Source organism: Vipera ursinii, assembly GCF_947247035.1.
Source record: "Vipera ursinii genome assembly, chromosome: 13".
In the NCBI taxonomy this organism is placed as follows: domain Eukaryota; kingdom Metazoa; phylum Chordata; class Lepidosauria; order Squamata; family Viperidae; genus Vipera; species Vipera ursinii.
Window position 1 is genome coordinate 2362494 of NC_139526.1, and position 70836 is coordinate 2433329.

General features: G+C 43.9%; 3 protein-coding genes across 5 annotated transcripts in view; all 3 read left to right on the top strand.

Moving 5' to 3' along the window:
- Positions 1 to 3397: 3397 nt before the first annotated feature.
- LOC310646573 (E3 ubiquitin-protein ligase RBBP6-like) lies at positions 3398 to 20439 on the top strand. 2 transcript variants are annotated; one of them, XM_083373142.1, is made up of 4 exons: positions 3398 to 4020; positions 10809 to 10908; positions 14094 to 14130; positions 19028 to 20439. In XM_083373142.1, the coding sequence occupies exons 1-4, from the start codon at positions 3855 to 3857 to the stop codon at positions 19100 to 19102; spliced, it is 378 nt and encodes a 125-aa protein (XP_083229268.1). In that variant the 5' UTR covers positions 3398 to 3854; the 3' UTR covers positions 19103 to 20439. The 2 variants fall into 2 exon arrangements, with proteins under 2 accessions (XP_083229268.1, XP_083229267.1); XM_083373141.1 differs by lacking the exon at positions 19028 to 20439 and having other exon boundaries at positions 3400 to 4020; positions 14094 to 15437.
- LOC310646559 (E3 ubiquitin-protein ligase RBBP6-like) lies at positions 17946 to 36731 on the top strand. Its single transcript, XM_083373120.1, has 14 exons — positions 17946 to 19072; positions 21345 to 21433; positions 21559 to 21655; positions 22081 to 22220; positions 23331 to 23503; positions 24857 to 24960; positions 25476 to 25795; positions 28262 to 28361; positions 28456 to 28534; positions 28621 to 28678; positions 29347 to 29712; positions 30048 to 30149; positions 32242 to 33984; positions 34727 to 36731. Exons 2-14 carry the CDS (start codon positions 21396 to 21398, stop codon positions 36276 to 36278), a joined length of 4872 nt encoding a protein of 1623 aa, XP_083229246.1. The 5' UTR covers positions 17946 to 19072; positions 21345 to 21395; the 3' UTR covers positions 36279 to 36731.
- An 8309-nt stretch (positions 36732 to 45040) lies between these two features.
- TNRC6A (trinucleotide repeat containing adaptor 6A) overlaps positions 45041 to 70836 on the top strand; it is a 57666-nt gene continuing 31870 nt past the window's right edge. For both annotated transcript variants that reach the window (XM_083373069.1, XM_083373070.1), the window contains exons 1-4: positions 45041 to 45237; positions 45451 to 45498; positions 59440 to 59530; positions 64566 to 64587. In XM_083373069.1, the coding sequence (XP_083229195.1) occupies positions 45233 to 45237; positions 45451 to 45498; positions 59440 to 59530; positions 64566 to 64587 (166 nt within the window). In that variant the 5' untranslated portion in view covers positions 45041 to 45232. The remainder of the gene's footprint in view (positions 45238 to 45450; positions 45499 to 59439; positions 59531 to 64565; positions 64588 to 70836) is intronic.

Below are 70836 nucleotides of genomic sequence, written 5' to 3' on the forward strand. Positions count from 1 at the left end.
AATTGTGGCTCCTTTATGACCTGTGGACAGCAATTCCCAGAATTCTTGAACCAATAAAGGGGCCATAATTACTGTATCCACCCCTGCCCTTGCTGAAGGACCCAGATGTTATCACACAGAAGAACCAGAGGAGCAGCAAGCAAAGTGTCAGGTCCACCATTTGTACTCTGGTGTCCTGCCATCATGCTAAGGGGGGAGGGGGATGGCATGCTTGGGAATTAGGGAGGGGGGCTGTCTTTGCAGAGGGGAGGGAGTCCTTCCCAGCTGGTTTTGGCCAGGTTCCAAGGCCATCATACCCTGATAGTGACCTGTTACCTTCCTAGCAGCATTCTCAAAATATTTTGTCTGCATCACATTGGCTGCCAGTGGACTGGTCAGTGGGGGGGGCCTGGGGTTTGGAAACCAAAAGAATTGCTTTGTGCTTGGTGTGGGACTTTGATTCCACCTGACTTTACTGCATCCAGTTTCTCTCAGTAAAAGTTCTTTTGCTTCAACTGGATGGATTCAAGGATCTTACTTTCTCGAGGGGGCCGACTGGGGCAGGTCTGACACAAAGGTAAAGTTAAATGCCAGCCACCCAGAGACCTTCTACCTACTTCTAATGCAGTGGCCCTGATTCCAGCTCTGGATCTCACCCTGACCATTGAATCCAAGGTCAACGGTATCAGCAGTAGAATCCTTCAAGTTTTGGGGGTCTATATTCTCCCAGGACCTAAAATGGACACATCATTAAAAAGGCACAACAAAGAATGTTCTTCATCCTACATGAAATCAGGAATGTCAGAAGACCCAGGAGGTGCTGATATAGTTTTACAAAGGAATTATCCGTTATTTGTACTTCTGCAACTGTCTGGTTTGGTACAGCAATCACACAGGTCAGCTACAGACTCCATCTGAATAATCAAGACTGCAGAAAGAATAATTGCAACCAGCCTGCCTTCCATACAAGAACTGCATGGTCAGAAGGAGGGCTGAGAAGGTTATCTGCAGACCTCTCACATCCTGGGCATAAATTGTTTCAACATCTCCCCTCCGGATGGCACCATAGGGCATTGCCGTACAAAGACAACTAGACACAGGGATAGTTTTCCCATGCCATCACTCTACTGAACACCTAATTCTTACAGTTCTGTCTAAAGTGCGTGAATATTAACCCATAGAGTGTAGCTGTAATAATTTATCATCATCATCATTATTATTCTCTTTGTTGCTCTACATGTGACTGAGTGCTTTTGAACCAAAGACAAATTCTTTGTACGTCTAATCACACTTGGCCAAATAAAGTATTCAATTCAATTCAACAGTTACGAGGCTGGTACTCCTGGCTGGGTCTCAAGGCTCCTTCTCCCCTTGTGTGGGAGCTAGAAAGGCTGGTTCTGTTCTTTGTCTGGATTGAAACTGGGATTAGAAAGCTAACAGGCAGAGATTCGGGGAACCCACTCTTGCTAATATTCATTGATTTATTTATGAAAATTATACAGGTGTGTCATCCATTTCTCTATCAAGTGTCTCTTGGCAACTTACAGCATGATAAAGAGGGCAATATAAAACATTAAAACAATATTAAAATTAAAATTAACAAAATAATAGCTGATATAGGGACCACTGTACATTCTTTTAATCCACTAACCACTTCCAGTATGGAAAGTACCCATCAGGGGGCCAGGCCAAATGACAGAACCAGGTATTATGGCCCTGTCAATATACCTCCATTTAGAAAAAAAAAGCCTTCAATGCACGTGTTCTTGTGTGCATCAGATCCAGGGTTTAAGGGTTAAAATGCTGTTACTTTCCCCCACTTCATAATGGTCCCAGAACCCTCCTTTTGTGACGGAGGAGCAGCTGAGATCAGGGTCCGGTGAGGCTAATGGACCAGGGGTCCCAGACCCCCTGCCTCTGGCCTCACAGACTTTCTTCGTAAACTAGCTAAGGCAGAAGAGGCTGCAGCCAAGGGCCCCTGCCTCCCAAGGGCCCAATCAGCCGCCGCTCATGGGGCACCTTTGGACCAGCTCCTCTCTTGGACGGTTGTTATGGGGAAAAATGGGGAGGAGGACTCCTGCCTGCACTGCCTGGACCTCTGGTAGTAAAAGCAAGATATAAATCTAATAAACTCTAGTTCAGGGTTCTTCAAACTTGGCCCTTTTATGACTTGTGGACTTCAACTCCCAGAATTCCTCAGCCAGTCACACTGGCTGAGGAATTCTGGGAGTTGAAGTCCACAAGTCATAGAAGGGCCAAGTTTGAAGAACCCTGCTCTAGTTGTCACAGGCAGGATGTGCCGAGATGGCTTCTCACCCCCCCCCTTATTTATAAATAAACAATTCCTTTGGACGAACCCCCTGCCTAGGGGGATTCTCCGTCATCCGGGTGACGGTTGTCCCAAAGGTGCTTTTCCAAAAGGCAACTGGACTTCCCTTCTTCTTTTCCCTTGAACTTCAGAAGCTTCTTGGCCGAGAAGCGAAACGTCTCCGAGGCAAAAGGAAGGCAGGCCAGCCGCCTCTTGCAAAAGCACCTTCGGCCCAGCCGTCTTAAGCAGGAGCAGGCGCTGCGGGGCTCCCGGGCTGCAGAGGAAGGAAAGCGCCCTAATCCCTAGCCCTGGGAAGCCCGCGGGGGATCCCTCCGCGCCCCAGGCGAAGAGGCCGCTTCCACGGCTCATTGGACGGACGTCAAACCCGGCAGATCCTCCGATGGGGCCAGCACTCCGCTCCCAGAGCAGAGGGGGCTCCAGGCGCGACGCGCGGGGCTGTCTCGGGGGCGGGGGGGGGGCGCCTCCCAAGCCAGCGGGCCAGGAACCCCCCCTGCCCTGCCCTCCCCCAGCCTCGGAGGGGCCTGGACGGGAGAAAGCCCCCTCCCGAACCAGGGACCTGCCCCGCACGGGGATGGGCTAGCCCAGGGGTCTTCAAACTTGGCCATTTTATGACTTGTGGACTTCAACTCCCAGAATTCCTCAGCCAGCATGCCTGGCTGAGGAATTCTGGGAGTTGAAGTCCACAAGCAGGGGTCTTCCAACTTGGCCCTTTTATGACTTGTGGACTTCAACTCCCAGAATTCCTCAGCCAGCGAAGCTGGCTGAGGAATTCTGGGAGTTGAAGTCCACAAGTCATAAAAGGGCCAAGTTTGAAGACCCCCTGGGCTAGACGGCCTCCCGGGACCGGCTGCTCCTCCGGGAGAGCCGCTCGCCCGCGCGCAGCAAGAGCAGAAGCGCCTCGCCGGCCTCCGGGAGCCCAAAGCGCCGCAGCCGCCCCGAGACGGTCCGGCGAGCGGCGCAGCGCCCGCGGCCCCTTTAAGGCCCCGACCGAGGGCCGGTCACGTGCCTCCGTCGCGGGCCGGGCGAGGCGGCCAGAAAGCGGAAGAGCGGCTTTTCTTCCTTTGTCATAATGCGCTGGGTCACGTGGGACCGCAGGAGCGCGCTGTGACGCCTGCGCACTCCGGCGCCTGGCTCGCCCTTCAGCGCGCGTTGTGCAGCCAGGAAGGCGGCTGTTCCTCGCGCGCCCTGCTTCCTTTCCTCTCCCCCCGCCCTCCGCAGCCCTGCGGCTACCGGCTGGGAGACCCCGGAGCGAAGGCGGAGCTGCCGGAGCGTTCGCGAAGCCTCGGAGCCGTTGCCGCCGCCGCCGCCGTTGCGAGGGGGCCGTTGAGGCTGCGACCCGCCGAGGAGGACGGAGGAGGACGGGGAAGCGAGACGAGTAGCCGCCGCCGCCGCCGCCGAGGAGAGAGCGAGGCCGAGAGCGAAGGAGGAAGGAGCCGCCGCTCCCGCGGCCATGTTGGAGGCCTAACCGGCCCAGCGCCGCGCCTGACAGGAGCCGCGGCGGGCCAGGCGGCCTCTGAGGGAGCCGAGGAGGGGAGGCCCGCCCGCCATGTCCTGCGTGCACTACAAGTTCTCGTCGAAGCTCAACTATGACACGGTCACCTTCGACGGGCTGCACATCTCGCTCTGCGACCTCAAGCGCCAGATCATGGGCCGCGAGAAGCTCAAGGCGGCCGACTGCGACCTGCAGATCACCAACGCCCAGACCAAAGAAGGTAGGCCGGACGGCGGGCGGGAGGGCGGGCGGGCACGTGGCGGGCGCCTCTCCGGACGGCGGGCGCTTCCTCAGCGGCCGCCGCCGGGCCGGAGCCTTTGTCCGCCACGGTTGAGCCGCGGGCTCGGCGGGGACGGGAAGCGGCCGTGCGCCGGTGCCGCTCTGGGTCCCGGCCCGCTTCGGTGCGTGTCTGCCGAGGGCTTCGGCCCGGCGGGATGGGAGTTGACCGGCCGGCTGGCTGGCTGCTTATTTGTGTGGCCGCCCGTCTGGAACAGAGGACGTGACTGGGCAGCCAACAGTGTCGGGAAGGGTTTTTCTTTTTCCTTCCTTCTAAAGAAACATGAAATCTGTAGGAAGAACAATAAAAGTCAGGGACACCCCCCCCCTCCAGACTTCGGAGTTTGCCAGGAATAGTTCGCCTCAGTAACTTTCTGGAATAGAATGTTTTAGATTGTGGAAGAGGTGTCCTTATTAAAATAGGCTGAAAACAGACCCAAAATACATCACCAGATTATATCCTGTAGAGATTCTTATCAGATGTTTTTACAAATACAAATGTCGAGACGTATCTTGGTGACAAAAAGATTAACAATTACAGTGGTTGGGAAAATAGATTTGATCTTAAATAACAATTTTCATTGATAACGTTTTAATTTTCTCTGCCTTGAAATGCTAAGCTAGTTAATATTAAATCTGAATGTAAATATGTTAAGATTGCCAGAAATGTGAATTGAAGGAGATTTTGCTATAGGACCAATTAAATCACTTCTCATATTTCACTATTGATGCTCTTCCAATTCAATGTATGCTTTTCAGTTCCCATTATCTATACAAGCTATTTAGTTCATACAGAAAAATTGGGAATAAACATTTTTAAAGGATAGGAAAGTAAACTCTGTCCAGTTAAACCGTTTCTGTTATTCTTATACTGTATGTTTAATTCTGACTTCGGATTTTAACACTAGGATTCTAAAAAGAATTATCTGTATTGGTATATAAAAAAAGACTAAGGATATGCGAATATTGCCACAGGGATGTAAAATAGGTCTGATTGCAAGAAGAGATACTCTTCAGCCTCAATCATTAAGTGTAAATTAATGGATTTGTGGTCAGACCTATATCTTCCTCTTTCAGTTTCTTCATTTATTTTAAAGTGTCTTAATTTAAATAATGGTGCCAGGTCTTGTCTTGGAGTATAGAGATTGATATTAAGTACCTATCCTAAACATGTCATTGATGACAAAGATTAATTTGAATTGCTTCTGAACAATTATTTAAATCCCTTGTCAAGAAGATTTTTAATAGAACCATTGTTTAAAATAATTGTATATCAGAGCTTGGAAATAGATTTAAGTTTTAAAGCTAGGTACAGACTATATATTATCTCAATTATGTATTCAATTAAATCTTGATTAAATAGATTTCTGTTCATAAATCAGAAATACTAAAGGACTCTGTACCATACTGTAATACTTGATCATCAAATCGTTAGGAGGCCCAATTACAGCTAGGAAATACATGGGGGATGCAGAAACATTCTGCTTACATTTGTTTCTTTTCTTATCACTTCTGCTTTTAAATCCAGACTCCTCTTTGCTCAGATCCATTCCAGCCCCAAAATATTGTTAACTTATCTTTGCCCGTTTGAAGAGAGGTGAGCTTTGACCTTCTCAACAAACATGAAATATAATTAAAATATGAGGAAATCTTTGATTTATACTTCGTTTTTTTCCAAATTATAATTTTAAAAGTTAGCTTTAATTCATCTTTTATAATTAGATATGCTTTGTTAAAGGTTTCAATTGTTCTAGCTCATTAGCGTTGGTTGAAGTAGATCATAGCAGAAATACAACTGGTGTATATGTAAAGGTATACCGTATATACTTGAGTATAAGCCGACTCGAGTATAAGCCGAGACCCCCAATTTCACCCCCAAAAACTGGAAAAAGTTATTGACTCGAGTATAAGCCGATCCGCCGTTCTGCAAGCCTCTGCCGCCAGCAGAGGCTCGATCCGCCATTTTGCAAGCCTGAATACACAGGAATACCCTGTGTAGCCGCGGCTCGTAGGCAGGTCTCCGTTCCTCCTGCCGACCTTTGGGGAGGTTTGGGCGCCTCCCCAAACCTCCCCAAACCTCGGCAGGTCTCCGTTCCTCCGCGCAGACCTGCCGACCTTTGGGGAGGTTTGGGCGCCTCCCCAAACCTCCCCAAACCTCGGCAGGTCTCCGTTCCTGTTTGGGGAGGTTTGGGCGCCTCCCCAAACCTCCCCAAACCTCGGCAGGTCTCCGTTCCTCCGCGCAGACCTGCCGACCTTTGGGGAGGTTTGGGCGCCTCCCCAAACGTCCCCAAACCTCGGCAGGTCTCCGTTCCTGTTTGGGGAGGTTTGGGCGCCTCCCCAAACGTCCCCAAACCTCGGCAGGTCTCCGTTCCTGTTTGGGGAGGTTTGGGCGCCTCCCCAAACCTCCCCAAACCTCGGCAGGTCTCCGTTCCTCCGCGCAGACCTGCCGACCTTTGGGGAGGTTTGGGCGCCTCCCCAAACCTCCCCAAACCTCGGCAGGTCTCCGTTCCTGTTTGGGGAGGTTTGGGCGCCTCCCCAAACCTCCCCAAACCTCGGCAGGTCTCCGTTCCTCCGCGCAGACCTGCCGACCTTTGGGGAGGTTTGGGCGCCTCCCCAAACCTCCCCAAACCTCGGCAGGTCTCCGTTCCTGTTTGGGGAGGTTTGGGCGCCTCCCCAAACCTCCCCAAACCTCGGCAGGTCTCCGTTCCTCCGCGCAGACCTGCCGACCTTTGGGGAGGTTTGGGCGCCTCCCCAAACGTCCCCAAACCTCGGCAGGTCTCCGTTCCTGTTTGGGGAGGTTTGGGCGCCTCCCCAAACGTCCCCAAACCTCGGCAGGTCTCCGTTCCTCCGCGCAGACCTGCCGACCTTTGGGGAGGTTTGGGCGCCTCCCCAAACCTCCCCAAACCTCGGCAGGTCTCCGTTCCTGTTTGGGGAGGTTTGGGCGCCTCCCCAAACCTCCCCAAACCTCGGCAGGTCTCCGTTCCTCCGCGCAGACCTGCCGACCTTTGGGGAGGTTTGGGCGCCTCCCCAAACGTCCCCAAACCTCGGCAGGTCTCCGTTCCTGTTTGGGGAGGTTTGGGCGCCTCCCCAAACGTCCCCAAACCTCGGCAGGTCTCCGTTCCTGTTTGGGGAGGTTTGGGCGCCTCCCCAAACCTCCCCAAACCTCGGCAGGTCTCCGTTCCTCCGCGCAGACCTGCCGACCTTTGGGGAGGTTTGGGCGCCTCCCCAAACCTCCCCAAACCTCGGCAGGTCTCCGTTCCTGTTTGGGGAGGTTTGGGCGCCTCCCCAAACCTCCCCAAACCTCGGCAGGTCTCCGTTCCTCCGCGCAGACCTGCCGACCTTTGGGGAGGTTTGGGCGCCTCCCCAAACCTCCCCAAACCTCGGCAGGTCTCCGTTCCTGTTTGGGGAGGTTTGGGCGCCTCCCCAAACCTCCCCAAACCTCGGCAGGTCTCCTCCGCGCAGACCTGCCGACCTTTGGGGAGGTTTGGGCGCCTCCCCAAACGTCCCCAAACCTCGGCAGGTCTCCGTTCCTGTTTGGGGAGGTTTGGGCGCCTCCCCAAACGTCCCCAAACCTCGGCAGGTCTCCGTTCCTCCGCGCAGACCTGCCGACCTTTGGGGAGGTTTGGGCGCCTCCCCAAACGTCCCCAAACCTCGGCAGGTCTCCGTTCCTGTTTGGGGAGGTTTGGGCGCCTCCCCAAACGTCCCCAAACCTTGGCAGGTCTCCGTTCCTCCGCGCAGACCTGCCGACCTTTGGGGAGGTTTGGGCGCCTCCCCAAACCTCCCCAAACCTCGGCAGGTCTCCGTTCCTGTTTGGGGAGGTTTGGGCGCCTCCCCAAACCTCCCCAAACCTCGGCAGGTCTCCGTTCCTCCGCGCAGACCTGCCGACGTTTGGGGAGGTTTGGGCGCCTCCCCAAACGTCCCCAAACCTCGGCAGGTCTCCGTTCCTCCGCGCAGACCTGCCGACCTTTGGGGAGGTTTGGGCGCCTCCCCAAACGTCCCCAAACCTCGGCAGGTCTCCGTTCCTGTTTGGGGAGCTTTGGGCGCCTCCCCAAACCTCCCCAAACCTCGGCAGGTCTCCGTTCCTCCGCGCAGACCTGCCGACCTTTGGGGAGGTTTGGGCGCCTCCCCAAACCTCCCCAAACCTCGGCAGGTCTCCGTTCCTGTTTGGGGAGGTTTGGGCGCCTCCCCAAACCTCCCCAAACCTCGGCAGGTCTCCGTTCCTCCGCGCAGACCTGCCGACCTTTGGGGAGGTTTGGGCGCCTCCCCAAACGTCCCCAAACCTCGGCAGGTCTCCGTTCCTGTTTGGGGAGGTTTGGGCGCCTCCCCAAACCTCCCCAAACCTCGGCAGGTCTCCGTTCCTCCGCGCAGACCTGCCGACCTTTGGGGAGGTTTGGGCGCCTCCCCAAACCTCGGCAGGTCTCCGTTCCTGTTTGGGGAGGTTTGGGCGCCTCCCCAAACCTCCCCAAACCTCGGCAGGTCTCCGTTCCTCCGCGCAGACCTGCCGAGGTTTGGGGAGGTTTGGGGAGGCGCCCAAACCTCCCCAAAGGTCGGCAGGAAGAACGGAGACCTGCCGAGGTTTGGGGAGGTTTGGGGAGGCGCCCAAACCTCCCCAAAGGTCGGCAGGTCTGCGCGGAGGAACGGAGACCTGCCGAGGTTTGGGGAGGTTTGGGGAGGCGCCCAAACCTCCCCAAACAGGAACGGAGACCTGCCGAGGTTTGGGGAGGTTTGGGGAGGCGCCCAAACCTCCCCAAACAGGAACGGAGACCTGGGGAGGTTTGGGGAAGCGCCCAAACCTTCCCAAACGTCGGCAGGTCTGCGCGGAGGAACGGAGACCTGCCGAGGTTTGGGGAGGCGCCCAAACCTCCCCAAAGGTCGGCAGGAGGAACGGAGACCTGCCGAGGTTTGGGGAGGTTTGGGGAGGCGCCCAAACCTCCCCAAAGGTCGGCAGGAGGAACGGAGACCTGCCGAGGTTTGGGGAGGTTTGGGGAGGCGCCCAAACCTCCCCAAAGGTCGGCAGGAGGAACGGAGACCTGCCGAGGTTTGGGGAGGTTTGGGGAGGCGCCCAAACCTCCCCAAACGTCGGCAGGTCTGCGCGGAGGAACGGAGACCTGCCGAGGTTTGGGGAGGCGCCCAAACCTCCCCAAAGGTCGGCAGGAGGAACGGAGACCTGCCGAGGTTTGGGGAGGTTTGGGGAGGCGCCCAAACCTCCCCAAAGGTCGGCAGGAGGAACGGAGACCTGCCGAGGTTTGGGGAGGTTTGGGGAGGCGCCCAAACCTCCCCAAACGTCGGCAGGTCTGCGCGGAGGAACGGAGACCTGCCGAGGTTTGGGGAGACGCCCAAACCTCCCCAAACATCGGCAAGTCTCCGTTCCTCCGCGCCCTGCCTGCCTGCTTCTTTCCGCTGCGGAAAGAAGCAGGCAGGCAAGGCGCGGAGTTTGGGGAGGTGCGCGCGCACCTCCCCAAACCTCCCCAAACTTCGGCAGGTCTCAGACGGCGGTGGCTTGGGAGAGGTGCGGGCGATCCCGGAAGCACCAAAGCCTCGGCCGCGCACAAGTCCTCGGTAAGTTTTTTTTGTTGACTGGAGTATAAGCCGAAGTGGAATTTTTCAGCCCAAAAAGTGGGCTGAAAAATTCGGCTTATACTCAAGTATATACGGTAATTAAAAGATGGAATAGTTATATGTGGAAGATTGATGAAGTTATTTTAATTCTAGTGTGAGCAGCCATTTGGTGATTAGAAATACTGTATTTGTTTTTCTCACATTGAGGGATGAAGTCTTTGGGGTAGGTGTATCTGCAGGACTGGTTTTAATGCTTCCATATTAAAATAATTGTTACATTTCTGTATATTTCTTGGCATTCTGTGATCTGAGAGTTGTATCACTCTTACCTGTTGTCTATCACTCCCTAGATTACTACGATATACTGTCGGTTACTTTCCTGGGGACAAAATTGCCAAAACATCTATAGAAACTTTTAGGTTAAAGCCACTTGGCTGTGTATTATGATGACAACACAACTTTTTAATAAATAGGTATTATAGGATTGCCCTGATGAACAGTGCAACCCATGTTTGTGTGTACTCTTAGCTACAAGAATATACATAGCAATGAAGTCACCCATAGGGTAATTTTTAGAACTATTTATGAAATTTTAATTTGGAATTCGATGCATTAATATTTTAAATAAAATTTTACATTTGGTAACCTATATTAAGTTGTCCATTACATACTGCTTAGGGACACGGTGGCTCAGTGGGTTAGGACGCTGAGCTTGTCAATCAGAAGGTCGGCAGTTTGGCGGGTCGAATCTCGAGTGCCGCGTAACAGAGTAAGCACCTGTTACTCATCCCAGCTTCTGCCAACCTAGCAGTTCGAAAGCATGTAAAAATGCAAGTAGAAAAATAGGGACCACTACGGTGGGAAGGTAACGGCGTTCCGTGCGCCTTTGCCGTCTAGTCATGCCGGCCACGTGACCACGGAGACGTCCTCGGACAAGTGCTGTCTCTTCGGCTTTGAAAGGGAGATGAGCACCGGCCCCTAGAGTCGGAAACGACTAGCACGCATGTGCAGGGGAACCTTTACCTTTACCTTACATACTGCTTAAGAATAGAGGGTGTTAATGACCCTGCCTGAATATACCAAGAATTCCTGAGATTTGGTGCCTTATTGGGAGAAATTCTGCATTTCAAATAGGAACTCCTGCCAAATGTGTTTGTATTTTCCTCCTTCTAGAATATACTGATGATAATGCCCTGATTCCCAAGAACTCATCCGTTATTGTCAGAAGAATTCCTATTGGAGGAGTAAAATGTACAAGCAAAACCTATGTCATGTAAGTGTAAAAAAGATTTAAGAAATAAGCTTGGATTCTTATACTTCTTATACTGATACCTCTCGGTAATTAGAAAACATGTGTACACTTTCTGTTATGGGTATGTCTGTCTCAAAATGCTTTTTAAAATCATAAATAGTTTTGTGGAATTCCATTTTCAAAACTTTTGAAGTAATATATTTTACTTAGTCCTGCTTTGTGGATATCATTAAAATAGAACTTAGGATTTGAAGCTACCATTAAAAGTTGGTGACTGCCAGAAAACATACAGATTTCTGTTGTAATCACTATATCTTATCTTGAATATCCTCTAGATAGAATTGCTTTATATTTTGACTCTTAGTGGTCATAGTTCAAAGTAGAAAAATAATTTTGTCTAATATTTAACATATATCTGCTAATTGTACATTGTTGCCTATTTCAGGCTGTATGGAATTAGTTATTGTAGAAACATGAATTAGTTCACTATGAGCAATATATGCTATATTTAAATATAAAAAGGTAGACTACTCAGGAAAATTCATTGGGAATAATTATCCAGAATACGACATACTCAGGAAGTTTGGGGGGTTAAACTTCTTTGACCAGGGAGTTTGGGTGTTTAAATGTCTTTATCTTAAACTATTGAAATGAAGTTGTATTGGCAAGAGCAGTAGAGTTTAGCATTCAGCTGAATTTTGCCTGGGAGGATTATTCTTTGCACCCTGCCCTTATTTTAAAAGAGTTCTGCTCTGGGATACATTGTACGTTGCTCATAATAACAACCAGTAGCATAATATGCAAATGGCACATCTAAAGAATGGTGCAAGTTTTGGAATTCAGTATCTAATTACTTTGATATAGTGATATGACAGCACTTGACAAATTCCTTTAAAAAAGAGTGCAAAGGATTCATAATTTGTGCTGTCCTTAGCTTTGAAAGTGTAATTGTGGGCTGCCCAAAGTAATACCAGGCTTGTGTGCCCCCAATTACAAATACTTATATGCTTTGCTTTCTTTTCTACTGTTAGAGTAGAGCTGCTAATTCTATAAATAGTGGAACTGCAAGTTCTGTAATATACTTCGAACATCAAGCACTAAAATAAAATCTAAAATAAATATGAAGAATTGGAAATTTGGGTGGGGGCTAAGTTTTTTAAGTTTCTTTACCTTGCTACTTATTACAGGTAGAACTTGACATACAACAGTACACCTAGTGACCGTTTAAAGTTACAACAACATTGAAAAAGTGTCTTATGACTATTTTTCACACTTATGACTATTGCAGCATCCTCACAGTCACATGATCAAAATTCAGATGCTTGGCAACTGACTCATGTTTATGACCATTGCTGTATCCTGGGATCATGTAAACACCACTTGTGACCTCCTGTCAAGCAAAGTTAATGGAGAAGCCAGATTTACTTAACTGTAACTAACTTAACTACAGTGATTCACTTATCAACTGTGGCAAGAAAGGTTGTAAAATGGGGCAAAACTCACTTAACAAATGTCTCGCTTAGCAACAAAACTTTTGGGCTCAATTCTGATTGTAAGTTGAGGACTAGCTACATAGTAATTAGAAAAAGTATCAGCTGGCAAGCTTTGAATCCTGGGGACATAGAGGTAGTCCTTGATTTACAACCAGAATTATGTACGTCATGGTAGTGGCTAAGTGGGTCACCACGTGACCATGCCCAATTTTACAAAAAGGTTTTTTGCAGCAATCATTAAATCAGTTTTTGCATTGGGCATTTTTTGTTGGAAAAATAGTAGAATCAGGCAAAAAAAAACCAACAAAAAAGATGGTTGTGTGACCACAGAATGCTGCAATTGCCTATAAATGCAAGCTGATTGCCAAGCACCCAAAATGCTATCACATGACTGGAGGTGTGTGGTCATTGGAACTCCGGAAGAGGGTCATAAGTAGCTCTAGGGAGGTCTCCTATAACTTCAAACAGTTGCTAAGCAAGGATGTATTTGGTATGTATTTGGTCTAGTTCAGAACATAAGGGGAAATGCTAATTTCTGCTTACATTGTTGGAACTGTGTTTCTTTTTAGAGATCGCCCTTATCTCACTTTATCTTTTATGGCAACGGGAAAAGTAGCTTTGTGCTTCCATTTTTAAATTCATTTGTTGTTTTTAGCCATCCAGTTTAAAACTGATTTGCTTTACCTTACCAGATCATCATTTTGAATATTCCCTTGTTGGGGAATATTAATTTAGGCTTAAAATGCAGTTTTCTGAATTTAGATGTGATGAGGATCTAAGTTTCATAAAATCAGGAAGAAGGCCTAAGCTCTTTATGGCCATCAAAAAAGAGGGAGTTGTGAGTCCATACAAATCATTGACATGACAAGCAACAGTGATTTCCCACTACATTGAACAAGAGTACTATGTTGTCTAACACAACTTTTTACAATACATCTTTAAGGCATCTAACATATATTTTTAAAGATACAAGTCATAGTTGCAACAAAAGATTACAAGTAGATGAGACAGTTATTTTTATAAACCTTTGATTTTGATATAAGAATCTTCAAGGTAATTAGGGTAGGTTGAAAATATTGTATGTATATGAAATTTAGATGGAAGTGCACATTGTTGGCAATGAAAATATACTGAACATCTTCTGAACTACAAAGAGTAGTTGTTTACTTTTAAAACTCATTATCTAATTATCCTTTCTTTCAGTTCTTTTTATTTGAAAATATCACGCATGTCCCAAGTTAGATTATGGGATTGACTAATGCATCATTGTTGTGAAGAATATAACTTCCTAAATGTAAAATATTCAGGGGACCTATTTAAAGCCTTTTTTTAAAATCAGACCTTTTTTCCTTTATCACAGAATTCATAAGTTTCACAGAAGCGTAGAAACTCCTCTCAGGTGATGTTTTTTGACCACCACTTTGAGTCCACACACCCTGTCCCTCTTCAGTCTGTCTAGACAAATTGACTACCTTGCTCTTGGTGTGGGGATTTGGCCTTTTCCATATACTTTGCATGCCAGTCTTAGAAAACAGGTACTTCTAGAAGCTTAATGTTAATGTTCCTTTAGGATCAGAGCTTTTGTCAAGTACGTTTTGGAGGAATGTTTCCTTATGTACTAGTTTTAATACGCACTTTTGGTTTCTGGTGGTGAATTTCTGTTTAGTGACAGTATGTTGTGCTGTTTCTGACAGTATGTTTTCCCTTTTTTAGAAGTCGAACTGATCCAGTGAGTGGACCTTCAAAAGCAGTATGTAAAAACACAATCTCACACTTTTTTCTACACAATCTGCTTAATTTACAATATTGTAGCAATAAAGTATTTTTTATAAATATTTATTTCCCAACAGAGAACCATTGATACTGTAACTTATATTGTAATTTGATTCAGTATAGTAAACTGAGCAATGCAGATCATTTTAATGTGATCATAAACACTGGTGCAAAGTGACACACTGTATTGCATATTGGTATGCTAGATTATTTCCTGTATGACTTTGTGTTGTACAGATAATGTATGATCACTTATGGATCATGTAAGTTAAGGTTTGCACTGCTGAACATAATTATTTTGTTCTACATTTTGTGTGTCTCTAGTTGGTAGCTGTTTGTTTGTATAGGTTGTTGTGTGCTTTTTGTTTCCTCGAAATAAAAATATTTGGAGTGTATCTTTTTTTTGCCACTATCACATTGTATCAACTTTTGTTCTTAATATTTCCATTAATGGTTTTTGAAGATATTTTCAAAAACTGCAATCTATTAAACTTACCCTTTTCCTCCTCAGATTCAAAACATTTATTGAAAGGTGTAAGACCATTTGTGCAATTAGATTTATACTGAAATACACACTGTTCACATGTTTTGCTCTCGTAGATAACCTAGAATGTAAACTGCTATCCTAAGATCTGTATTTCCTACTAATTATCCCTGACCAAGACATAATTAAAGTTCATCTTAGTATTCCTCACACAAAAGAGATATTTTAGCACAGTGACAACACCTCTCAGACCTCTGCAGAGTCCTATTCAATTAAGAAAAGATGCCCTTGTTTGCTCCTCAGGTCACCACAAGTTCTTAAATTTTATTTTGTCATGTAATAGCCTATTGAGTTGCTTCCTTTGGCAAGCTCTTGTTTAGTTACCATTATTGATCAGTGGGATTTTTTTCCTATTTCAATTCATTAAACACACGTGTGGTCTCTGTTTCATTTTAAGTTTGCTTAACATACTACAAAGTTGTTTTACTTAAGGTTTAATGATGCAGTTTGGCATTGCTAGATAGTTTTCTAATGCTAGAAAAGGAAAGAGCAGTTTTGGTGACCAGTTAGAGTATTTATGAAATTATGCTTATTTAAAAATATTTAGCGTTCCTGTGGTAAATAAAAACAGTTCTCGTTTGATTATTATACATTACATATCTGAAAAATAATTTTTGGTTACAAGTGATCCAAAACTAAATAATATAGCAGATTTTGTGTAAGCTGCTTTTATTATTTTATAACCAGTCCTTTTTGCTAGCTTGTATAATAAGTTATGTTCACAAATAAAGTTCAACTTTCATTTAGAATTGTGTGTTCCCTGGCATGTCTATTGTACATCTTACAGCTTTGTTTAAAAGTTACGGTTTTAAGCAAGCTTGCAAACAGCACTAAAACCCACCAATTCAGTGACTTCCTACAAGCGTTTCTGTTATCTGCACTAAAGGAAGGATCAAAGTTAGAGACTGTCAGGCTTTGCAGTGCAGCTGTTTCAAGCCTACAGTACTTTAAAGCTAGGGTGCACCAAAGGAATGTTCATTGAAGCAAGTAAAATCTATTATTTTCTATTATTTCAAGTAAAAACTTGTCCAGCTAACAGATCAAAATACTATAGTATTGATGAAATCTAGAAAAGGAAATATTAGGGCTGGGTGTGTATGTGTGTCTTTTTAGGTCTGTGTGAAGTTGTTTGTTACCTAATGGGCTTTGGAGGGGGTGGTGTAAATAGGAGAAGTCCCTACATGCAATCAGCCATTCTATCGTCCAAGTTTAGAAATAGGTTGATTCAGTGTGGGGATGCTGGTGTTAGGTTTTGAGTTGTTAGGATATAAATGGAGAATTAGTTGTTGTCTACTGCGCTTGATGTTGGTTCATTGAACAGTAAAGACTCCTTTCATGGAGCTTCAAATCCTCGCCATTACATAGAAAGGTCCCAGGTTTTGCTTTGTTTTAAACTTCTGTGCTGTAACCTACTGCACTAGAATTCACCAACCAAGCGCTAATAGCTCAAAAACCTTTTTTCTTTTTTTAATTAGCTAAGTACTCTCACCTATTTTGGTATGTGTACAGCTCACGTCTTTGGCAAGACCCTCCAGATCCTTTCGTAATGAGTACAAGTCCCTTGTTTCCTAGGAAGACAAAATATCTGACATACACAACTCTTCCTCTGCTCTCTACAAATGGCACAAATGTAGACTAACAGTGTCTCTCATGTCTCACGGCCTGCTTCTGCAGGAGTGAGAGAGCACCACGATGGCTGCTCATCGAGGAATTCCTTGTTTTGTGGTGCCTGTTGCTGTCTTCTTCCTGTAGGGTACCTTTTGTCCGACATCTCAAATATATCTGTGATTTTAAATTTCAAAACATGTGAAATTGAATCTAGTTTAATAACTAAAATGAGAGTCTTAGCCATTTGAAGAAACATTTTGAGTCATTTAGTTATGTATGTGGTCTTGACCAGAATTTGACTGCTAGTGTGCTTTGATTTTTCCTTGTTTTCTTTCCTCAATCTATTCCCTTTATTTAACCATTTGCACAATGGTCACTGAATCTTGAGAGATTTTTAGATACCATAGATAGGACTACTATTCATACAACCTTTTTCAGATACTACATGCATATCTATATGATTTTAGTAAAAATTGACATTCACATAGTTGAACTAATGCTGAGAAAAATAAAAATACATGGCCATCAGACAGGTAGGAATATGTGATTGTGCCTAGGAATTTCTCATAGTATAATTGATAAGACACAACAAATTCTCTGATTTAAGTGTTTGCAGTATGCTCTGACATTAGTGGCAAAATTTGAATTGTTAATTTGTGAGTGCAGTGACAGAGTCTCACATCTGTAACAAAACTCAGGTTCAAATTTGAATGAATGACATGTCAGTTGAAACTAAAATTTTGAAAGGATAAGAGCATTAAAGAAGGTAGAGGGCTACCAGTACCAGCAGAAACAGATTGACATATTTCTGTTATTCTAATGGCCAAAATGCAATATTGATTTATTTCATAAGAGAGACAGTTTTATCTGTAATCTGTTTCAAAGAGGAATAGACAATAGTATTTCTTGCTGTATTCAGTCATTTGTTTCTTGTGGTGGACCAACCATTTGCTTGTGTCCAGTTTATCTATTTCATATTTCTTGCCTTATAAAAAGTGTTTTAGCATCTCACATGTTATTTCAAATTTCATTTTAAAATAAAGATGGTAAGTGCTATCTTAAAAAGCAGTACTTCTTAGCAGCCTGTGTGGCTATTTGTATAGCCCAGCAAAATGCTTCAGAATGAACAGGAAACACAAAACATACATTTTTGGTGAGCACAAATACCTGCAGTTGGAATTCACCTGGCAAACTTATACACTGAACACGTCCACAATCGCATTATTTCTTCCTGAACCATGCAGTCACCTCCTGAATTTCTTCCATATGATGAAACAATGAGGCAGAATGTATGTTCAATATTGAATAAATAAGGCCATAATTTTAATGAAAAACCAAATGGGATTGATGAGATATGTCTGAAGAAGGGGCTTGCAGCACCTTAAATATACCTGGGTAGTTCTCTACATTCCTATGTAGAGCCAAGTGTAGATGTGTGTGCTGCTACTGCCCTGTGGTTCCACTTTTAGGATTGTGCAGGATCTGAATGGTACTGTTAATTTTCATACATAAAATTGTTGTACATTCCCAGAGTTGCTTTTTGTGAGATGGGCAGCTATACAAATTTAATTAGTAAATAAAAGCAAAAGTTTGATTACTTTGGGCAGGCATTAATTAGAATTGAATTTTTAAAATTAATTTGTGTGTGTGTGTGTGTGTGTGTGTAAAAAACAGGCCTTCCAAACTGGTTTTATTTAGGGATCATCCTAAAGCCCAGCCTTGGTATACTTAACTCAGAGTAGTGATCTGCGTTTTTTCTAAGTGAGGAGCTAGAATCTCATAATTACGCTTGTCTGCACACATGAGAGGTGCTTCTCCCTCGGCGGTAGTTGGCATTCAATCATGCATGCCTGTGGGTCATAACGTGATAGTCATCATGATTTTTTTAAAAAACGGGTAATTTTATGACTAGAATTATGAAATGTATCACATAATTGCAGGTTCTCTGATTTAGTTCTCTGATTGACTGTATGATAATTAGAGATTGCATTAGGCTTAATTTAGGACTGGAAAAAATCTATTTTCCTGTTTTTTTAGAACTGAAAAAAGCCCTTGTAACTCCTACTTTATATAATACCAAGTTTAGCAGTATCCTGATAAAAAGAACATGAAATATCTGTATTTTTAAATTGTTCATTTAAATTGTTCATATATATTTATTTTGCACACTTAATTTCAGCATCTTCTATTCAGTACTTCTCACAAAACATCTAAGGGATCTGTCATTGTTATCAGCATACTGATGCTTTTTCTTTTAAGTACAACATTTATCATTTTCTAAAGCTTCAAATCACACATCTAAATAAAAATGTCTATAAATATTCTCTTTCTCACAACATTTGAACATTTTTACATCCACTTCTCCCACAGCATACATTTACATAAAAATTGAAGGTTTTTAACCTTAACCTACTTTAATATTTAAATGTGGCATTTTTTTTAACTTTGAAAAATGTACACTTGTTTATATTGGTTGTAAAACAAAGCCAATGATGAAGTTATTAGGCGAATTGGATATCTAGCTTTTACAGAACTGAATATTATATATTTGACTGCCCAAGCCATAGAAACAAATGATACATTTCAACTAAAGATTTTTTTTGAAACTTCCTCTCTGTAGAATGTAGTTTCAGGCTAAATCTTAATACCACAGCTGAGGCTAAATATGTTGGCTACATTTTGACTGTGGAACTTGAATGTGTGTTTAATTTTTTATGAACAGATTGATGACTCTTCTGCATCTATTTCTCTGGCCCAGCTTACAAAGGTATATACATATATATTTGTCAAAATATAACAGAATATATTGTTGCTTGCTTGGTATTTTGAATGTTTTATGCTGCGATATTTATACCTTTAATTTCTGTCATAGATGAAAAAAAAACTATTAAGTCTAAACATTGGAATTGTGTGTATTTATTAATTACTATCCTGTAAAGAGTAGTTCCCAGTATGGGAAGATAGAAGGGGAGTACCTTATCAGCCTCAACATAATGTTGCAGTTTTATTCATCTTCAAGACAAAGAAGAAGCACTTCTGAAGCTGTTTTATCATTTCTTTGATATGTTACATTAATTTTGCATTGGAAAAATAGCACAATTTTAAAGAAGATTTTTAATACTATTTATGGACTCCTAGGATTTCTCTGTGCAACAGTCAGCAGAGAAGTATTTCCCTATCACATGGACACTTTATATGATTATTTGGGGAATCTGCACTCAAAGCCAGTGATAGAGCAATAATTTGCATCAAATAATTTTCATCAGTTGTACCCTTGTAGTATATACAGTGGGCAATAGCTATGCAACTAATTTGTTTGAACACAGACTGTGTAAATGTATCTATAGGAATATACCAATGTGTATGTGTGGCATACTGGCAAATGTGACTTTTTTAAACTGTTGTATCAACTTTGTTTGCAATGAAACTGCTTGCCTTTCTGCTCAGTAATGTGTAATTTTGTCTGGGAAAGCACTAGTGATAACATACCCAAATAAATGACTGCTCTTTAAAATTTTGAGTTAGAAGCAGTATTGCCTTATATTTCCTATGTCTTTTTGTGAACAAAGGCTGGAATTGTATTTTTTCAAAAATAAACTACATTTTCTAGTTTGGAAATTTTGACATGCGTTTGCGAATATTTAATTTCTATCAAGCAAGTCTGGTTTCCATTAGTGCTGTCCTTAAATTTGTCCTTGGTTTTGTAACCTTATGTCAAGTTTATTTTTCTGAGATGTGAAAGAAATGTCCAAGAGCTGTACAATTTTAAGTTTCAGGTAGAACTTCAGAGAGTATTTCTGTCAAATGCAGAATATTTTTATATAATATAAAGCAGTTCAAAACTGTTACTTACTTTAACCTCTTTGGTGCTCATAGTTCTTACATAGAGGAAATGCATTTAACAGTTTTGTTTTATTCCTATTGTGTATTAAATGCCATATTTGAATTTTGGTCTATTCCTACTAATGTTCTGTGCTAATGGATATGTTCTGTAAACCTGTTTGGGTTCAAACAAATTAGCTAAGTATTTGTAAAATAGTTTTCTGTAAATGTGAACGATTTCATAGTTGTTAATCTGCATTGTTAAGAAACGTTATGTATTTTAATCAACTGTTTAATAAAATGTTGAAACTAGCTGTTTGCTTTTGTGGATGAATGAATTAAAAAGTGTGTATGGACGATCTGAATGTTAGGTGATTGGATATCTGAGCTATTAATAACCAATCCCTTCAACCTTGCTTATATCAATATTTAGCGTGCAATGACCCATTTTAACAAGTTTCTAGAACTGTTAGCTTTACATCCCAACTATGCCTTGCACCTTAAGGGGGCTATCATCCTGAAAGTTGTGTGCCCAAAGCATATTGTGTGGCATTAGATCTTACTTGGCAGAAAGTTAATTATTTCATCTTGTTTATACCTTTCTGGGTACGTTAGTTGTATTCCTTCATTTTTACTTTTATAGATACCAGAAGGGGTTTTACAAGTAATTTCCCAACTTTTAAAAAATGGTCCAGATATGAAATGTCTGAAACGCCAGTTTTCAGGATGATAATTGCTGTTTTAATATTTCTAAGTGTAAAATAATAATTCTATGCTGCAAATGGAAACCATGAATTGTACCCTATCATTCCAAGATAAACATCATAAAATTCATGGCTTTTTAATCTATAAGTATTGCAGAAGGCACCTTTCAAATGGCTTAACTTCAGGCCTCTTAAATTTATCTGAGGAAACAGATACACTTACACAAGCGTTTGTGTAAAGTACAAATAGCCTGAGGCATAAAGTATCCCAGCACAGAAAATAGCAGGTTTTGTTTTGTTTAAATTAGTTTAGGGCAACAGGCACATAAACATCATGTAAATGGCATAAGGACTCCCTGGAACATCTTCAGGATAATCTGAGCTGTTTTTGAGACAACTTTAGCTAGCATTGTGCTGCTCTTTACAGGATTGGATGAGTGGTGTTTGTCTTTGACTGGATGGCCTTAAATGTGTTTTCTAATGTGTGTTGTCAAATGATTACCTATTGAACAGACCGCCAATCTGGCTGAAGCCAATGCTTCTGAAGAAGATAAAATTAAAGCAATGATGTCACAGTCTGGCCACGAATATGATCCGATCAAGTAAGTCTTCACCATGTCACCCATCAAACCGAAGCAAAAAAGTTAACTTTGGAACAATTTACATAGTTACATTTTAAAAAAAACAATCTGCAAAGTTGCACACTTCTTTTCTTACCCCTTTTTAGTTACATGAAGAAACCCCTGGGACCGCCACCACCATCATACACTTGCTTTCGTTGTGGAAAACCTGGTCATTATATAAAGACCTGCCCAACCAATGGGGTAAGATTGGCCTTGTTTCATTTGTTGAAATAGCTTGTCTTTTGTTTCCTGATGAGAGCCTAGTCCTAGTTTTAAGTTCATTGAGGAGAGAGATTCCCTCATGCTAAGCTAGAAGTATTGTGAATGGCAGGATGGATGAACAAAGGCAACTCATTTAGCAGCATCTGTATTTCAGTTTTGAGAGCAAAGGAGGGAGGCGGTAAAGAACTATAAATTAGGTGTTACTGGTTGTGTTAAATCTCCTTGTGAGTCTGGATCTGCCCTCGAAAGGGCAGTATAATTGTCTTCCAATTTAAATACAATTCTGTGTAGTGCTACAAAATCTGTCCATTGATCAAAACAATTATGTGCAGATAAAGTTGGCAGGAGTTACAGGACGTAGATTTTAAACAAATGTTTCTGTTGTGTTTTTTTTTTCTTAACAGGACAAAAACTTTGAGTCTGTTCCCAGGATTAAGAAGAGTACTGGAATTCCACGAAGTTTCATGATGGAAGTGCAGGATCCTAATACTAAGGGTGCCATGCTCACCAACACGGGGAAATACGCTATTCCTACTATTGATGCGTAAGTAATAGAGACCTTTGCAAAACATCCTCATTTAAATTGGTCTAAAAACTGCCTGAAAAACTGAAATTGACAATCTAGATTGGTTAGATGGTTAACAATAAATTGACTGGCAATGGAATTTTTCCTTATCCTATCATTCTAATATTCTGTTTTTGTTTATTGATTAATAATACTTAGGAACTATAATAACATCTGTGATTATAGGTTATAGAATCGTGCATCAATTCACATTTCATCTTTCATCTTAGCTGAATTTCTTTTTTGAGGAACTTAGCAAATTATAGCAGTGATAGCTAAGGACTACTAAGAGATAATTAAGTAGGAACGCATCTTCATGTCAGGCGGTTCATAAACGTACGTTTTCCTTGCATAGAACTTCACATTCGCGTGCAGGTGGGGTGGGCCCTCAAAGGATCTTTGTGGCTGGAGGAGGAGAGGGTTTCAGCTTAGGAAAAACACCAGAATTGAAGCCGCCTAGGAATCTTGGTCTTCTATCCTTAGCTCAGGCTTTGGAGCAGTGTGCGTTTTTTGCTGATTACAGAAAGCAATAGATATAGTGTGTAAATGAAAATGTGTTGCCCAAAGTCCCTATTTTGGTTTACTTTATGTTTGTGATACTTGATTAATTCACTTTCATTTCTCTATTTCAAGTGTTTAGACTTAGTGAAAGTAGAGTTTTCTGGACAGTGACAGGATCATCACTTAAAACAGTTAATAAATTAATCCCTTATTAGTGATTGATAAATGATGATCAATAATAATCATGTCAGGGCCCAGAAAGCACTTTCATACTACTCTGTGTAGGAGTTAATTTGCTTTAAGTACTGTTGCTTCTTTTGCATTCGTTTGCTCTGAAATTTTGAACTTTTCAATGATAGATCAACTGCTGTCTCACTGCCATCCTGACTCTGCGAAGTTCACTAATACAACAGTTTTTTATCCAATTAAAATGCAAGTTTAGAATTCATGCTTCTATTAATTCGGCCATATTGTGTACAGGAGGGAAGAAAAATGTTAGGACAGGTCTTCAACTTTGTTAACATGCTTCATTTCCTTCCACAAAGGCAGCAAAAGATTTCATGGAAGGATTTTTTTTTCTTCTTCCAGCGAGGCTTATGCTATTGGGAAGAAAGAGAAGCCGCCTTTCTTGCCAGAGGAGCCGTCCTCTTCCTCAGAGGAAGATGACCCTATTCCAGATGAACTGCTGTGTCTGATCTGCAAGGATATAATGACGGATGCTGTAGTGATTCCTTGTTGTGGAAACAGCTACTGTGATGAATGTGAGTTTGTAAGCTGCCCAGTCATCGCAAGGGGGGAGATCGGTGATTCTCGGTGCGTCCCATGTAGGGACCTGTGTTTCTACAGAGCGGTCGTCGAACTGAGCAACAGAGAGCCTGTCCATTTTACCTGGTTGCCCTGATAACTTCACGAATGGTTTTCCATACAGATTATGCATTATTGGACTTTTAAATTCTTTCCAGCCCGTCAGAATGTTGGAAATACGTTATTTAAAGATGGTGGGGACTGTCCGGAATTAGGATGTAGCTACAAAAACTGGTTGGAAACAGAGCAAATTGGTTTGGAGGAACAAGCCAGCAGAGAAAAAAAAAGATGGGAGTTTAAAAATGGCTGCAACAGAATGGAGACTGCTGAGGGAAAAAAAAGATTATAGAAAAACCCCTGTATTAGAAATGGTTAGACCATTGCTCAGAATATTGTTGAATATTATTCCATTCTATTTATTTTGTATTAACAAAATACAAAACCCCAAAATAATACACATGTTCCATTCTAAGCCCCTTCCCATCTGTGTCTTCCTTGTGCACATTAATACACAATACAAGGAGATGCAGTACAAGGGGAGGGAAAATCCTTGCCAATATCACACTGGTAAATGGATATGACTCTTACGAAAAAATGTTCTAACTTGGGCTCCCTGGAAGTCTGTTCAGGAGCTTCTGTCGGTACAGAATACAGCAGCCCATGTGTTGGCATGTAAAATCTGATTGATCAGAGTTACATCTCTTCTTCAACCTCCACACTGGCTTCCTATAGGTTTCCAGGAACAATTCAAAGTGCTGGTTTACAAAAACCGTTTGGCTCCATATAGAAGTGGCATCATAAGTTGTGAAGGCATGCTCTATATATGCAGGTAGACAGAGCTATTCCAACCTCCCTGCTCTGTGCAGGGGTCTGCCAAACCATCCCCAGTCGATGGCCATCACCCAAGAAATTCCCCTCCAATAGTCATCCTGAATTTCAACCCCTCGGTCTGAGTGAAAAATAGAACTGCCCTCTTTTACAAGTAACAGGCTTTTAGATATCACATTTTCTCTTGCTCAGTTCCTTCAGCCTGAGATGTTGGTCCCAGATTCTTTATTATTCTGATAGATTTTCTCCAAATCTGTTCTAAATTTTCCATAGCTCTCTTAAACTGTGATGCCCAGAGTATATGACCGTAGGTTTCCAAGTTCTTACTGTGATGCGGCACTTTAAATTTAGCACCCTTTAGACATTGGTGACTGTTAAAAGTTCTGTGTAACTATATTTCTTTTATCCATCTATGCATAAAGTAGCATGCTCTGGTTATAATATTCTGTGCATTTAAAATGGAATTTTCAAATTATTTACAGGTATCCGAACATCCTTGCTAGAATCAGAGGAACATACCTGTCCAACCTGTCATCAGACAGATGTTTCTCCTGATAATTTAATTGCCAACAAATTTTTACGCCAGGTAACTACCTATATTAATCTCTCCGAGGGTACTTTCCCTGCTGTTTTAATTGCTTTACATTATTCTGTTGAACATTTGGAGGGAAAATGATCGGATTAATCTGGTTGATTAGTCTTACAGAATTATCCAGGTGTTTCTCTTCCTCCTGTAACAAGACCAAATGAATGTTAAGCTTCTGTACAAAGGTGGCAAACCTATTCTGCTGGTTGTCTACTAGGGTAGATAGGTGAATATATAGTCTTATTTGGATCACACATTACTCCTCATTAGTGTTAATCTTGGTAGGCAGTTTTTTGCTTAGCCTGTTGTGCAAATTCAGTCTGGTTAGACAGTTTAAGTATTGTATGAACCCAGAAAACTCATGTAATAAGTAACCAAAACACATAGTTAATGCAGATGCAGCCCTTGTCTCTGAAACCCAGCCTGTATAGTGCAGCAAATGACCCTGGTGAAAGATAGGTCATGATGTTGTTTCAAACAGTTTTGACTCCTTGTTTTTTTCTTTCTTTCTTTAGGCTGTAAATAATTTCAAAAATGAAACAGGCTACACTAAAAGGCTTCGCAAGCAGCCCCCCCCACCAAGACCAGCAGTTCAGCGGAATATGCCTTCTGTGCCCAGGCCGACAGGCTCCAGGCAACAGGATCCCCTTATCCTGCCAGTCACTTCTGCTCCGGTTCATGCCATTGCATCTCCCCCCTTATCTCTGACTCCTGGCCAAGCTCCCCCTGCAACAAGCACCTTGGCCGTGAACCAGTCTGCCTCCACCTCAATCGGTGATGTGCCTACAGCAATATCTCTGGCAATTCACGCTGATAAGCCTGAAGGACTTTTCCGGTAAGTCAGTCAGAGTGGGGAGGTGGCATTCCTTTCTGTGTTGTATGTCTGATACCGTGCATCCTCCTGCATCCTTCAAGGCCTTTCTTTTGGGGTCTTTCATCCAGTGTGAGAATGTTAATTGATCTCATAATCTCCGCAGAGCACACAAACTATTTTAACATTTCTGCCACTGGAAATGAGATTTCAGATTGGGTAGGATTATTAAATCCTTGATCAAGAAGTAGCCTGACTTCAACTCTTAACCTGTTTCCATTCACCCTCTGTGCTTAGTATTGCACAAATGCTTCCATGAATGATTGTGTTTTTGAAGTGCAAAGGAAGTTGGAGGAAACTAAATTATGCAACCTTCAGGAATTGATTCAGTTCCCGTATTTGGGTCCTGCTCTATCTTTCAAAGACTTGGTAAAAGACTTAATGTGAATTCAAGCTGTGCTTAATTCTTGAATCAGTGTTGTGTGTAAGTAAAATACTTTTATCAGATTTTGGCTACATTCAAGAAGACTTAAAATCTGGGGTAAACCAGTTGTCATTAAATTGATGGTCATTGAAACTGATTTGATCTACTACAAATATATTTTGACTATCAATCCAGAATTCTAAGCCAGCAAGCTGACTAGAATTTTAAAAATTGCAATCCGCACACATCTCTAAGTGAAAGGTTGAAAAATACTGCCATAACTAGTTGAACAGTTTTGGTTTTGAGAGTCCTCTATATAGTTTGTCAGTTGCATAGATTAAACCATATTTATAAATTTTCTATGTTATTTCAGAACAATTAAGACAGGGAATTAAAATTAAGAAGGCCATGTTGGAGATGGGAAAAATTATACTTGACCTTGAGGAGAATTTGTCTTAATAAAAACGAATGTGTTTCCTAAAATGATGTTTTTGTTTCAAACAATACCTATTTTGATAACTAATGCACCATTTAAGTAATAGCAGAAAGATACATGTAGGTTTGTATAGTATGGCAAAGCCAAGGATTAAATATAAAATCCTCCAAAATATAAAGGAATGAGGATGCTTGGGACTGCCTGATTGGAAATTGTATTTTGCAACCTGTTCCTTGGTTTGGATGAAAGAGTGGACGCCCTGAGAAATAATAGAATTTTAGAATTAGAAGGGGCAGGCTGAGGTTTGGATGAAATGGTTTTCTATGGCATGATAATATTAAGGATAATACAGATTTTAACAATTCTATTAGAAGTGCCATGTTGAGAATTTGAAATAGATATAAACCTAAATTGTGCCTGAAAATGGTTTTATTGATCTCATCACAGAGATTTATTTAATTTATTTTAATTCCATTTATATCCCACCCTTCTCCGAAGACTCAGGGCGGCTTACAAGCTTAGCAGTAGCCTTCATTCTATGTATATGCCTGCTTATTAGGGCTTTCACACACCCCAAGCGGCATTATTAATTAGATTGTTAATATAATTTTAAAAACTTACAAATGGACTAAGGATCCAGATAAATTTTAAATAAGATTTGGGAATTGATTATAAGGAATCCTCCCTCTAGAAAAATCTTTTGTTTTGAATTCTATAAAAATTGTAAGACTTTTGGATGCTAGAGGGAACTAAAGATTATAATTAAAGGAAAAGAACACTCAGACTCAACTTACAATTACAGATGATGTAAAATATTTTAACATTGGACACATTGAAAGATATTTTTGAACAATGAACTCAAGTTAATTTTAAGAGTGTGCCTCTGTTTAAAAGTATTATAGAAGAGGAACAAGCTTTGTATTACTAGATCAAGATTGATTTAAAAGTGGCTTTAAAATGACCAAGAATGACATGAAAAAAGTTTTTATAAAATGACTTGATCGGTGGCTAGGTTTTTCAAGTTATACTATCCAACCACATTTTAATCAATATTTTGTGTTATCCAGTTCTTGTGGTTATTCATATTGGTTCTTGTATCAAGAAAATTGACTGAGTAAATGATAGTTGAGCTTATCTTGTGACATGTCTAATATAGCTGCTTTCTGCTCTTCCTCATGGGTGGAAAGTAACACACTATTTCAAGATAGGATGAGGTTTAGTTCTCTGTGATATTGTAAGATTTGTCCATGATCTACTAAATTAAAAGCTACTAGAAAATGACAAGTTAATGATAGCACAGAGCACCTCCAGTAGAAGTTTCCTATCTGTTTATCTTCAAACCTTTTCCTTGGTATAAAAAAAACCTGAATCTCTTAATGATGATATTTAGTTTATCTGTCACTTTTCCTGCTGTTTTTCACTTTTATGTATATACCTTAAAATATATAATTATATAGTTATTATAGCTTCACCTCTATTGCCTTCCTAGTCATTTGTTTAGGTGTTTATTAAATGTATTTCCCATTTTTCCTCTAAGTGCTTGCAATAATGAAGATAATGTTCCTGCTTCCCAATTTTATTACCAAATACCCTGTAGTTCCTGACCTGGAAATCATTTGTTCCTTTCCAGGGAGGCTGATGGTCTTGGATTAGCTGCTGCTCTTGTGTCAGCCTCCGATCATACAAAGCTACATTCCTCTTCATCAATTAACACTGTGCTGGAAGAGAAGGTAAACTTTATTTCAGAACAGAACTAACTGGCTGGTGTATTTTACAGCAGGAGCAGCAGCAATCAATCCTCCCTCTTCTGTTTCCTTCCCAAAGGGCTATCAGGTTCCTGTGCTTGGACAGCCAGCCTTGGCTGGGCAGCTGAGTTCTCATGGGCATTCAATACCCACCATGGGTAAGTTTGCACAGCTTTCTTCATTCTTGTCAAATGCAAGTGGAATATCTGCCACCCATGTTGAAAGCAACTTTTTCTCCACATAGGTCAGCCGATGAGAACAAATCCTGTCCGCTCTGCAGCCAGTAGGTCAGGCTGGGAGCCGTAAGTATCCTTTCAGAATATATATATTGTATTCTTAGGCAGCAAGTGTAGAACATAATCATATTAAATAGTTGTTTGTATATGCAGAGGAAGCATCAGTTGCTACTAAAAGGGCTCCAATGTTATGGTAACGAACAACACTTTAAATCTGTCTCTGGGCTAAAATGAGCAAGGAAATGTAACACATTTATTCATAGTGTACTGTTGAATGTAAAACTACAAAAGTATCTCAATCATATAAATATTTAGTTAAATGCTAAAAAATAGCATTTATTGGAGGTTAAATGCTATTTTTATCAGCTATAAGCAAAACTCTAGTTCTAGTTTAGTTAGCCTTTAAAAACTCACAGGGTGGTTCTGGAAAGGGAGTTGAGGTGCAGAGGGCAATAATAACTGCATAACCATGGCTGTGGGAAATGGGTAAGAAGCAGAACATAGCCAGTGTTGATGAGTATAAACGAGAAGCACATTCTGGTGGGGAGGGCTCTTTGTCTAAGTCTAGAGAGCTGCAGAGGGAGGACGGCAGAACAGGTTAGTCTGTGGTTGAGCTGTAAGACGGCGTAGGCCGTGACTGCAGAAGCACGCTCTCTCCGTTTCACGTTCCTCCTCTCTTGCGAACAAAAGACAAGTATGACACTCAGTGACAACGTGTTTTTGGGTTTCTTTAGAAGTTCAAACCGAGGACGCCCGCATAGTGACCGTACACAAAGGACTCAGGCCCCAACACTGCCAGCCTCAACACCAGTCTTTGTGCCCGTGCCTCCACCTCCCCTGTATCCTCCTCCTCCCCACGCACTTCCTCTTCCACCGGGGGTACCTCCACCACAGTTTCCTCCTCAGTTTCCACCTGGTCAGCCTCCATCAGCTGGGTACACTGTCCCCCCTCCGGGATACCCCCCGGCTCCAGCAAACATATCAACACCATGGGTACCAACACCAGTACCAACGGCTCACTCAAATACCATCCCAACGACCCAAGCACCTCCTTTATCTAGGGAGGAGTTTTACAGAGAGCAACGGAGACTTAAAGAGGAGTAAGTATTTGGCTCTGGATGAAGTTCCGTTATATTTCATTCTTCTCTTTCAGTAGACGGTTTGGCTGCAGCTGCGCTCAGAGTGCGTGTGCTGCGAGCAAACATGACATATAACGTGAGATTTCAGATGTTGGTTTTTCACTACCAGCCTTCAGATCTAAAACCCAGAAACTTGTAATTCTAATAAAATACTATGAAACGTCTTTCAAAAAAAAAAACCTATGATTCGCATTTTAGTAATATGTGGCATGCAGTCCTTGTTTGAGTTAGTACTTAGTGCCTGCTTTACCAGTACAGAATTGCATTGCAGCACAATGTTTTTCTTATTTTAACAGGGAAAAGAAAAAGTCAAAGCTTGATGAGTTTACAAATGATTTTGCTAAAGAACTGATGGAATATAAAAAAATTCAGAAGGAACGCAGGCGTTCTTATTCCCGGTAATTTTTTAAACGTGTCTATCAAAATTTGTTTATTTAGTGCAGCTGCTTTTATGCCACTTAACTTAAAAATAAAACAACACCTAAGTAGTTTATGGAAATAGTTTATAATAAATCATATAATATGTATAATAATAAATCAACATCCTGATTTTAAAAAATCACAATTATATCCTCCTCATCCCATCTCAGTCCCCAAATGTTACATTTTTTATTTTTATTTTTACAACGGTCACACGGTGGGCAGAGAAGTTATTCTTGGCAAGAGCCAATTCGAGGGGATCTGTCTGCTGCTGCCGCCGTTGCTTCCAGGTCCCCTCCCCTTGCCTGCGCCACGGGAGGGCAGGGGCACGGGAGCACCTGCTTGGCATCCGGAAGAAGGGCAGGCAGCCCTTTTCAGCTGGTCTCATGACTAGGAGCTGTGGAGGGTTAGCCTCTGGTGGAGCAGAATATTTTTACTTAGGGGGACAGGGTCAGAAGTAGCCGAACGAAGGGACCACCGAGACCTTTAAAGGCTTAAGGCAACCATTTTGGATCTTGTAGCCCCATTCCCTCGGTCTTGGCAGGACTTAAGACATCCATGGCATGCCTGCGATGTCCTGAGCAAATGCCAAAATGGTCTGAACATTTCTGCCCCGCCCGGTTGGAGGTGTCCAGGAGGCTACAGTGCCCATCCCTGAGCTTGGGCCTCTCTAGCACTTGTTTTTTTCAGGGTCACATGTAGGCCAGGCACTCAGGCTACCCTTTACATCATTTTTGCCACCCATCTCACCATTGCAACACAATATCAACAGCTTTCTGGCTCAGGCTGGGGAAATGGGCTCCACACTCCACTGGACAGACTTAAGAAGTTGCTGTCTTCCTATTTCTGCAACGAGCAGGATGCTTAGGCTGATCCTCTGCTGGTAATAAGGAGCAGTTGGTGATGGTGTTGAGAGCAGGCATCTCCATTTGCCTGCCACCCTGTCTTCCTAGCCCTCCCAGCTGATAGCTGGGCAGGCAAGGCAGTAACACCCTGGCCTCCGTGCGCTCCACAGTCATTTCTCAGGGAATAGTCTGCCTTGGAAAAGGATGAGGAAGCAAGCAAAAGCAGTTGCGTGCCTTTCTTGTCCCAAAAACCAGGGCGCGCTCCTGGTGGGCCACTGCTTGCTGCCGCCTGTGGTTGGGGCTAAAACACGTCTGCTGCGTTCTCTGCCAGCAACCTGGACTCTCCTCACCATTGCCCAGCCCCACCCGTCCCTTTCCTAGACCCGGGCCGTCTCCCCTGCTAGGAATTCCCCAGGGCTGCTCCTGCGCTCTCCCCCAAGAGGTCTCTTTCCAACACAGACCTTGGAGGTAGCTTAGGCTTAACTCCCTAATCCCCTTGATTCTGTATTACAGCAGGAAGACCCCAGTTGGTAATGGCTTATTTTCTGTGGGACAGAAACTGCATTTGCAGTCAAATTCTAGCCTGCTTTCTATTAAAAGTAATCTGAGAAATTATAAGCGGTGCCAAATTTAAAACAAGGTATTATTTTCCTTTAAAGCAAACTAGCGGTATCGTTAAGTCCCGCTCAGTTGAGTGGTCTTCACCCAAACTGCCTTGGGTCCTCTCAGACATTTTGGGCCATTCCTCTGGCCTGCCGGCCTGCCTGCCCTGTTCTCAGGAACTGAAGCAACAGTTGTCTGTCCTCCAAATGTCCAGTGAGGCGGCTTGAGAGTCCAGCCTTGCAACACAGCTCTAAAGTTCATAATGGTTCGGCACAGATTAGGAACCTAGTTTGTACAAATGCACACGTGTCCTCTCAAACAATTTTGGACACTTTGCAAGATTGCTAGACAAAACCTTTGTTAATTACCTAGCTTATATCCAGCCACAATCTAGGGAACTGTTGGAGTAGACATTAGGTGAACTCTCTGAAAAATTCAGAATCCTTTCTAACAGCTGGGAAAGTCCTATGGGTCAAAGTATTATAAACCTGTTTTTGAATTGTATATAGCGACTTGCCAAGAGTTTAAAAAAAAAATACTGCAGTATTCTCTCGGCTCTGTGATGCAAAGTAATTTTTACAGAGAGCCAGAAGCTACAATTAAACATTTCATTGTTTTCCAGGTCCAAATCGCCATATAGTGCATCTTCCTACTCCAGAAGTTCTTACACCTACTCTAAGTCAAGATCTGGCTCATCCCGCTCTCGGTCTTACTCTCGATCCTTCAGCCGCTCCCATTCTCGCTCCTACTCGAGGTCACCCCCGTACGGCCGGAGGGGCAGAGGCAAGAGCCGTAATTACCGCTCCAGGTCAAGATCACACGGCTATCATCGATCGAGGTCTAGGTCACCCCCCTACAGAAGGTATCATTCTCGGTCCAGATCGCCACCATACAGAGGCCAGTCCCCAAATAAGCGGCCCGTTCCTCAGGGAGAAGGGGAACGGGAGTATTTTGGTCGCTACCGAGAAATCCCAGTTTACGACATGAAAGCGTATTACGGGAGATCTGTTGATATGAGAGACCCCTTTGAGAAGGAGCGCTACCGTGAGTGGGGGGAGTCGTACAGAGAATGGTATGAAAAATATTTTAAGGGCTTCCCAGCTGGAGCCCAACCCAGACCTTTGCTTAACAGAGAGAACTTCTCTCCGGAACGATTTGGCCCTCCTGGACCAAGGAGAGAGAATTCCCCCTACATTCGGGGTCGCAGAGATGATTATCCTGGAGGGCTCGGACATCGTAATCGAAATCTAGGGGGTGGCTACGCTGAAAAGCTGCCAGGAAGAGAGGGACACAATATGAAAGACATGACAAAACTGAAGGAGAAAGAAGTCGACAACCCTCCAGGGGACGCAAAAGGGAACAGGCACAAGAAACACCGGAAACGACGGCGGGGAGACGAAGGGGACGGTTTCCCTGGCTCTGACTTGTTGGAAGGCTCGCGGAAGCCTGCTGCCGGCGAAGAGGGCAGACCGGACTCCCTCTTTGTTCCCCCCAGCAGGGACGATGCTACTCCTGTCCGGGACGAGCCGATGGAAGCGGACTCGGTTGCCTTTAAGCCCATCTCTGACAAGGAGAGGAAAGAGAAGCCGAAGGGAAGGGTGGAAAAGGCAAAGCAGAAAACCTCCGAGGGGGCTGCCACCACCAAGAAGGAGGTACAAGTCAAACCAGCTAAAGCAGCACCTCAGGAGAAGGCGGAGGCTGACCGCGAAAGATCCCCACGGACTGAGCCTCCTGCCAAAAAGGTGAAGGAAGAATTGCCAAAGGCTGATGGCCCCAAACCTTCCTCCCAGAAGGATGAGAAGCCTCCAAGCGCTCCCCGTAAAGTCCACCCCCGAGGCGCAAAAGAGCACCCAGAGTCCACCAAGTCCACCAAGGAGGAGAAGGCCAAGAAGGAGCATCCCAAGGAGATCAAGCAAGAGAAGCCGTCCAGCAAGGAGGAAAAATCCAAGAAACCCACGGACAAAACCAAATCGGCAGATGCCAAACCTGAAAAGAGGAAGAGAAAAACGGAGGACAAAGTTGACAAGGAGCCTGAAACCACATTGCTAAAAGCTTCCAAGCAAGAAGTCGCAGAACCTAAACCGTTGCCAAAGGGGAAGAACGACCCGGAAGCAGAGAAAACAGAGAGGACCCCTGAGAAAGACAAAGCTGTTTTACCAGTTGTTCCCGCCAAGAAGATCAAGCTGAACCGAGAAACTGGCAAAAAGATTGCTGGTGCGGACAGCGTCCCTCCGGTGAAAGAAGCCCCAGCCGAGAAGCCTGAGCCGGTGGTGAGCAAAGCGAAGCAAGAGAAGGGCAAAGGCAAAATGAGGAGAAAAGTGGCGGCAGCTGACGGATCGGGTTCCACGCTGGTCGACTACACCAGGTACGGTGATTTACGAGGAAGGCAGTTGCGCTTCCTGCCCTGACTTGTTCAACCCATCCCCAGCCCTTCCGTTAAGCTCCCTCAAACCCTTTTGCTAATATTTCTGAATTTTTTCTGATGGGGCCGAATCCCTTCCCTGGCAAATCCTCTTAATTCTGATACCAATTAGTTGTCCTTTCCTCCCAGCCCCACATAGTCCAGAGAGGACGACAGCCATTTTTTTCACTACTCTCTGGGGCCTTATTTTTTTATTATTATTATTGTTATTGTTGTTGTTGTTGTTGTTGTTGTTATTATTATTATTATTATTATTATTATTATTATTATTATTATTATTATTATTATTATTATTTTGTCTGGAGGTATCTTTCCCTTGTATTCCTGACAAAAAAACAATAAGAATAAGAAGGCAAGGAATGATTACCTGGAATTTTGACAGGGTTTTTTTTCCCTCACAACTGTTAAGATGCAGATTTTTAAGGTTACTTTAGCAAGTCACGTTCTGCTTCTCTAGAGTTAGGGCAGTTGATGAAATCAGGCCATTGTACAGAATGAGCTTTTTCTATAAAACAAATTAAAGCACCTGTGGTAGTTATCAGGACATTTCCTTATGTCAGGCCATGAGGGAAATGTCCTTTTGGCGAGACAGCGAAACTCATACGGCCACTGCAAAGTTAGGAATTGAAATTGCCCACTTTGATATGTCCCTCGTAATAATCTTTCTCGGTTCTTCCATCCTCAGTACAAGCTCTGCTGGAGGCAGCCCAGTGAAAAAGCAGGAGGACAAGCTAGACACCAAGCGCACAGTCATCAAGACCTTGGAAGAATACAACAACGACATTACTGCCCCCGCTGAAGATGTCATCATCATGATCCAGGTTCCCCAGTCCAAGTGGGACAAGGATGATTTTGACTCTGAGGAGGAGGAAGAGCAAGAGAACGTTAAGTCTGCACAAGTCTCTTCTGCCATTGGGAAGCCTGCCAGCGTCATAAAGAGCGTCGGCACGAAGCTGCCCACTCCTGTCAAACACAGCGAGAAGGATCCCGAACCCATAGAGAGAAATCCGAGAGCCACGAAAGAGCCTGGCCGTGAAACTTCGCAGCCTGACCCCAAAACCTCCAAAACAGCAGCCGCAGCCACCAACGAGAAGGGGAAGGCCAAAGACAGGGACCAGGCCGTATCCGATCGAGACCCTTCTGAGAAAAGAAAGAGTGGGGTTCAGCCAGAGAAGGAGCGTTCCGAACGCGGGACAGAGCAAGGAAATGCCAAGAGTGGGTCTTCTCACTCCTCCAGGGACAGCAGATCTTCAGACAAACATGATCCTGCCCATGGATCCGGCACGAAGGACTTTACTCCTAGCCGAGAGAAGAAGTCCGATGGGGACAGCAGCAGCAGAGACTATTCCAGCTCCAAGCGAAGGGAGGAGCGGGGCGGGCTTGCCCGAAAGAAAGCATCGCCTTCCCGTAGCCGGGAACCGGCCCCCTCCGCATCCAAGAGCAAGAGCAGGGAGGAGCGAGGGGAGCAGCCCAAGAAGGAAAGCTGGGACGCCAAGCGGAGCAGTTACAGCCCGTCCAGGGACCGAAGGCAGAACGACCCAAAGAACGCCTACGACTCCAGGCGTCCAGCAGAACAGCCCAAGGCCCAAGAGAAGGGCTCGGGCAAGGAGAGAGAGAAGCAACGGCCGTCCTCGGAGGCCTGGGCCAATAAAGAGAGGGGGGCATCTGGAAGCAAGTCTGCAGTCAGACGGGGCTCCCCAGACGCCAAGGAGCAAGGGGCTCCCCAGAACGACAAGAACGCTGCCAAGCCAAAGCCTCCGCCGAGCCACGCAGCCCGGCTCTCTTCGGACCCCACCCGGGAAACCGATGAGGCGGCCTTTGTCCCAGACTACAACGAAAGCGACAGTGACAGCAACAACGGTTCAGCAAAACAGGACGGCTCCCCGGGGAAAAAAACCCGAGATGGGAAGGAGAAGCCGAAAGAGGCTGCGGCCCCCGCCCTGCCCCCCCAACCCAGCCGGAGCCAGAGCCCCAGCAGCCCCAGCGCCAGCCCCTCAGAGAGCCAGGGCCGGAGCAGCAGCGCCAGCTCTGCAGACAGCCAGGACAGCAAAAAGAAGAGGAAGAAGAAGGACAAGAAGAAACACAAGAAGCACAAGAAGCACAAGAAGCACAAGAAACACCCTGGCACCGAGTCAGACGCCGAGAAGAGCCAAAAACACAAACACAAGAAGAAGAAGTCGAAGAAGAGCAAGGAGAAGGAGAAGGAGAACCCCAAAGCCAAACCTGTCCCGGTCTAGGGGGCAGGACGGACTCAGCCGCCCGGGTGGCATTTTGTCCTCATGTAAAGTTACAAGAGCCTTGTAAATAGTGCTACGACAGGCCCCGTGCTGCACTTACCGAATTGCTGCTTGATTTGATTTTTACATCAGAGCTTTATAAAGTGAACATTTTGTACAGATTTGTGAGTTGTGACCATGTAATATGGGAGGAGGAGGGTGGGCAGGTTTCCTTTTTATTTGGGGGGCATTTTATTTTTATCCACCGTTACCTTAGTTTGGGTGGAGTTGACTGTACTGTGAAAAATTTCACACTTTTTTTAATTGCCTGTCAGGATAAGTAAAAGGGCTGGTATCTGTTTAAAATATCAGTTGGAGGGATTCATTACAGCCCTGTTCTGTTACTTTTGGATGATAAATAAAAAAGTTCATTGAATCTTAATGTAGTAGTTTTATAGCTCCAGTGATAATAAGCAAAACGGATGAAAATGTGGCATAAATTCTACACGGTGAGAGATGAACAAACTTTACTGTAGCGGCCCTCATTAGCTCCGTTCCTCAACCCAGGGAAGCAGGAAGGCAAGCAGCAGCCACGTGCATCTGTGTCACCATCCACCACAAAGAGGGTGGTTTTCTCCTGGAATCCCATGCAGCATTAGGGCCACGTGTTCCCTGTTAAACAGGAAGAGTGCTCTTACGATAAAAGGTTTGGTGGACTTCCAGAGCGTCAGTAAGGTGAACGTTACCTGTCCAAGAACACTTGATGGGCTGAAACTTGGTTCAGCACCCTAGAGAATGGTCAGTCCATCCCTGTTAGTTGAACTTCAGATGGGTGTCTGTGAGGACAAGCATCTGGACAGATAAGGCCCATTGTGGTGTTTAGACTGGTCCACGGTGGGATTGGAACAAATCATCCTCACTCCTCTCCCCTCCCCCAAGTGTTGTTGAAGAAGCTCAGAAGCTCATCTTTGATCCTGTGTTTTTCTGCATGTGGTTTTAGGAGTGGCTGGAATGCTCTGTGGAGTAGTAGATCTATTCTGTTCTATGTCAGAACACAGCTCCATTCCTGTTCATGTTTCCTTGCCAGCAAATATGGGCCAAAAGGAGAGGAGTGGACATATTCTTGGGCTGCAGGACATGAAATCGCCAGATTGCAATAATTGATTGTACAAAGTCATAGAAGAGTCTACTGGACAAATACTAGAGGTTAAAACTGAGATGACATTGCTTCACCCTATTCCTGTCCAGAGACAAACTGCAGAATAAGGCACATACCAAATTAAATAATATGCTAAAATAATTTTCCTGAAGTGTTGGGATGTCCCACCAAAGTAGGTTAACCATAAATTGTGATAGTTCATTACAATTTCCATGGGTCTTCCTGTGTCCTGGCATGACATGTACACATAAAACAGCCACATCAAAATAAACGCACGAGGATGTCACTAAACGGTCTGGCTGCTGTGCTCGAGGCTGGTTCTGGCGAGAGGTAAAGCAGCAGCCTTCCAGCCACTCAGTAGCTTTCCAGGTAATGTCAAAGGGTCAAACCCAAACAGTATTTTGTAGAGACTTTTGTTAACCAAATTTGTTGAAAGACTTGCAGAAATCTCAGCTGCTGCACTTTCACTTTCAGAAACCATTGTATCTTCCAGACTGCTAGTGTGGTACATTCTCAGCCTGCTAACCCAGCTTTTGTGCGAGTTGGCAAAGAGGCTGAATGAATGTCCGGGTGCCCAGAATGGGCTGCTGGGTCTGAACGTACCATCCCATGAAATATTTGCAGTGGGCATCTGGGGCTGAGGATACCAGGATCAGACACTGAGGGCACTATAGAAGGAAGAGGGGCTTGGGAAAGGGAGGGGAACACGCGAACATTAGACGCCGACTTCTAGGAGGATCAAATATCGACTGTTTTATGTAAGGGAGCCAAGGGGGTTTGACCTCTTGGGGTACAGGCTGAACGACATTTCCTCACAAGCTGCTCTGAAACGGGCCTAACGAGACATCACCAAGAAGAGGTCCAAATGCCACCTGTCACCAAACTGCGGCATGCCTCATTGGCCAAGTGCTTGAGTTTTCTTCCCTTGAAACGGAGGGACTCCTTTCAATGTTCTCTAGGGCATCTTCATTTTTTAAATGAAAGAATCTCTTAGAACTAACCAGGTTTGGGGACTCAAGTACTGCGGCTGTTTCAGTGAAAAAGAAAGCTCTGACACACTTTGATGCAACCAAAGAGGACAGAAACACAGGAGGATGCTGAGCAGTGGCTCCGCTCCTTTCCATTCTCCAGGGCTTCACTGCTGCTAAGTGGGCATCCAGCTGGCATGCCTAGAATGTGGGTTGGCACTGGACAAACTTCACAGAAGCAAAGTGCTAGGAAGGACGCTTTGGTGGCCAGGAGCCCAGCAATTGCAGGCTATTGCTGCCATGGGAATGGGTCTCCGCTGGCCTGGTTAGCATTACCAACTATGCCCACAATTCCTTTCGTTTCTGTTTAATTAAAATTGCATTTTCTCAGCCCTTTTCTAGAAAGGAAAATGAAAAGCCAGGAAAAGGAGGACTATTGAGTTCCTGCCTGGCACTTTTCAAACCATCCCGCTTGAGAGCCTGGGGTGCCCTAGCCCCAATGGGCAAAACAGAACAGAGTGGGCCCTTCCCCCAGGGGCAGGTGTGAGTGCAGATGGGGAGCCAGAGCACCTGCCTTCTAGATTGGCCTGCCTCTCTAGGGAGCACCAGGCACTGCTTCGTAGAGGGGGTATCACTGATCCTACCAACAGGTGGCCCACCAAATTGGGTATAAGCAGTTTCTGTCTCCAGGGCAACAAGCCAACCTCTGCCAGGCACCTCAGGGGGCGTTGGCTGTGGTTGCAGGTTGTCAACTGCCCAGTCCAGCAAACTAGAGCTCACTCCTGTTGTTCTATTTCAGGGGGGAAAATGGCTGGCAGGCCTTGTCCTTTCTCTTCAAGCATCTCACCTCCCACACACAAACACACACACTAATTTCCTTACATACAGTCGTGGCCGAAATTGTTGGCACCCCAGAAACTTTTCAAGAAAATCAAGTATTTCTCACAGAAAAGTATTGCAGGAAGACATGTTTTGCTATACACAGGTTTATTCCCTTTGTGTGTATTGGAACACAACAAAAAATGGGAGGAAAAAAAGCAAATTGGACATAATGTCAAACAAAACTCCAAAAATGGGCCGGACAAAATTATTGGCACCCTTTCAAAATTGTGGATAAATAAGATTGTTTCAAGCATGTGATGCTCCTTTAAACTCACCTGGGGCAAGTAAAAGGTGTGGGCAATATAAAAATCACACCTGAAAGCAGATAAAAAGGAGAGAAGTTCACTTAGTCTTTGCATTGTGTGTCTGTGTGTGCCACGCTAAGCATGGACAAGAGAAAGAGGAGAAGAGAACTGTCTGAGGACTTGAGAACCAAAATTGTGGACAAATATCAACAATCTCAAGGTTACAAGTCCATCTCCAGAGATCTAGATTTGCCTTTGTCCACAGTGCGCAACATTATCAAGAAGTTTGCAACCCATGGCACTGTAGTGAATCTCCCTGGTCATGGACAGAAGAGAAAAATTGATGAAAGGTTGCAACGCAGGATAGTCCGGATGGTGGATAAGCAGCCCCAAACAAGTTCCAAAGGAATGCAAGCTGTGCTGCAGGCTCAGGGAGCATCAGTGTCAGTGCAAACTATCTGTCGACATTTAAATGAAATGAAACGCTATGGCAGGAGACCCAGGAGGACCCCACTGCTGACACAGAGACATAAAAAAGCAAGATTACAGTTTGCCAAAATGTACTTGAGTAAGCCAAAATCCTTCTGGGAAAACGTCTTATGGACAGATGAGACCAAGATAGAGCTTTTTGGTAAAGCACATCATTTTACTGTTTACCGAAAATGAAATGAGGCCTACAAAGAAAAGAACACAGTACCTACAGTGAAATGTGGTGGAGGTTCAATGATGTTTTGGGGTTGTTTTGCTGCCTCTGGCACTGGGTGCCTTGAATGTGTGCAAGGCATCATGAAATCTGAGGATTACCAAAGGATTTTGGGTCGCACTGTAGAGCCCAGTGTCAGAAAGCTGGGTTTGCGTCTGAGATCTTGGGTCTTCCAGCAGGACAATGACCCCAAACTTACATCAAAAAGCACCCAGAAATGGATGGCAGGAAAGCACTGGAGAGTTCTGAAGTGGCCAGCAATGAGTCCAGATCTGAATCCCATTGAACACCTGTGGAGAGATCTTAAAATTGCTGTTGGGAAAAGGCGCCCTTCCAATAAGAGAGACCTGGAGCAGTTTGCAAAAGAAGAGTGGTCCAAAATTCCGGGTGAGAGGTGTAAGAAGCTTATTGATGGTTATAGGAAGCGACTGATTTCAGTTATTTTTTCCAAAGGGTGTGCAACCAAATATTAAGTTAAGGGTGCCAATAATTTTGTCCGGCCCATTTTTGGAGTTTTGTTTGACATTATGTCCAATTTGCTTTTTTTCCTCCCTTTTTTGTTGTGTTCCAATACACACAAAGGGAATAAACCTGTGTATAGCAAAACATGTCTTCCTGCAATACTTTTCTGTGAGAAATACTTGATTTTCTGGAAAAATTTCTGGGGTGCCAACAATTTCGGCCATGACTGTATGTATCTATTCATTGGTGGCAACTTTATGAGAGAGCATTTGCTATACTGGCTAGGGAATTCTGGGAGTTGAAGTCCATACATTTTAAAATTGCCAAGGCTGGACCATCAGCATACAACTCTGGACAACAATCAGCAAAGTAACAGTAACCGCAAGAAGCAAGGTAAGAGGACATTTTCACAGAGAGAAACTGCACAGGCTGCCTGGCTGAGAGCTTGGGGGCAGCCATGAGTGCCAGGAGAGGACAGGGCCTGTCCGATTGGGCCTTCTCTGAGAGGGGATGGAAATGGAAATGAGGGAGGTGTAAATTGCAGGGCAATCCCTTCCTGAAGGCTCCTCAGTTCACCAATTGATTTTACCTGCTTATATCTGAATATCAATATAAACATCAAAATAGATTTCTAACCTGGCATTTCCTAGAAGTATTGGAACAATGGCTTCCCAGATTCCCAGCCACACTGGCTGATACATCCAGGGAAAGCCAGGCTGTAAAACATGGATTTCTAGAAATTTAGCCAATTGTGGCTTTGGAGGAATCATCACATGAATATTTAAATTAGGGTGTGCATCACTGAGAAAAGTGATGCATTATTCCAAGTAAACACCTTTATTTTATTTTTATTTTTTAAAAAAACCTATTTCCTGCATTTCTGTTTTTTGCTTTTCATCTTCACAGTGCGGCCATAAAATTTGGCTCAGCCATTAACCTTAGGACCAGCCCTCAGGCCAGCTCAGCAGTTGCGCTGGGCGGCTTCCTCCCTCTGCCAACTGACAAAATGTAAGACCCCTCCCCCTCCTGTTTCCTCCTGTTTCTTTTCTCTTTCCACACCTGGGAGAGAAGAAGCCATCTAGAAAGTTGAAGTGGAATAACAAGAGCCAAAGCAGACAAAGTGCTGTTGTAGATCCACTGACTGAATAATGGTTTCTTTCTTTTTCTTTCTTTTTCTTTCCTTCCTCCCTCCCTCCCTTCCCCTCAGATGGAAATCCTCTCCTGCTGCTGCAAACTGGCTGTGTTTTGAACACCAGGGGAAAATCTGAGCACAATTCATACTGTATTCCTATTTGAGCACAATTCATATTCCTTCGGTTCTTCCTAGGAGCTGGAGAGCGAGAGTAGTTTCATCAAAGAAAGAGAAGCAGGTTTCGGACCGCCTTCCTCAGATGCAGAGCAAATGTGGCTGCTTAAAACATACAGACCAGCTTTGGTTTTGCAGGAACAAAGATGCTGTTTCCTGTTCACAAGCACAGCATCAGTGCAAATACTTTCTTGCTGATTTTTCCCTAGTATCTCATCCTCAGTGATATTCTTCACTGAGGTTCCACTTAGTTATCATGGCAAACCCTGACCCAGAAAATGGGTAATGTCAAGATTTATTTTATTTTTATTTTATTTATTTATTTATTTATTTATTTATTAAGATCATTGTAATGCAGAGTTTTGTTGTTGTTGTTGTTAGTTGCGAAGTCGTGTCCGGCCCATCGCGACCCTATGGACAACGTTCCTCCAGGCCTTCCTGTCCTCTACCATCTTCTGGAGTCCATTTAGGCTCACGTCTAACTGCTTCAGTGACTCCATCCAGCCACCTCATTCTCTGTCGTCCCCTTCTTCTATTGCCCTCAATCTTTCCCAGCATGAGGCTCTTCTCCAGTGAGTCCTTCCGTCTCATTAGGTGGCCAAAGTATTTGAGTTTTAGCTTCAGGATCTGGCCTTCTAAAGAGCAGTCAGGGTTGATCTCCTCTAGGACTGACCGGTTTGATCGCTTTGCAGTCCAAGGGACTCGCAGGAGTCTTCTCCAGCACCATAGCTCAAAGGCCTCAATTCTTCGGCGTTCGGCCTTTCTTATGGTCCAGCTTTCACTGCCATACATTGCAAAATGCAGAGTTTGTGAGCTGTGATAAAATATCAAGCAAAACAAAGTGGCAGCACTCAGCAGCTGGCCTGTTGGCTTGACGGAATGTGAAAACATCAGGTTGTGGCTTCAGTCTGTCTCAACAGGAAGTCTCTGATTACTACTGTTAGGAAACTCTATTGAACAACTGTTGAAGCTACCCGGTGCACAGATATAAGCAGGAAGAAGGAATGCAAGAACCACTGAGTAAACGTCAGATACTAGGGAGGAAGAGGGTGTGAAAAGAAATTCAATATAACCCCACTTTGATCGTGTTTGATGCAAGAGGAGACAGAGGGAAGCCTGGGCTTTCAAGATTCTGTTATTAACACTAAAGTGCAGTTCCATCTGAGAACATTTTCTGAGAAGCGATGGTAGCTTCCTCTGCAATATGTTCCATTCTTTTTGTTTCAGGACATAGTTTAGTCCAAACCAATCTTTATAAACACAATAAGTTCATCCCTTCTGTCATCCCTTTCACTCACATGAACCACACGATCTTCACAGATTGCTTCCTCCTTGTAATGAATGGCAAGAAGACACCCCTAGAGGTTTGGATTCAAAACAATTAATCAAAAATAAGCTAGCCAATCAAGAGAATGGGCAGAATACAGCAAAGCCCTGAAAACTCAAACTGTGAAAGTAATTTAGAGCAGGAAGTTTCCCCTCCCTCTTAGGTGTTTGCCTTCCACGCTGTCTGGTTCCTCCCAGATAAGAAATTGCACTCCAAATCGGAGAATTTGAAAATCAAATGGAATAGCCCCACCCTCCACCCACCGAAAGATGAGCTAGATGCGAATTAAGTTCTCTCTTGCTCTCTCTTTCACTTGCATTATGATCTTTATCTTCTTCTCAAATCAACAAGTTTTATTTAACCTCTCACCCATTCCATCCAGTCTGCTAGCTGCTCCGCTTGTAGCCCACCTAAACATTTTGGAGGTGGATTGATTGCAGCTGCAAAGGATCCTAGATGGACCTAGTGCAGGGGTAGGCAACCTCGGCTCTTTTATGACTCATGGACTTCAACTCCCAGAATTCCTGAGCCAGCATAGCTGGCTCAGGAATTCTGGGAGTTGAAGTCCATGAGTCATAAAAGAGCCGAGGTTGCCTACCCCTGACCTAGTGCAAAAAAGCAGCAGCACTGGGTTGTTCATATGGATGATGGTAACACAGTTCTTGTTAAGATTTCTCAACTGCTCACCGATGGCATCCTTCTAGAACATATAAGGGTTAGGAGTTGGCCACACAGTATTCCTCTCATGGGAGCATAGAGCCCACTGAACTTTTGGTTTTTTGCACATTTCAGAACTTACTCTTCTGTGGTTGTGTTTTATTATGTTTCTGTTTTAACTGTATTTTTATGGTGTTGATTGTTCAGATTTGTTATTTAACTGTGTACATTGCCCAGTCACATGTGTGAGACAAACGGGCATATCAATTAAATAAACACTGCAGTTGTCCCATTCCTTTGTGAGTGGGCAGTGAGGATAATGGAGGACTAGCAACCCAGTCTGTGCTACTTGCACTGGGAGTGTCATGGGGCTCACTTTCATAACGCCTGTATATTTTTATTTATTTTTTATTTTAATTCCATTTATATCCCGCCCTTCTCCGAAGACTCAGGGCGGCTTACAAGCTTAGCAGTATATCAGGTTGCTGGGGAATTCCTGTCAGTTTAGCTATCCATGGTAGTAACCCGGTTAGACGTTTCCATCCAGATGCAGGCAGGAGGTGATGCAGAGGTCCTTAGAAAACGCCAAACGGCCAGCAACGGCAGGGGACAAAACTACACGGAATCCCAGCGAGGCTCGACCAGATTTCCCTCCCAGCCAGCGGCCTGAAAACCGTCACAAGGAAGACTAAAGCTGCAATCAGGCACTTCAGGCGAGCAGGGCGACAAGAGGCGTCCCTCTTTCCAGCCCAGAGCAGCTGCCGATCTCCGCCTGGGCAGAACCGACTTCCCCGGGCCCCGAGCTGCCTGGGGCGGGCGCCGCATCCTCCCCGCAGCCCAGAGGGGCGAGCCCGGGCCGCTTCCAGGCGACCTGGGACCCTCTCGGCCCGGGGCTCCCCCCGCGAGGCCCAGAGGGGGAGGAGGAGGAGGGGGGGCGGCCGCCAGCGCCCCGCGCATTCCGGGCGAGGCAGGGCCGCTTCGCCGGGCAGCGCGGGGACGCCATCTTGGGGCGGGGGCGGGGCCGGCGCCCGGAAGCCCTTGCCCGGCGGGGCGGGCCTTCCGGGGGCGGGGCGGGCACTGGCGGGCCTCCTCCGAGAGGGAGGCTGGAAATGGCGGCTGGGCGCGGGGGCGCGAGGAGGCGGCGGAGGGCGGCGGCGGCGGCCGCGGACGACGGCGGCGACCAGGCGAGCCTGCCGAGGGCCCCCAGCGGAGCGGCGCCGGGCCCGGGACCCCGCGCCTAGGAGGCCCGCCCCCCGCGCCAAGCACATGCGGTGAGCCCCGCAGCGAGCGAGCCAGGCGGCCGGCCGAGGCCCTCGGGAGCGGCCGCCGTCGGCCCGGCGCGTCGGCGGCCTTTGTCCCGCCGGGGACCGGGGCGCCCCTTCCCCCTCGCAGGCCGCCCGGCCCGCCCGGCTGGCGGCCCTGGGGAGGCCCCGGGAGGCTGGGGGCTCGGCGCGGCCTCCCTGACGGGCTCTTTTCTCTTGCAGAGTGTTGGAAGCCAAAGCCACCAAAGAGGCCGAAAGAAAACTCAGCAGGTGAGGCGGGAGGGGCGGGCGATGCCCCGGAGGCGCCTCTGCGGGGCCGCCTTTCCAGGCCGGGAAGAAGGACGCAGGCGAGGCGGCCGTTTTCTGCCCCTTTTTTTCTTTTTCTTTTTTTTAATTCCCCTCCCTTTGACTCTCGTGCCAGACGTCCTTCCTTTCGCTACTTTTAAAGCTCTTCTCGCAAGTAGCAAGAGGAGCCGGAGAGAATGGGGGGTTGGTTTGCTTGCATTTTTTCCCCCCCGACTTCGTCCTGCCCAATAGATTTCCACCGGCTGCAGAGTCTGGCCGGCCTTGAGCAGAACACAAACCGCATCTTATGAAGGGGAGATTGATTCCTTGTACGTATCGTATGGAGGCAAAGTGCTTGTTAGCATTCAGGGAATTTTGCAGCTGCACCGGCCTCAGAAACTTGAGGGTTCCTTTAGAGCAGCGGTTCCCAACCTTAGGAACTTGAAGATGCGTGGACTTCAACTCCCAGAATTCCCCAGCCAGCTATGCTGGCTGGGGAATTCTGGGAGTTGAAGTCCACGCATCTTCAAGTTCCTAAGGTTGGGAAACGCTGCTTTAGAGTTCGGAGTGTTTTTATTGCTCCTGCATAACGGCTGAAATACTGAATTAATTTCGAGGAGCAGTTTTTCCGTTGCAAAAATCTTGTGAGGCTTATTGCTCACATACAAGTCTTTCATAATTCCTTTTTATCATAACAATTCCAAAAGTTAGAAATGCATTTATATATTTCCAGTAGTTTAATCTTGAACATCAGAAGAATAATCTCCCAGCATCTGTAGAGGCTTATACCACATAGCAGAAACAATAACTTTTTAAAAGGTCTTCAACTTAATCCTTGTTGAAATTCTGATTTTTCTGATACTGCTAGTTGAGCTTCCTCTCAGCTGTTATTTACAATTGATTGAAATTCAGTGTTGTTTTCATCTTCCTAGTTTTCCTGTGCTTTGGATAGTCTGAAAAGTGAGGATGATTCAGTAGTTTTAAGATCCAACAAAATGTTAATTGGACAGAACACAAGAATTTGACAAGAACAGTAACTCTTGCTAGCCAGATATTTTCCCTCTTTATTGGGACTAAATAAGGATGATTGACTTTCCTTTCTGTAAATCTGTAATCTTGCTTTTAATCCTGAAAATTGTATCTGTCAGAGATCATAAGCAGGATATATATAAAATAAATACTACCAGGGAATGCCTTCCCCATTCCTTGTATGAAAGAAATAATTTTCCCTCTTAAGTTGAATCAGGCATCATGAGGATTCTGTCTGAAGAGTAGTTTGTGTGTGTTCCTCACTCTGAGTAATATATAAAAGCACGAAGAATATGTTAAAGGTGACCTAAACACTTGCCTTCAGTACTGAGCATAGTCATGAAGGGCTTGCAAAGAACTACTGCAGCAGTAATTGTTCTGTTTATGTCTGCATGATGTTCCCACTATGCTCCTCGGAATAAAACCCGATTAATGGGAGTATTTGGTTTTTTAGAATGGCCTGACTAAATACTATACAGGTAGTACAGGTAGTCCGTGACTTAATGATCACGGAGCCCAAAATTTCCATTGCTAAGCAAGACAGTTGTTAAATGAGTTTTATGACCATTTTACGAGCTTTCTTGCCACAGTGGTTAAGTGAATCATTGCAGTTGTTAAGTTAGGAACAGGGTTGTTAAGTGAATCTGGCTTCCCCATTGACTTGGCTTGTCACCTGATCTACAGTATTATGCTGCAGTTCCTTTTGACAATGAACCTATCACAAGCCTGGTGAACCAATGTGTGTAGGCAAATTTGTACAGGAAGAGCCAGCTGTCTTTCCAGTTTCTGAAAGTTTGGCCTACAACAATCAGTAAAGAGGTCCATCAAGACTAAATCCACCATTTGAGAAATGCAGTTAAGTGGGCGTTGCCAGGTCTTTGCTACTGTACCCTCCCCTGTCACCAAAAAAGCTGGCCTCATTCAGTTGTGAATTATTTGAACAATTAACCAGAAACAGGCAACTTTTTTTCTTGGTATTTGCACCTCTGCCCATCCCTACCTTGTAGGCAAAGGAAAACCCATGTCCCAAAGAATTGTTCTCTGTTGTGGCTTTGGGCGGTCTTTCATCTCATTGCTTTAGCTAAAAATGCCATGTAGCTTAAATTGTACCTTCCTTAATGTGTAAGTAACTTGCATATGAAATCCATGCACTAAAAGTTTACCAAATTTTGCCTAAGATTTTAAATTTTAACTTTTAAATTCATTGAATTAGGCCTGAGGTTTAGGATGTTGCACCATTATTGGAGGGAACCAGATCCATGCCTTCTCTCAGCCATGAAACTTCCCTGGGTGACTCTGGGTTAGAAATAATTTCTCAAAAAGGAGAAGCTGTGGAGCAAAATCAGAGAAAAGAGCTCCTGGAGGAAAGGGTAAAAGCATAAACACGTATTATGCACTGTACCGTATATTTTTGATTTCCATTTCAGATGTTTATTATGTTTTATTTGTGCAAATATCCATGCCCATTTCAACAAGGACTCAACGTAGGTGGTACTAGCAATACGGGTAGTCTTTGACTTACGGCCACCATTGAGCCCAAAATTTCTGTTGCTAAGTGAGACATTTGTTAAGTGAGTTTTGCCCCATTTTACAACCTTTCTTGCCATAGTTGTTAAGAGAATCACTGCAATTGTTTGGTTAGTAACACAGTTGTTAAGTGAATCTGGCTTCCCCATTGCCTTTCTTGTCAGAAGGTCTCAAAAAGGGATCACATGATCCTGGGACACAACAAACTGTCATAAGTATGAACCAGTTGCCAAGCGTCCGAATTTTGATCACATGTCCATGGGGATGCTGAAAGAGTCGTAAGTGTGAAAAACAGTCATAAGTCTCTCTTCAGTGCCATTGTAACACTGAACGGTCACTTAATGAACTGTTATAAGTCAAGGATTACCTGTAAAAACTTTATAAGAAGAGCACACTGACTAAATGAAGTCAGGGATCTATATTACTAGCATTCATATGTCCTGTGGAACATTTTAAAGGAAGATTCCTTATCTTAGGTGGCAGGTTGTCCTTGAGCTTACTTTCCCTCATGGGATTGCATGAAACAAGCCAGATCTCGGTGGGAAAGATGGGTACCAAGTTTGGGTATTTAGGATGCTGTCACCTAGCTTACTATGTAATATTCTGAAATAATAATCAGATTAGAGCTGGAAGGGACTTTGGAGGTCTTCTGGTCCAGCCCCCCGCTCAAGCAGGAGATCCTATACCCCTTCAGACAGGTGGCTGGCCAGTCTGAAAAACCTGCAGTGAAGGAGCACCCACAACTTCTGGAGACAAGTCGTTCCATTGGTTAATTGTCCTCACTGTTAGGAAACTTCGTAATTCCAGATTGCTGCACTCCTTGATTAGTTTCTATCCGTTGTTTCTTGTCTTCTGGTTCTTTGAAAAAATAAGTTGGCCCCCTCTTCTGGACTGGTCATACCCAATTCCTGCAACCATTCTTCCTATGTTTTGGTCTCCAGGCCCTTAATCATCTTAGTTGCTCTTCTTAGCACTTTTTCCAAATCTCCACATCTTTTTTTGTAATGTGGTGACCACGACAGGATTCTAGGTATGATTTTACTAAGGATTTATAAAGCAGTACTAATGCTACACGTGATTTTGATTCTATACCTCTTTTTATACAACCAAGGATTGTATTAGCTTTTTTGGCTGCTGCCACACACTGCTGGCTCATGTTTTAAGCGATTGTCCACTAGGACTCCAAGGTTCCTCTCACATTTACTGTTTTTGAGCCAGATCTCGCCTAATCTGTACTTGTACAGATTGTATGTTTGTGAATTAAATCCATTCTTATAAATGCATTAATTTTTTAACATTTCTATATCCCTCATCCAAGCATCTAAGGTCCTAGTAAAATTTATAAATATTAAATAGTCATCTAAAAATAAAAGGGAAAAAAACACACCCTCAAATGTGGATTAGGTGCAGGATGCAAATTTTCATCTCCAGATGGCCTCTTAAAGAGCTCTGCCTTTTATTTGTCTGGAATGCAAGGACAGCCAATTTTTCTGGAGTGGGGCACTTCTTGGAAAGGCCTGTTTCCATGTCTCCCCTTGATCTGTTGACGAAGAGGAACCCAAAATATCCTCTTGTGCACTAATCAACCAGGAGATTGGATCTAAAACCATATGACTTTGTCATTAAGATTTTAGCCCATCCAGTAGTCGGATTGTGGAAGGCAAAAATCTGAATAAATATTTTTTTAAAAGACTTCATAGTTAATAACAAGCTGCTTGATATATATCTGGAAATAAACTGATAACCAGCCTCTAATGCTGGTGAAGCACAGCTATATCAACCCACCCGTATGCAGATTGCTGCCTTTTATACCAAATGTCCCCAGTACTTTTCAAGTTATTGAATTTTGAAGTAACAAGGTTGTGAGTGACCAGTGCCGCTTCGGAAGGCTGCCTGCCCTCAGAAGGGGGCAATTGCATGCCTGCTGACCTAGCTACACTGCCCGTTAGCTCTTCTAGTAGGAGCTGTGAGTCAGAAGGACTCCGGGGTTCCAGACGTGCTCCTTCATTGGGAATGCAGCTCCATCTAGAGTAGTTGGGAATGGCCTCAACACTTGTTTCTGGACAAAGAGACAGTGCATCTTGCTGGAGTGCAATTTCAGCACATTTTGTCCCATTCGTATCCTTTCAGTCTCCAGATGCTGCATTAGTACTTCCACAGCATCTCTGCTCGGCCCAGGGTGAAGAGATGTAAAAGGAGGCCATTTCCTTCCTGGTGATACTCTGCTGAACTTTTTCAACAGTTTCATCTGCGTGTTAAAGAGCACGGAAGACCGTGCTGACCTGTCTATCACCTTATGCTGGAGTACCTAAGAGCTCCACTGATATTGATCGTAATCGTCCATTTAGCGCAGTGTCCCTGAATCCCAAACCTTTCTTGGCAGTCCAGAAGCGTATCATCATTCATGATACTGAACCACTGCAGTGAGCCGCGTTTCCCTCCAGGTCCTGTCAGAGGACATCCAGTACTGCCCTCCATGTCTGGGCCAGATCTGTTTTCTTCAGAATTTCTTGAAACTGCAGCCCAACCACTTTATCCAAAACACACACACACACACCACATCGGAAGGTTGCGTGAAGTGGGTGGATTGAGAGATGCAGGGGCACGCTACTGCCTTTTTCCAGGAGGCAGGCATCACCCCCCCCCTCAAAAAGACATCCAGGCTTCCTGGAGAAGGCAGGTGGGGCATGGATCCGGCCCAGAGGTGGCTCAACTCATGCCACAAAGGACCCTGACCAATATTAGAGTTCACAAGCCCAGCGGAATCCGAAATCGCTGCTGAAGGCACTGCCTCGGTTAGCTCATTTTCTTCTGCCAATAATAATGTATTATATGTGTGTAATAGGACCCAGCGTGTAGGCCTCCTTTTTCCTCCTCAGTTCTTGTGGATGACTGTCTCTAGGTACTTAAATCCGATACAGGGTAATGCCGGGGAAAGAAAGAAGAGCTTGTGGTGTGAGCCGGGGAATGTGTGCTTAGCCTGGAGAGAGCAAGCGAGCCCAGGGGATTAACCACCAAAGCAATTCGCTGGGAGGGAAATGGTTCCCAGACAGGCTGCTGAGAAGGTTTCCTGGCTGCGGGTTCCTGCTTGCTGCCTCATTTTTATATCCTTACAGCATCTGCTACAGATGTGCCACCCAAGGCCCTGATTTTGCTCTTCTGCTTCCTCCAATTGACTGGGCACAGCTAGGTGGAGTTAAATAAGAGCATTGCTGCATCCTCTGGGGGATTGTAAAGTATGGGCCTCACCAGTTCTGCTAAACTTTCCTTCCTCTTCTAGAAGTGCACATTTGCAACAGAGATGAAATTGGTATGAAACCACAGCAAATTTAGGTCAAAGTTCTTGAAAGCCTTGGTGCCAGTTTTGAGGGAGGGGGGGGAGACTGGATGTTTGAAGGGGCCTCAAGGTCCTTCCCAGTCCAAAATGTTTCAGTTGATGCTCAGCTTTTCTTATTGTTTCCTTTTCAACCTGTTGCTCAGTGTTTGGCCTTGAGCTGTGGAGATTGTGTAGTTCCCCTAACTAGATGCCCCCCCCATGAGTGTGGGAAAAGACAGAAAACCTGCAAGTTTCATTTTGACTACTGTAACCCACATAATATAATTATTTGATTCTTTTAAAAATATGTATCTAAAATAATATTGATGTCCAATACAAAACGTTCTGCCTACTTTTAATTTATTAAAATTGCAACGTAGTGAAGTAAGAATAGCTGATGTGGAGTGAGAGCAGCCGGTCAGGGATTCAAAGGGGCTCCATGGAGCTCCTGAAGGGAGGCCTCCAGTCCCCCTCCGATTCTCCATAAGCCTACTGCCAAGCTCTTAATGGGGGAGGGGCCCTCTAAGGGGTGGTGTTCCCCTCCCCCCACTTACCCAGTAAGAGAAATACAAGCCTCTAGTTATGTGCCACGAGGACTGTTTGTCCCTACGGTTTAGATAGTAGGGCGGCGGAATACTTTTTAAACCAGCAGCCTTTCTGGCACCCAGGACCACTTTGGTGGAAGACGTGAACTGGGGAGGGGGGATGGTTTCGGGCACTGCTCACTTCCAGCTGTGTGGCCTGGGAGTTGGGGACCCCTGCTTTAAGCAACTGGCAATCCAGAACTCAGTGGAAATTCATCTCTTTCTGATCCAGGCTTCTTACAGTGGAGTAGGTACCTGTTCCAGCAGCACCTTTCAGCCTTCTTTGGGTGAAGTTGCCTCATCCTCCTCTTCCTCCCTGGCACATCCTTGCAGCTTGAATCTACATGGTAACTCTCCCACCAGTTTGCATCAGAGTCTTTTATCCCCTAACTCTGTGGCTGCTGGGGTACACAGACTTTGGCCTGGGTTCCTTAATGTGTGTTGGTTAACACCAGCCTTGTCTTGTTTTGGGCCCTGGATGAACTGGTGGCTGGTAACTCTGCTTGCCTTTAGAACAGCCGTGAAGAGACATGTCATTTTCCCCTAGTGTTTGAATCTGGTGGAGGAACAGACCACCTTTGACTTGCTTGATTATCCTGTTTGGTTGTCAAGTTTGTATTTTAGGTAGGTATTGGGGTTTTGCTGGGATTCTCAGATTCTATTTCTGTACAAATTGGCCACATTGCTTAATTTTAGTAGTCACTTTCGGTAGTACTTGATAGTTGACCTCTGGCTTAGATTTTCTCCAGTAAGAATATAAAATTAAGCCATTCCTTTAAACATGTTTTAAAATACATTTATAAATGTATGAAATACTTTATACATTTATAAAATAAAGTCATTATAAAGTAAAATAAAACTCACCTGCAAAACCTAAACCAAGTGTTCTGTTGTACACAAATAATAGTCATGTGCACACAGACATGTTTGTTCGGCAAGCAAAACCTATGCATGTTTATAACAGGCTCTCCAAACTCGGCAGCTTTAATACTTGGAACTTCAACTCCCAGGATTCCCCAGCCAGCTTTGGTTTCCTGGATGGGGAATTCTGGGAGTTGAGGTCCACAGGTCTTAAAGTTTCCAAATACCCTTGCTTCATAGTTCCATTCACTTTACTGGTTCTTTGGGGTACTGTAGCTGTGTGTAGACATCTGTTGTACTAGAATAGATCTCTTAAGCCTTGCTTATTCCATATAAACTGGGGAACAGTTCTCTGAGGTGTTAAACTCTGATTCCTTCATTTAAGAGGAAAGATGGATTTATTTTGGAAAAAAAAAACAGATGGGATTGAAAACCTTTGTAAAATTACACTGTGAGCAAATAGAAGTCTGTGATTGCTATGAAAACTCCATAAAATATTCTGATTTTCATATCTTAATTTCTTTGCACAGAAAAGATTTCCATTGCTAACATTCCATACAAAGGACATTGTTAGCATGTTTCTTCCCTCTGGCAACACAAACTGAGAAAATTGCAGTGGGGCTAAACAAAGTTTGTGAACCCTTTGGATTTTTAATATTTCTGCATAAATATGATTTAAAGTGTGATCTGTTTCCACATAAAAGCCTAAACCTAGACAGAGAATGCCCGATTAAACAAATGAGACAAAAACTTAATTCAATTTATTTATTCAGGAAAGTGACCCAGTCCTACATATTTGTGTGTGACAAAAATATTCCTAGAGAATCAATGCATTAATACCATTCAGAGTAGTAAGATGATCTAATCAGTGGAAACTGTGTGTGTCAGACCTAGCACAACTTAAACCTCTAAATAGAAATAATTTGTTGAAAAAGGTATAGCTTATTAGAGATCATTGCTCTCCCCGCCCCCCAGTGTATCCAATATGGTTCAGGCAAGCTGTTTTCCTGAGGGTCAGTTCTAGCACAGGTTGTTCTGTGGACCCCTCCTTCCAGCTGGGTGACTTGAGATTCACCACTTAACTTCGATTTCCCCTCCCCCCACTTCATTCCCCCTTTCCCACAGTTCATGGCAGTCAGTCACCGCAGTGAAGTACAAGCAAGCATAGGGTGGCAGCTGACCCTATGAATAATTTAAAATTAAGGGAAAAGCAGCTTCTCTCTCTGGCAGTCTGGCCCTGCACCAGTTCATCTCCTGGAGTAAGTCACTACCCCACAGCCATTTGGCACAGCAGACATTCTGCACGTCAAGGAGGACAGGAGGAGTGCAGCTTAGGCAGGAGCTGATGTGCCAGTAGTGCAAGTAATTGCTCTGCTACCAGGATGCTCAGTCGTGAGAGGTAGAAAAGGGCCGCTCCTGGCTCTTGTGCAGGGTGGCAACCTAGCTCTTGGTGTGTGTGTGTGGTGTGGGATTTGAATGCCTGGCTGATGGGAGAGCTGGGTGTGTGTCTGTCAAAGAAGGGCTTGAGGATTTAGCTGGCCGTGTGTTGCGTAGCCTGCTGCGTGTGAGGCATGTCATCCCACTGCACTGGTGTGTTTCCGTGTCATTGAGCTGGGAAAGGGCCTGGCAAGACAATACCGACTTCAATGCTGAATATGCCCCTTTCAGCATATTGGGTGGGGAGATCACACAGTGAAAATGACACACAACGCTCGTGTACAGTTAGTCCTTGACTTACAACCGTTCATTTAGTGGCTGTTCAGAGTTACAATGGCCCTGAAAAAAAGTGGCTTATGTGCATTTTTCACAGTTACAACTTTTTCAGCATCCCCATAGTCACATGATCAAAATTCAGATGCTTGACAAACTGGTTCATACTTATGACCGTTGTAGTGTCCTGGGGTCACATGATCCCCTTTTGTGACCTTCTGACAAGCAAAGTCAGTGGGAAGCCAGATTCATTCAACAACCGTATTGCTAATTTAACAACTGCAGTGATTCATTTAATGAATGTGGCAAGAAAAGTTGTAAAACAGAACAAAATTCACTGAACAAATTTCTCATTTAGCAACATAAATTCCGGGCTCAATGGTGATCGTAAGTCAAGGACTACTTATTATTTAAAGTGGCTGGAGGAGCAGGAAATAGTCAAAAGGATGGCTCCGTTCTGCAGATTGTGCACAATTGGAAGAGTTTGGGGAAGGCACTTCTTCTAAGGTAGCTAAACCATGTTCTTTCTTTCTTTCTTTCTTTGCAATTTCATAAATGGAACTACCAAAAAGTGGTCCTGTCCGAATCCAAGTCCTTGCTCCAGATTTGTGCTTTGTGGGACTTTAAATCAAGGCTTGTATGCATATTTTATGTTTCAGTTGGTTGCTAGGGCTGGGGGGGGGAGGGAGAACGACACTCCTTATAGTGGTTGGATTATTTCCTTGACAGCAGCAGCACTGAGTCACATTCCACAGCCATGCCTGCTACTCAGGAGACAAGCACATTTCCTTCCGTTTTTGTAGGAGTAAGGGTTTTAGCTAAGAGGAGCCCTTGCTTCTGAGAGTGGCTCTTGGAGACTCTAGCTGGTCCGGGAGTTAGGGCCTAGTAAAGGCGAGGTATTCAATAAACAGCTTTTCAGAAATGAAAATAATCCTGGACTTTTATTTGGATACTTGAGTTGGAGGTTGACATTAAACTAACTCTAAAATCCCACGGCATCAGACCATAACATATAACAATGACTTTCCCAGCCAAACCCCACAGATGTCCAGATATATAGCTCATGTAAACATGTTCTCTTTGCTATGGGACCCCTCTGCTATCTTCTTCACACCTGCTAGAGTGTCCTTGAAAGGTTTCCAGACTGCCGACTTTCAGTAAGCTTTTGCAGAACCCTAACTGCAACACCTCCCTCCCCTCTTATTCTAATGGCAAGATGAAAACAGACACCTAGCTGCCAAATTTTCACTCTTTTTTTATTGAAAAGTTTTAACATACATTTTATCTTTAACAATCCCCCCTCCCCCTCCCTCCCTGCCCCTCTCCCCCTCCCCCCACTTCCCAGAGCTAAGTACAAGGTATAAAAACAAAAAAAAAACAATCATAAACATCCATATGCTAACAACCATAAACTCTAAAATCTATCACTCTCTAGCTCATATAGGATAACTACAAACACTTTTAATATTGAATATATAAAAAAAAGAAAAAAGAAAGGAAGACTTATTCAAATGCTACATGAAACTTTTTAGTCCCATATTTGTTCTGGATATACTCAATCCATTTTCTCCACTCCATAATATAACGTTCTTGCGAGTGATCTTTCAAATAAGCCGAAATCTTTGCCATCTCTGCCAGGTCAGAAACCTTTAAAGTCCATTCTTCTATAGTCGGCAGTTCCTCCTTCTTCCAATACTGACCTATTAAGAGTCTTGCTGCCGTAATTAAATTCAACATCAGCTTAGTGTCCACAACCGTAGCATCTGTAATAATTCCCAACAAAAAAAGTTGCGGACAAAACTTTATCCTTTGCTTGAAAATCTTCTGCATGTTCCACCAAATTTTTATCCAAAAGGCCTTAACCTTTTTACAAGTCCACCATATGTGAAAATATGTTGCATCTTCATCGCCACACCTCCAGCATTTGGGCTGATAATTCGGATACATACTTGCAAGCTTTTTAGGATCTAGATGCCATCTATAAAACATTTTATAAAAGTTCTCTCTTAAGTTTTGAGCTTGTGTAAATTTTACGTTCCTCACCCAAATCTTTTCCCACGTATCCATTGTAATAACTTCTTGAATGTTTTGGGCCCATTTTATCATACAATCTTTAACAAGTTCTGTTTCTGAGTCAATTTCTATCAATGCAAGATATATCCGTTTAATATGTGCTGGACCCTGATTTCTAATTTGCTTTATCAGATTTTCATCAGTCATTGTAAAACCAGTTTTCTGATCTTCTTTCCACCTGGCCCGTAGCTGAATATATTGAAACCAAGTTTGAACAATCTTCTCATCTCGCAAGAGGCTATATGGTTTCAGACACCAGACATTTCTTTCCAAGCTTAAAATCTCCTTATACGTAGTCACATCATGTTTAAAACCAACATTTATATTTTCTATTGCGTGTTTTGGGATTGCCCACAATGGTATCTTACAGTCTAACTTATGTCTATACTTCTTCCAAACTCTCAACAATGCCTGTCTTAAAATATGCACTCTAAACACATTATCTACCTTCTTATCATACAACAAATATGCATGCCAACCAAACAACAATTCATGGCCCTCAAGATTTAATAATCTCTCTTGTGTCAAATTAATCCAATCACTTATTCCTGCTAACGCAGCAGCTTCATAATATAATTTAAGATTGGGCATTTTAAGACCACCTCTTTCACGAGTATCCTGCATAATCTTAAGTTTAACTCGTGGCCTTTTCCCTGCCCAAACAAATTTATTGATACCTCGCTGCCATTCCTCCAGATTAGAATCAGCCACATGCTTCTCCCAGAAGAAAGAAGCAGAAGCCTCCAGCCTGATGATGACGGATGGGATTCCGTCGAAACGTTTATATATATATAAAACAAATATACATACATATATATACATTTATGTGTATGTACACACACACACACACACACACACACAGAGTCCACAGTCCATTTTGAATACATAGTGGAAAAAAGAGTTGAGGGGTTTTGTGATTTTTATGAGGGGCTTAGCCTGAGTCCTGTAGACTTTGGAAACACAAGACCCACAGTAAGGATTTTAGATGAAAACTTGCAGAAGGAAGTGGGAGAATAGCTGTAATAGGATCTATTAAATAAGTCAAGGAAAAGCATTAGCTGATAGGTTTTGTTACATCTGCCATAAAGCTCAGAGTCTGGTATGAGCAAAATGAATTTGAACTCTGAGAATGGAAAAGCAAGTTCAGTGGGCTAGATCTCATAGGGACATTGGGATAATTTCCACATTGCGTTGGCTATAGCAACTGAAGGATACGGGAAGCCATAGATACGTACTCTATCTGCACCTGCTTAGAAATTAAAGTGAGTTAACAAAAGTGTGGAAAACATTGGCATTAAAATCAGGAGAGAAACGAGAAAAATTCTGTACTATTTATGCCGTTTACAATAAATCAAGCAGAGGTGGTAGGTGCTGGATTCCAAAGCAAAAAACGGCAAAGGGGCTATTAGAATGAAGAAGGATTTAAATTGCTCCAACCTCTCTTGGAAGACAAACTGAAGATGGTTCTTTCAGGAAGCGCCTCACTTCTCTGGCTGACAATGCTGCCCTTCAGACAGAAAAGGGAAGCATAAAAGTATTAACTGTCACAAGTTTGATACCAACTGAAGAGATTTAGTAAATGATATAGAAGAAAGCTAGGATTGAGGCTTTACAAAAACGTGGGTGTGGGTGTGTGGACTGGCTAATTCAGAGACATCTGCCACTTCCTCGTGCAGCTTTTTGGCCACTTGAGCTCAACATTGTCTTCATTGACCAGACCAGCTTTTGGAGCCCGGGGGGGGGGGGGGGGAGGGGGCAGTTTTTCTACCCTTATTTGGAAATACTTATGGGCAAACCAAGTTTCTGGCAGCTGAATTGGCAACATTCTGTATAGTAAATATATTTTTGAAAACAATGTTCATGAAGTGACAGCCTTTGGTTACCAAATATTAATGAAAATAAAATTGTACTTTAATTACCCATTGGTTTCATGGAAGGATTACTTTGCTAAAAAGTCACCTTGTTGGACCCTTCTTTGTGTGTGAGCCTGGATGATGCTTCCCCTTTTCTTCTCATCTCCCCCTGCATTACATTCCTCTCAAGTAGAATCAAATAGAGCTGAAAGGGACCTGGGAGGTCTACTAGTCCAACCCCCTGCTCAAACAGGAGAGCTTAGGCCCTAGGCCATTTCAAGTCCTTGCCTTTTTCCACAGACCACAGAATTTCCACAGAAATTCTGCTCAGTGCTGTGCCTTCTCTGAACAAGTTCTTGGTTAGTTAATCATACTTGTTTTTTAACATAATGCAACAAACAAGTTTTTTTTTTAAAAAGAAAGTGCAATAAATAAACTAATGTGTCGCTTTTTGTTTCTATTAAAAAAATAAAGTCCAGGTCTAATAGGAACATATTACAGGTAGTCCTTGTCTTATGACCACAGTTAGGACCAGAATTTGCAGTTGTTGTTTTTTTTTACCACAGTTGTTAAATGAATCACTGCAGTTGTTAAGTGAATCCAGCTTCCCCCATTGAGCTTGCTTGTCAGAAGCCAGCTAGGAAGGTCATCAATGTTGGCCACGTGACCCTGCAGCCATCATTAATGCATGCCAGTGACAGGTCCCCCAAATTTTTTTTTTAATTCCGTTTATATCCTGCCCTTCTCCGAAGACTCAGGACGGCTTACAAGCTTAGCAGTAGCCTTCATTCTCACAGGACCATGGGGATGCTGTAACGGTCATAAGTGCAAGGATAGGTCATAAGTCACTTTTTCCAGTGCCATTTTTAGCTCCCAACAGTCGCTGAATGAATGAGGACTGTTGAGGACTACCTGTAGTAGTTAGGGCATTTTTTTTGCAGAATGCATTGCTAACCTGAGTGCTGTCCTCTAGGGAATTGGTGCAAGAGGAGGAGGAACAGTTGATGGAAGAGAAGAGAAAGAGGAAAGAGGACAAGAGAAAGAAAGGAGCTGCTCAGAAGAAGGTGAGCCAGAGATTAAGACGTCCCGTTAAGGGAAGCAGGGCCCTCGGGAGGGGTGTGCGCTGCTTAAGGTGCTTGCTTTTGGCTTGCGTGTAATACGCTTCGTTAGGGGGGGAAAAGTGAGTACTGTATAATGGTCTGGCCTGCGATAGTAATTTTTTTATTTATTTTTTATTGAAAAGTTTTACAGTACATTTTAACTTTAACCATCCCCCCTCCCCCCACCCCTACCTAACCCTCCCTATCCCTCCCACCTATTCCCCCCTCCCCCCCCCCCCCGACTTCCCAGAGCTAAATACAGGGTATAAGAACAAAGAACAATCATAAGCATCCATATGCTAACAACAATAAACTATTAATTCTATCACCCTCTAGCTCATATAAAATGATTACAAGCAATATTAATATTACATATAAAAAGAAAAGAAAACAGAAAAAGAAACTTACTCAAATACTAAATGAAATTTCTTAGTCCCATATTTGTTCTGAACATATAAAAACAAAAAACAAACATAAGCATGCATATGCTAACAACAATAAACTATTAATTCTATCACCCTCTAACTCATATAAAATAATTACAAACAATATTAATATTACAGATAAAAAAAGAAAACAGAAAAGAAGCTTTACTCAGATGCTAAATGAAATTTCTTAGTCCCAATCCTTATTCATATTAATTTCAAAAAAAAACACACCTTTCATCTACTGTAATTTTTTTATTTTTATTTTATTTTAATTTTAATCCCATTTATATCCCACCCTTCTCCAAAGACTCAGGGCGGCTTACAAGCTTAGCAGTAGCCTTCATTCTATGTCTATGCCTGCTTATTAGGGCTTTCGGGCCCCCCAAGCGGCATTATTACAAAGTCAGCTTAATTGCCCCCAACAATCTGGGTCCTCATTTTACCTACCTCGGAAGGATGGAAGGCTGAGTCAACCTTGAGCCTGGTGGGACTCGAACCTGCACTAATTGCAGGCAGCTGGTGTTACTTAAGGAGGCATTAGCCCACTGCTCCACCAAGGCTCTTAATGCCACCTTATAAGAGGGGTGGGTGGCAGCCCACGAAATTTAATAAAATTACACACACACACACACACACACACACACACACACACACACATTGTAACAGTAATGCTGCAGTCTGCAGCAGGAGATTCACCATAAATAATAGTGATACATTTCTTATCTACACAGTTTTCCATTAACCAGTAGAATTCATAACCTTTGTGTGCAAAACAAGATTTCCTGTGAGCCGATACAGGTCAGAAAGGGGGATTAGAAATGTATGGAGAATAAGGCTATCGAAGGTGTGACAATAATGAAGGCACTTGCCCTCTTATTGCTAGTTGCTGGAAAAGTAAATGAGGAGGGGTTTATGTCCTGTGGTATATTGCAACATTGCCCTTTCTGCTTGTTTGACTATTGGCAATAAACATTAGCTTGTGGCCCAATTATCCACAGAAGGTGCAGTCATGGCATATGGCAGGGGTAGGCAACCTTGGCTCTTTTATGACTCGTGGACTTCAACTCCCAGAATTCCTGAGCCAGCTGGCTCAGTAATTCTGGGATTTGAAGTCCACGAGTCATAAAAGTGCCAAGGTTGCCTACCCCTGGCATATGGATTTAACAAAGTAGCATTTTGAATATTAAATAAATCTGTTAAAATGGTTAGCTATGGTAACTGTCACTTATGGGGATCTAGGCTAAAAAAGATTCCTTAAGTGCCTCAAATACTGTGTACAGTATATTTTTAAAAATCCCACAACACATAAATGCTCGGTTTCAGATATACAAGTCTTTTTCTTTATGCCTACTTAGTTAGGGCTCAAATGATTAAGTGGGAATAGTCTCTAATATGTTGGAAATGTTTTGGAAACAACGTTTTAAAAATGCAGACGAGACAAAAGTAAAAGTAAAATATGTTCATATGTTCATCAAGACAGTAATTTTTTAAACTATCCAGTCAAAAGCTTTGCTGGGTGAAATCACGATTGTATCCTCCACGCTCTCCTTTCTGCCTCCTGCTAATCTAAAAAATATCCAGATACCCATTGTCATAGTTTTTCAGATATATGCTGTATTTATATTGTAGAATGGAAAACTATTTTGTGAATGTGCATTACAGACACTATAGTATAGTCTTTCCAGTTAACAAATGGAAATAATATATTTTTCATTGAGTTTTGCAACCAAAATCAAAAATATGCAATGCATGTATTAGAAGATAAAGTCAGCATTTTTGCTGTTTTTATGTTTCAGGAATATTTTGTGGAAATTAATTCATTGCTGTTTGTCTACTTTGTCTACAAGATTACATGTCAGGCACACGAAGTCTTGAAAAAGTGTGTCTAACTGTTCCTTATCACTTGCTGATGTAATACGCTTTTTAATCATTTGCTTAACCTTTTTTCTGTTAGTTGACAAATAGCACCCAGGGTGAGCTACCTTTGTCATCCTTCAGTAGAAACAATAAGGGGACTTAAGTTCCCATTGTTTCTTTCGGCAGAACATTTTTTAAAAAAAGAATTGGGGCTGGGGTTCTAGCAAGCCAGATGCTAGTTGAAATACTATAACAAAAAGTTTGAGTGGGAGACTGTTTTGTTTTGAGATTAGATTTTTTTTAAAAAAAATAGTGTTACTAAAAGCCTGCATGAAATTTATTTATTAGAATCAAACCTCAAGTACTCCTTGACTTACAACTGGTCACTTAGAGACTGTTCAAAGTAATAACAAAAGCTATTTGTAGACTGATTTCAAATTTATGGGCATTGCAGGGTTCCTACAACCGTTCATCTTTACAAGGATCCACAGGGCACGCCCCCTCAATCCTCCCATCCCACTTCACTGGATCCCCACAGGTCTTGGGCCAGCTTCCCATCCTGCCAGCTCCCACACGGTACTCCCCACACCCCCATCACAGGATCCCTCACTTACCTTTTACTCCTTCAGCCTGGGGAGGGAGCAGTCTCCACCGTGCTCTGCAGATTGCAGCTGTGCTAGCCTCCCTTTAACTTGCTGTGGTTTGCTAGGAATTGGGCCAAGCCATAAGATTCCCACATAGGAAGACCATGTTTTATTACCACATCAGCCCTTTAGCTTGAATAGGAAAGTGTTCTGGCAGAAGAACAAGCTGTCTTCAGAGCGGGACACTCTCTACTTTATTCTGCAATACTTAGTTCAAGCTTGACTCTGTTGAGTTTATTACCTTAAGTTTTCATTGGATTTGATTTCTAGAGCTAAATTTTGAGATACGTTGACAAACAAATGTTAGCTTCTCTTATTGTAGAGATAACAACTTTTGAGAGCTTTTACTTGAAAGTCCATTGTAATTGTGCTGAATCGCTTTCTAAAAAAACATTCAATATTGTTTATTTCACAGTATTTATAAGCTGCCCCATTCCTGCCGGGCTTTGGTCAGATCAAAGCAAACAGAATGAAATACTGCATATGAAATGCCATCTTCAGGCCCATCTGCACACAAGGGGTGGATGAGAATATTCCACAGAGTAGGGGCCATCCCTGTGAAGACCTGTCACCTGGTCCCAGACCATTGAACTTTGAAGGGAAGGGGACCTGCACGGGCCTCTCTTCATTATTCTATCAGATAGGAAGATTTGACTCTAGCAAGACGTGTCGTGACGTATCGTGACTCTTTTTGCATTGCCAGCAATGGGTAGGCGTGGCTTCAGTATGATGAAACTGGTCCATGGGTCGGCAGTTTGACACCCCTGCTATAATGGTATCTGACTGCTGTGCTGTACGAGGTTTTAAAGGAATTTACCTGCACTTTGTATTTGGCTTGGAAGCCAACTAGCAATTATCGCAGTGACTTCAAAGTAGGTATTATTCTGGCCTGGTGGGCTGTTTCACCAGGAATATAGCGACACATTTTGCATCAGCTCTACAGATGCCAGGTCAGACGGGGGTCTTAAAAGTAGCCGTCCAACTGAATGATACCGGTAATGAGGATATGGCAGAGACCCCCTTCCACCCAGAGTTTTCACTTGTCTTTTCAGCAGCGGCCAAGGGTCCAGAAGGATCCCTGTGCTGTGAATCCTTCAGGGAGAGTTCAGCCTCATTGAGAGCCAAGGGTCTGTTGGTTATCGGGGACTCCAGACTGGTGCTTTAGTTCACTGCATCCAGATGCCTTCAGGCTCCGATCTTTTCAGGATTACTGTGGCATCTCTGCCTTAGCATGGCTTGGCAATGTAGAACTTGGTGTTACCTGCATATCGATGATGCTTCATTCTAGCTCATGAATGATCTCTCTCAGAGGTTTCATGTAGATGTTAAAATAAACTGGCAGAAAGCAGTGGTCCCCGATGCCTTCCATCCCTGGGTTTTCAGGGACTCAGGTGCTGATCTCCCATGATCACCGGTGATGTAGGAGTGGAACCATTGCAGGATGGTGACCTCAATTCCCAACTCATAAAGCAGTGCAGAAGGATACTATGGTTGATGGTATCAAGACTGCCAAGATAGATCCATTGTCCCCATTAGGCCCTCATTTGGTCATCATTTAGAGCAGGGGTGTCAAACTGCCGGCCCGTAGGCCGGACATGTCATCTGGAAGCCGCAGCCACCCCATTGCCGGCAATGGTAAAACTCCCGATACGTTGCATGATGTCACGTGACGTCTGATTTAGAGTGACCATTACCATGAATATTGCATAAACAGGTACAACCAACTAGTACAAAAAAAACCAGAGTCATCAAGGAGTAGGGCAGCCTTGTCATTTAAATAAATAAAATCCTGACTGAAAAGGATTCAGATGACCTCCACCCATTTTCGATAAGTTTCCCTTTCGTGGTCTAGCCTTCTTTGAAGACTTTCACTGGAAAAGGCCTCATGACTACATGTCAGCCATCTGCAGCTTGATACAGTCAGGAAGTTCCTCCTGAGATGCTGTTCTTCCTACATTCTGGTTAGCCTTAAGAAAGCCAATAATGCCCCTAAATTGATAGTAGATCCGGTAGTGATCAAAAGAGAATAAGGAAATCAGTAACCAAGTTTTCTTTTTTTTTGTTTCACAGGCCACTGAACAAAAAAACAAAGGTAAGTTGAAATACTGCAGTTATTTCCATAACTTTGATACGTGTCCTCTTGTACAGGAGATGGTGTGAATGCAGTTTCTGTAAGAGACCTGATGGAGTTATGATCAGATACTTCCAGGTGTTCACCTTTGTGGCCTGAAAAGCACCCGCAAGCAGCTTGCTCTTCCGGTCGCTTGTCATGCTCAATCTTACTCACTGAGACCCACAAAGTGAGGAGAGCAAAAGGCAACAAATTCACCATAGGAAATTCCTTCTGCTAAGCATCTCATGGTTCTGCTGAAGAGGAAGGAGAGAGTGGCAGAGGTCCAGATGGAAACGCTACTGATTACTCACCAAACATTGTTGCCTGCAGCATTTTAAAAGCCAGCATTTACTCCCTTGAAGCTAGAAGCCTTGCTTTCAGAAGACCAAAGTTATGCATTGTGCACCAAATTCATTAGAGTGCTTAGGTGTTTTTTAAAGGTTGTGTTTAAGATCAAACCATGCTTCCATTTCAGTGCATTAGGCCAGAAATAGACAAGAAGGATCAACTCTTAAACTTGTTGTGGAATGTGTGAATGACTTAGTGGGGATGAGGGAAAGAGGAGCTGCCTAGCAAACAGACAAAAGAGGCAGGACCCCCATCGGCTTAACAGTCAGAGGAAGAAATTTAGGAATGGATGAGGCAGTTAAAAGTGGCAGCAGGAGGTTTGTACCTTCGGACTTGCAAGATTCTGTTAATGTAGCGTTCCAAGGGCATAGAACTGACTCATCTGTTTCTGTTTCCTGTCTGGCTTATCCATCCAGGCTAACTGGCAGACTTGAAAAATCCTTTTTCTTATGTGCATACACCTGAACTGGAGCGAATCCTTCTCTTTAAAGTTCTGTGTTTCCCTTTTCTTTCTCTGTAAACCTGTGCAATAGATTTAAAAATAGAATCACTCCAGAACTTTCTTGGTGCTTACTTGGTGTAGTTGTACCCAAATTTATAGACTTCATCATCATCATAATCATCATCAGTTGGAAGGGACCTTGGAGGTCATCTAGTCCAACCCCATGTTCTGGCAGGAAACCGTATACCATTTCAGACAAGTGGAGGTCCACTCTCTTAAAAACTTCCAGTGTTGGAGCATTCACAACTTCTGGAGGCAAGGAGTTCCACGGATTAATTGTTCTAACTGTCAGGAACTTTCTCCTTAGTTCTTGGTTGCTTCTCTGATGAGTTTCCATCCGTTGCTTCTTGTCCTGCCTTCAGGTGCTTTGGAGAATAGCTTGACTCTTTCTTCTTTGTGGCAGTCCCTGAGATATTGGAAGATTGCTACCATGTCACCCGCGTCGTCCTCTTCATTAAACTAGCCCAGGGGTAAGCAACCTTGGCTTTTTTATGACTCATGGACTTCAACTCCCAGAATTCCTGAGCCAGCCATGCTGAGGGGAAAGGGAGAGGTTTCCAAGCAGAGCCATGCTGGCTCAGGAATTCTGGGAGTTGAAGTCCATGAGTCGTAAAAGAGCCAAGGCTGCCTACCCCTGAACTAGACATACCCAGTTCCTGTAACCGTTCTTCAGATGTTTTAGCCTCCAACCCCCCTAATTATCTTTGTTGCTCTTCTCTGTACTCTGCACTGTTTTTGTCATGATGGTTAAGCAAATCACACAGTCACTAAAGAAATCATGCAGTTGTTAAGGAAATCCGGCTTTCCTCATTGACTTTGCTTGTCGCCAGCTCCCTGGGCGTTAGTTGAACCCAAAGTTTGATCAGGTGACCGAGGGAATGCTGGTGCAGACCAGTCATAAGTCACTTTATTCAGGCTGATTAAACCTTGCATCGGCCATTAAACAAATGGCTGTATCTCAAGGACTACCTGTATCCTTTCACACTTACAACCAGTTTCCTAGTACCCCATGATCACGTGACATTTGCAACCTTTCCTGCCAGCTTCCTCAGAAAGTTTGGAGAAGCTGCCGAAAGTTTCAAGTACTGGAGGCTCTTCCGTTCACGCATCTTCCCATCTCCTCCGTGTTTGCATCAGCCACTCTCGCACCCTCCCTGGCCTGTGCCACAAACCTCCTTGTTCCCTCTTTGCCTGCGGGCCTGGAATTTGCAGCTTCCTACTAGCTTCCCCACCGATTTTGGTTGTGGGAAGCAGGCAGTAAGTTGCCTCACCAAACGTGGGATTCTGTTAAATTACAGGGACCATTTAATGGCAGAAATTCCAGTCCCAATTGCTGTCATAAGTCAAGACCTGCCTGTATCCATTAGTCCTAGTAAAAAAAAATACCGGTTTCATCTGAGTGTTAATTTTTAAAACTCTCTTTGTTCAGATTGTGGTCTTATTTATACCAAAGGTATAAATTTATTTATACCAAGGGTCCCCAAACTTGGCAACTTTAAGGCTTGCGGACTTCAACTCCCAGAATTCCCCAGCCATCCAGTCAGACAGTTTGCCAAGTTTGGAGAGCCCTGTTTTTTTTTAAACTGTTGGTGCCCAGAGAGCATTAAGAGTGGGGTAGCCTAGAAATGCTGTAAACGTTGGCAAGAAACCCTGGAAGAGGCTTGCAGTGGGGCAGGGCTTCACTTGCGTCCTTAACATAGTCAGTTCTAGCCAGCTTCCTGATGACTTTCTGTCCTGCCAGCTGAAGCCGGCAGTGACAATCCCCTTCGTTTGCTTATGAAATCCTGGGTCATCCTCAGGAAGATTAAATTCTCTGTGAGCCTTGAATTTTTCCAGTCGCCTTCCCTGTTTCCTTCTCTCCTGGAGAATTCTCATCTGCAGCCTCTCTTTGGGCTGGCCGCTCTGCTTTTCCGCTGGGGAGGGCGAAGTGAAGCCTTGGGGGGGTGAGGCTGAAGGAGGCTGCCCCCCTCTTCCTTTCCTCACCCAGCGCTTGCACTGAACAAACACCGTGGCTCCCTGAGGGCCTGGGGGTGATGTCACAGGGCAGCTTTTGGGTGCCTTCGCAGAGACTTGGATTCAGTTAAAGAGCTGGCCAATCTTTTACGGTTGATTGAGCAGGAATCTGGTCCTTCATCACACGAACCGGACCCAGCTAAACTCTTTTCCTTCATCAGTTAAATTCGGGGGGCCCTCTGCTTCCTGCCAAGCCTGCTCGATACACAGTTGCATTGCAAAAATTGAAGGGGGGATGTTTCAGATTTGAACTTGAGGTGTTCTGTCCGAGCTCAGAGGGGTTGATTCCTGACTTACTGTGTGGTTTCCAGCAGGTCACGCTTGAAATCCTTTGTAACCTTCCGCAGGCCACTCGTGTTTGTTTAGCCTTAATGGATGCTCTTCAGTTGAACCGAGGAGACTGATCTTTTGAAGGCATTCATTAAAGAAATAGAGGATGCTCATCAGCTCTCTGAGTAGTATTCATTTCAAAAATGTCAATATATTTCTAGTTGATAGTTGAAGTGAGCCTTAATACAGCAAAATTCGGCATTTTTAATACATGAGAGCTGAGCAAGAATCAAAACTGTTTGCAAAATGCATACTTTCTGGGAAATAAGTATGTGCCCTTTGCCTGAGGAAAAAAACACCAAACTTTCCTTAAACTTGGATCGGTTTCCTTTCTCTGGATTAATACTAAAATAATTGGAAAACCTTCCATTCTCACCGTTTTGCTGGCGGGAGAGTGGCCGGGTCTTTCTTGCTTCTCTCTCCGCTTCCTGCCGGACAAAGAGGCTTCTTCCCCAGTGCTGAGCTGAGCTTGCTGAGGTTCCTCCGCTGGGACTGCCTTTGGTGGGGCGAGAGGAGGGTTTTCTTCGCAGGCTGAGAGCTTGTTGGGCCACTCCTTAGAGCAGCAGGTGAACCAGGCTTTAAAAGGGGCAATAAAAGAACAAATGGTCAAGCCCAGCGGTTATTTCCCCCTTGTGCAATAAAGGGGTTTGGTTTCTGATTCTGTAGGATGATCAGATCCTGTCTTTACTGACCTTGTTCAAATAATTAGGAGGACCAGATGCTCCTAGAAAATTCCTGCTTGTATTGAAATTGGAAATCGGGAAGCGGTTCTGGTATGACCAATATACCTGATCGTGCAAACATCAAAGTGGGGATCAGTCGAGAGAGTAAGCAAGTTAGTAATCCTTTGAAGCCTAATTTGCCCTAAAAGCAGTCTCCAGGTTTTGGCTGCTAGCCCATTTTGTAGTTGAGAGTAATGTTATGAATGTTTACAGATATTCCACCTCTGGGATGAAGATCTCATTAAGAGGAACATCTTCCTCTCTTTCCATAAGGAAAGAAAGAAAGAAAGATCGATCTCTGAAGTCAAAGCAAACAGAAAAGCGGAAGATGTAGGCTCCCTCGATAGTGTCCATTCACAAATATTTTGTTGGGTGGGACATTCTTACACTGATAACACGTCTTTGTTCTCTGAGAAATAAAACTGAACTTCGCTGTGGCTCTCTTGATCTGTAAACATCTGGTTTCCTGTTTCAGAAAAGATTCTGACCAAGCTAAAGTCATACTGTTCCTGTTGCATCAAATGTTGTGTTGCTGTTGCGGTTTTTTAGATTTTTATCACCCTGCCTCTCCCCTCCCCCCCATGTACAATCCAGGCACCAAACATACCAATAAATACCCCTTCTTCCTCCTATTTTCCCCACAACAACACTGTGAGGTGACTAGAATTCACAGTCTCTTAATTTCTAGGCCAGCACCATAACCAAACCTTTGCAATGTATATTAATGCAGCGGTCCCCCAAAACATACAATGGTTTACTTGTTCATCCCCCAGATTTAACTTCAGTAACATTTTATAAACTTTAGCAATAATATGTTCCATCACTACCTTTTTTAATTAACAAATTTTATTAAAAGGCATAAACGTTCACGAGTTGAAAAAGATGCTATCACGTTCCTGGGTTGTTGTTTTTTTTTGCTACCACAGACTTGCACAGCTCTACTCCTTCCTACCTCTAGAGTTATTCTGAGTAAAAGCAAATCATTAGCTGGAAGAAGAGTGCAGATGATTAAATAGCCCTTTTCTGTGTTCAGAAAGGATTAACTCAATAAACCTGCATAGCTTCAGACACAGCTTTTTAATTTTCTGCTTTGTCAGTAAACAGCAGAGCGGCTTCTCACCTTCGCTGTTGTTTTATTCCTATCTCAGCTGGCGCTTGTCTGCCTTTCCTTGCTGCAGAATAGCAACGTGCTGATAGGCTGCTTGCTTACCTTTGATAAATAGATTAAATAGACAATAGATTTAAATAGACCCACGTATTTGCAAATGTGAGCGGAAAACAAAACCATTAAGCTAATTGCAGTGCAACTTGACTCATTTGTGACTCCACTTTATCCAGTCACTCTTGCCTCTGAGCTCTGCCAGAGATAAAAATGGTGTGTTCTCTGCAGTTTGAAAGCATTAGCCACTTGCACCCTACCGCCTTTAGAGTTACAGAAACTCCTCTGATTTCTCCTGCCCTCTTCCTTCGGTGCCTTCTCCTCCTTCCCCTTGTCTCTCCTCAGCCAGAAATTTTCATTTACAATTTGAGTCCAGAGAAGTGAGTCCGAGGCAGCAACAGTTGACACGCTCCTCCATTTGCCCAGCTGCACTTTCCCATGCTTTCCATGTGTTCCTTGAAGGTGACATGCTAGCATAAGGCCAGATTCCTGCCTATTCTTTTCTCACCCCCACCTAAAGGGAGACCAGGACGTGGTGCCATTCCACTGCACCTGGTCTTCTGAAAGCCTCTAAAGACCTCTGGACCTCTTCTTAGAAGCGGCCCCTTCCATTTGCAAGGCCAGACCCAATAGCAGCCTTCTGCCTTCGGAGTGGACCTGAACGTCCTCGGTGCTCCTTTTGCCAGAAATTGCTGCTCTGGTAATGCAACAACTTGGAGCGGTTGGCCAAAACGTCACTGCTTTTTTTGCTGGAAGTTTTTGAGTAACGTTTCTTTGTATTCCGAACGAAGTGCGTGTTGATAAATTGGGTAAACATGTCAGTTTTGAGCATTTCTTAACTTGTATTTATGGTAATAATGCTATTTGTTTTTGGCATTGGGGCATTCGTAAATATGTTGAATAGATTATAGAGAGCAGTTTTCAAATTAGCTGGCCAAGAGGTTTCATGCCTGGCAACAGTAGAATGTTGAGACCTATCACAGTGGAGCTTATTTTGGAAATGCAGAGTTGTTTGCATTCAGAGTGGCATGTAATTGTTGTTGTTGTTGTTAGCTGCGAAGTCGTGTCCGACCCATCGCGACCCTATGGACAACATTCCTCCAGGCCTTCCTGTCCTCTACCATCTTCTGGAGTCCATTTAAGCTCACGCCTAC

Excerpts from the sequence above, each read along its gene's own strand:
- LOC310646559 (XM_083373120.1), top strand. The coding sequence starts at position 21,396 with ATGATGTCACAGTCTGGCCACGAATATGATCCGATCAA. Across the intron at positions 21,434-21,558 it reads CACGAATATGATCCGATCAA|TTACATGAAGAAACCCCTGG; the intron begins GTAAGTCTTCAC and ends ACCCCTTTTTAG. Across the intron at positions 28,535-28,620 it reads GCATTCAATACCCACCATGG|GTCAGCCGATGAGAACAAAT; the intron begins GTAAGTTTGCAC and ends TTCTCCACATAG.
- LOC310646573 (XM_083373141.1), top strand. The coding sequence starts at position 3,855 with ATGTCCTGCGTGCACTACAAGTTCTCGTCGAAGCTCAACTATGACACG. Across the intron at positions 4,021-10,808 it reads CAACGCCCAGACCAAAGAAG|AATATACTGATGATAATGCC; the intron begins GTAGGCCGGACG and ends TCCTCCTTCTAG. Across the intron at positions 10,909-14,093 it reads ACAAGCAAAACCTATGTCAT|AAGTCGAACTGATCCAGTGA; the intron begins GTAAGTGTAAAA and ends TCCCTTTTTTAG.